Raw genomic sequence first — 66,935 nt, 5'->3', positions numbered from 1 at the left:
TAGAACGTATGGGTAGACGGAGCATCAAGTTCTTCTAATACAGGGATAGGTATAGTATTAGAAAGACCACATAAAGTAAAATTAAAATATGCAGCGAAGTTAACATTCCGAGCAACAAATAACATAGCCACATACGAAGCCATTCTCATGGCTTTATGAATCATCAAAGAGGTAAAAGCCCAAAAAGTCAACCTTTATTGTGACTCACAATTGGTTGTTAACCAATTATAGGGAAACTACCAAGTAAAAGTCCAAAACTTAGGAAGATACGAGCTGTGAATCCAAAGCATGTTAGCTCACATCTGAGTAGACAGTGGAGATGTTAACATTCTCCAAATACTGAGGGAGGAGAATCAAAAAGTAGTCACTCTGGCAAAGGCAGCAGCAGCAGTAGGCAAACAGCACTTCTCACAGCCTATCCCTTTAGAAGAAATAACAACACCAACTATGGACGAGTAGGAAGCACTTTTGTTTGATATTGGGGAAACATGGATGACACCCATTTTTTACTACCTCGATCAAGGCACACTCCCTGAATATCAACTTGAAGCAAAGAAGAAAATACAGAGGTTAGCAGTATACTTGATGGTTAGTTATACAGGAGATCCTACATCCAACCATGGCTTAAATGTGTTAGTAGCGAAAATGGTTTATTAGTCCTACTCAAAATCTATGAAGGGTTGTACAGCAGTCATGAAGGAGCAAGAACAATCGCTAAAAAAGTATTCAGACAAGGTTACTTTTGGCCTACTGCAGTTCAAAATGCTAAAGACTTGGTTCAAAAATGCCAAAAGTGCCAACAACATAGCAAAATTCCTTGTCTCGCAGCAGAGAAGCTTTTAGCCATTAGCAGCCCATGGCCTTTCTATTAATGGGGCATTGACATTCTTGGACCTTTCCCTACAACATCAGGATCCCGCAAATACGCCATAGTTGCCATTGACCACTTCACCAAATGATCAAAAGCCGAAGCATCACAGTATGTAACGGTCAATCGGGTAATCACCTTCGTCAAAGAAAATATTTTTTGTAGGTTTAGAGTTCCTAAAGTCATCATAATAGACAATGATACTTAGTTCACCAGCGAAAAATTTAGAGCACTATGCATCGAGTAGGGGATCGATCTTCGTTTTGCCTCAACCTATCATCTGCAGATAAATGGAATGACCAAAGTCACGAACCGAACAATTCTTAAAGGACTAAAGAGATGATTAGGCAAAGCGAAAAGAGCATGGCCTTACCATTTACTGAATGTCTTATGGGCTTACTAGACTACACCCAGATCAGCCACAAGAGAAACTCCATTTTCCCTCACATATGGATCAGAAGCAGTAATCCTAGCAGAAGTTAATGTCCCATCAATTTGGACAAAACACCTAGAGGAGGCTTCATAAAAGGAAGATTTATAGTTTAATCTCAATATGGTAGAAGAACTAAGAGAGATAACCTTTGTTCAGATGGCATAATACTGATAAAAAATGATAAGCATGTATAATAAGAAAGTCAAAAGCCAAGCATTTATGGTCGGAGACTTGGTTCTTAAAAGGGATGATGTCACAAGAGGCGTAGGTAAGGTAGGGAAGCTAGGATCTAACTGGATCAGACCTTTCATTATCTGCAAAGTTATTCACCTGGGTTTTTACAAACTGGCTGAGACAAATGAAAGAATCTTGCCATGAGCATGGAATATTCGTAATCTTCGTAAATACTATCAATAAAAAGGATTTTTTTTTTTTTTCAGATTCTCTGATTATAAAGGTGCTTAGCCCATCCACGGCAATAGTCCACTAGGCTAAAAAATCTAAGGTTGCTTAGCCCATCCACGGTAATAGTCTTTTAGGCAAAAAAATTTAAGGGTACTTAGCTCATCCACAACAATAATCCACCGAGCTAAATAAACCAAGGGCAATTAATCCATAACAAAAAATTCACAAGATTATTATCTAATGATCCGTATGAGTAACAAAGACATGGAAAAACAATGAGAAAAAATTATTATGCTATTGAGCAAAATTCTCCATATCAGGTATTGGTAAAGTAAATCTATTACAAGATTTGCGTCTTGAGTGAAATGTATTTGAATACAATTACTCGATAAACACAAAAAGGCTGAGCGAATTACTAAAATCTTCTAAAGATCCGAACATTTATCACTTGTTAAAAATTATTCGATCAAAAACAAAATTACTAGGCTTCTAACCCAAGTAGTAAGTTTGACTCTGAAATCTACTTCTTTTACTTGGCCTGTGAATCCAAGCACCTATATTATATTCACAGTTGTTCATGTTACTATATTATGCCAAGTTACAATACCACAAAAAATTTTGAAAGCAAAAAAGAGAAGCAAGAAAAATATTCATTAAAGAAAAAATTGTTTACAAAACACTAGGCAGAGGGGCCTGCATCTTTATCTACACCCCCATGCCCAGCCAGCTTGACCTCAACATTCACATCTTCACCACCACTGAGATTATCTACCCGAGAGAAATCATCTCTTGGAGAGTGCCTTTGGAGCTTAATGACAATGTCGTTTTGGGCTTTGACATAAATGTCAGCCAAACATTTGTCAGTGGTGGTGAGCTCAGCATCTTGGTCTTCAATTTTCTTTTTCAGATTAGCTTGCTCGGTCCGAGTAGCCTCATCAAGCTCAACTTCAAGACTAGACATCTTTTCCTTTTGCTTTTTGAGCTCACCTTCTTGCTCTTGGATCTTCTTCTCAGAGGCAGAGATAGACTCAGTGAATAGAGCAATCTCTATCTCCTATGTACACCCATGCCCCCTCAAAGCTCTATTTCACTCAAGCAATCTACTCCATTTGCAATGACACGGCTCGGAGGGTGAGCTCATTATCGTCATCCAGATCCAAGTGAGCACGATTGATTGGTAGAGTATATTGTTTAGCAAATCAAGCAGCCAGCTTGAAGTTCTCAGCCACTGACTGCCTGGACAAAAGTTGCTCGACAATTTGTTGAGCAACAGGCTGAGAAGTGGCAACTAGAACACCCTCAACCCTCATTTCAGTGACTAGAGGAACCCTTTGGTTCTCACTAATAGTAAGAGAAACCAAAGGCCTTGTAGCTCTGGCCCTCTTCTCAACAGGAGGTGTGGAGGAATCCACAACAGGTCGACCCCAGTTCTCTTTCTCTTGCGAATAAGTTCTTCAATGTTTTTAGCCCAGCTCATCATTTTTGCACAAAGAAAAGAATCTCAGTAAGTATCAAAAATTAAAAGCAAAAGTTTAGCCTTTACCCTTGATCAGAATATTGTTATAATGCTCAGCAACCACCAAATCTCCAGTTGCATAAATAGAGACCCACCATTGAGATTTAATATCGATCAAAGTCTTAATTGATATTTTATCTATCCGAACAACAAACTTGATCTCATGAATGATGGCCTTTTCCTCGGTATCCAGATGCACCTTGCCGGCTTTCTTATCAGCAAAGCAATTCCAGCTCATTTGAATATTGCACCATTCACTCATCCACTGTGTCTTCTATGAAAAAGAATCTGTCCTTCCACTTTTTTAAAGAAGACGGAAGACCGACGAACAGACCCATCCCCTTTTGAGCATAAAAATGCCAAAATTCTTCATTATCTCTGGTATTGAGCTAGAAGAATGCTAAGAAGACGTGAGCAGAGGCATGAAGCCTTTTTCTTCTACATAAAGCCTAAAACGTGGATAGAAGCCTCCATGAGTTGGGATGCATCTGAGGAATATATAACTAATAATACTTGAGAATTTCAACATCTAGTGGGTCGAGTGGCAGTCTCAGGCCTGACTTCAATTGTTCTTTATATATGGCCACATGAACCGAGCGAAGAAAGGTGCTATTAGCTCACCCTCTTTGCCCAGCGAGCGATAGACAAAATCACTCTTTATCGATCCTGTAAGACTTCAAAAGGTCTAAGAGATCCCAACCACTTAAGCAAGATAGTAGTTCGGAAACACCTTAAGGAATTTTTAGCCCAGAAGAACTCACCCCAACATCAGTAGCAGGTTGAGAATCAAAGGCAATGGGCAAATTAGATGGGCCAGTAACCTTCGGAGCCTCTACACCCTCACGACGTTAGTGGTCAAACTCCGAAAATAGTTCACGGGTACTATTGTCTCGACTATATACAACCACCGGAAATCAGGGTGTTGCATTCAAATCATGATCCTTGCTCAGGTTGCTCACTCTCACCAAAGGGATAAAACAAGAGAGAGAAAAGAAGATGAACAAAGAAAAAACACAATTAATTACCTTTAAATGGAGGAAATCTTAGCCAAAAAACTTCATCGGAAAGATGGAGAAGACAACCGAAAATTCATAAATCAGAAATAGTGAAAGAAAATGGAAAGAAAGAGAGAAAGAGATGTTTTATAGGAGATAAGAAGCATTAAATGATTCTGAAAAACAAAACACCATCATTATACCGCTAAAAAATGTTTTATTTCTTTGAAATCAACTTAATGATAGTCGGCGAAACTACATGGCGCGAAGACCACACTCAACAGCTGTCCACAGGCAACAATGCATATACACCAACCACCCCCCCCCCCCCCCCCCACAATAATGTGTGATAAGTTTCATATGCACTAATGTAAATAGCAATACACGAACCTAAAGATTTGCATCAACTAGAAGGTTGACTAATGATACTACCCAAGTCAAGATAGTCAAAGCTCATACAAAATAGTCCAACGTGGCAGTCAAAATATCAACACTCGCCCAAAGAGTCAAAAGCCAAAAAAAGGATGCCTAAACTGAGCAATACAGGTAAGCCAGTCTAAACCCAGACCAAACAAGAGTATTTCTGCTTGCTCTCTAACCTAGCAGAACCAATGCCGAACAATAACAATATAAAAGGAAAGCCGATTAATTAGGAGAAAATTTTGGGATTCTTTAGATTACTTCCGCGATTAAGGCAACGACTATTTTTCTAAAGACTATAAATACTAGAGAAGAACCGAAAATAAGGTATGCATATTTTCACCATTTCAAATCAACTATAATCGTTTCTATTGCCTCCTATCCGATTCACTGACTTAAGCGTCAGAGTGATTGGCTATAGGGCCACCCACTCACCTTTTCCTTGTTTGCAGATCTACGTGACATTGAGACTGGAACCCTGAAGTTCACAGCAGCATCAAATATGTATGGCCATAAAATGTGTGGTAGAGATCATCCTTTATTAACTTAGATGGACAAATACATGGCGCAGCTTCGTCCATGTAATCGTTGTACAAGGTTCTGTTATATAAGTATACTTTTTTTATAAATAATACACATTTTATTTTTTTTAGATAATATATATTTTATCTCTTAAATTTTAAGTAAAGTGATACATATTTTCTATATATTTTATTTTTACAAAAATTTATTAAAATAAAAAATAATATTTTATAAAAATATAAGTATGTATATTACGGAAGCATGTAAATTATAAAATAAAATAAAATTATACCATTTTTTACTATTAATAATAATAAAAAAATAAATCATTCATTACAAGTACAAAACTATACCATCCACCCAATTACGCCTACGAGAATTCTTGTAAAAACTGCTTATAGTTAATTCTTTAATATCTTCTAAATATAATTTAATATATTTATTATTTGAACTATTATTATACCAACACCATAAAGGGTGTCTTCAACTATAATGGATAAGAGTCTCTCATCAATAGCCAAAGCTAAATTCTTAGCAATTAGCAAAACCTTTCTATGCAATAAGCGACAGCCTTACACCATGAGATGAAAGCCAAATAACTTTACCATCATTCTCTTATTTATGGTGTTAATCTCTTTAATTATTAATTAAGAGTCTCACTCAATTTAAGAATAACACTAAAATAAAAGAATTCTATTTTATCCCTCGATATTTCTCTCACTTACTTAAACTGGAAAAAAAAAAGAAAAAGAAAAAATCCTGCAAATCGATTAAGAATTTGATTATAAATCTAACAATTTTTTATAAATAATATAATAAAATATTATTGTAAATTAATAACAATGATATTATTTTTTATTATTAAAGCAAATAACTCAATTCGTTGCTATCGATTTAATATAATGTCTCAATACATTACATTGAATTGTTTTACAATTATTGTTAAGTAATTTAAGTTGGAATGTATTAGTAAATACAGAGATAATAATAATAATAATAATAATAATAATAATAATAATAATAATAATTAAATTTAACGATGATATTGTAATTATACGAATAATTAAATAATTCTAAATGGTATGCAATGATCAAACGAGGCAACGCTTTTAAGAGTTAAAAGAAGACTCAGTTTCGAAAGGGCTACAACTTTAGAGGCCTCTCATGGAATTTCATGGATTAGAGTCTGCTTGCTTAGCAAAGGAGGCTTTGGTTCTGTTTTTTATGCTAAAACAAGAACAACCATCAATCAAGAAACTATCTCCCTTCTGAAATAGCTGTAAAATCTGCAATTATGGATCGATCATCTTCATTAAAGCATGAGAAACAAGTTCTGTGTGATCTAAGTGACATTCTTTATGTGGTTTGTTGTTATGTAGATGAAGTTACTCATATGGCCAAGGGGGGTTATGGTATATAACTTACTCTTGGAGTACAGTTCGGGACCTAAGTTTGTTAGTAGAGAAAGAATAGAACTTTGGTAGCAAAGATTGCAGACTTGATATTGGCTAAGGCATGGATGAAGAGTGCTACGATCTGAGGGGCACATGCAGATATATGTCTCCAGAATTGTTAAGAGACAAAAAGATTGAGTATGCTACAGACATATGGGCCTTTGGATGTGCTGTATTGGAGATGCTAACAGGAAAACCAGCCTAGAAGTATTCAGAAGTTGAAGATCTTTTGTGGGTGATTGGATATACAGATGAAGTGCCTCAGATATACAAAGGATTTCCTTAGCAAATATTTCGTTCGTGTTGCTGCTCATAAATGATCTGCTGATTGGTTACTAAAGCACCCTTTATTTGAACTAGGGATGAAGAAACTCTAATTTCTGCAAATGGGCGAGGGAATGCAATATGTTGACAATTCTGTAGCTTACTTCTCATTAATGAAGGGCTACTTTTAAGTATATGTTGACAATATGTTGATCTTCAGTTTTATCTATTATTCTTCTTAAATTTGTTCTCAAATGAATTGTTTAATTACAAACATAATCAAATACATAAAGTTTCTTAACTAATTTTTCTTTTTTTTTTTTGAGATAATTTTTATTTAATATAAATATCTTTATTAGTTAAGGATTTGATCCGACTTATTGCTTTCAAATACTTTGACTTGGGGTACTGAAGTATTCAACCATTGATGGCCATGAATACTTCTACCACTTGGTTCAATCCTCACACTGATAAATGTGTTTTAACTACAAACTCTATATTATTTCTCATAATTCTGATAAAAAATGGAACTGAATTGACTTTATATTATTGTTTTTACAAATTTAATTTACATTGTGTAATGGGGTTGACCCCAGGCTTTGATCTTGTACCACATCAAAGAAATAAAAAAATTTCTGTATGACTTCTATAAAAAGAATTCTGATCTTCCCCATATTTCTCCCCTCCCCTGCATGCATAAATTCAACCTCTATAATCTTCTTGATTTCTTCCATCTTTTTGTATTTCTTTACCTATATAATCTGTACCTTGAATTCTTGATCTTATCAACCAATTGCTGATGGAAATCCTGCCTGTGAATGGATCTTCCAAGAAGAGTTTATAATTATCTGGAAAAAAATTTTGTGCGATCCTAGACTAATAAACTATGCTTTATTTGAGCGATCTTTGGCTAATTCTTTTTCTCCAGATTGCGATTCCTTCACTTCAGCATTGTGTGGTTTAACAGAACCATCTACAGAATGGTGTTCTTGTTCATGATGAGCTTGAAATGTCCATATCAGAACCAGAAACACCATACTCAATGATAGAAACAGCATTGACCCCCATACCATCCGAACATACTTCTTCAATGGTTTGCAGTGTGTTGTAAGGATCTCAGAAAATGCATCCTTCACAGATTGGCATTCTACCAGGCTTTCCATATCTGGGTATGCGTTTAGCAGGTTCTGAATTGAAGTTGTGTAATCCTCCACTGTTCTGAAATCATTGATTGATATGAATTGTCCAGCACTACATGTGCCATTGTTGGTACCAGAACAAGTAAGTGGTTCCAACATCTGCAGAAAAGGAGGGAGACAAGATGAGTTAGAATATGGAATTTTTAATTAATAAAGATGAACATAATCATAACTGATTTCAGTTTTACCTTTGGGATGTCTCCGATTTTAATTGTATTAGTTGGGCAATTATTTGCCTGGTATTGATACTCTGGTGGTCCTGAGAAAGGATTGCACACTTGTACTACTGATATGTTTTCATTCACCTGCAGTGTAGCAAATTAAGGTTTTAACTCACACTAGCCAAACTACTAGCTGGAAGAATTGGAGCAAATGAAATATGTATCTACCAACTTGAATGAGAACGAATGTCCTACTAATTTGCAAATGTCCTACTAATTTGCAATTAAATTTTGTAATCAAATTTACCTGATTAACAATGTTGTAGATCCCTTCACTGACATCAGTCAAGACTGGCTTTGCATCGAGCAATTCCTCGCAGGGAAGGATGGAACTCAAGCTGTTGTTATAAGGATCCTTTTGGAAGGTTTCAAGAGCTGTGCAGGTATCGCCAGAGAACCTGCAAAGATATTGATTTTCCTCTTATTAGTACTTGGAAACTCTAAGTTATAGGTCATTATCTGATGCAATTCTCTATCCTAGCAATCCTGAATGGCTAAAATACATATATAAAAGCAATTGAGGAAAAGAAAAAACTTGAGACTTACTTTCCTAAGAAGAAATACACCCCAAAGAACACCCAGCATAGAGCAGTCAGGATCCAACATAGTATAATAAGCCTGAAAATCCAAAATGAAACAATTAGAAACAAACTCAATACATGACAATCAGTTGTCTCTTAAGGAAATATTCTATTCAGAACAAATTTAAATGTTTTGCTCTACTTACAGGTTAAGAGCTCTTCGTAGGCGAAGTGTCCCACAGACTGCAGTAGGATGATCCCAAAATTCAGTGAGAATTCTACTCAATGAGATTGCAAGAAATGACTAAAAGCACAGGCCAGGCAAAAATTCTTTGTTTTTCAATTTTAAGAAATTTTAATTCTGTCAGGTTTGTTGGATTCATTTCTTCGATTAGTTCAAGAATTTGCATTCAGTTAAGTTTGACCAACAAGTCAGGCACATAACATAAGTAGAAATACCTGAAAGAGCAACCAAAGCAGCCAGATTCAGGGAGATAGTGACAGTTGTTATTATATACCTGCAAGAATCCGCACATCTTTAAGAGAAGTCCAAGTGGAAAATTCTCTTTATTGGGGTGCAATAAGAGAGTAACTTACACTATCTTGAGACCTTTCTCAATAAGACGCCTGTTTTTCCTAGCTTGCCTTTCAATATCAGCAGCTTGATCGTCTAGTTTCTGTGATGTGGAGGTAAGGAAGCTAGAAGCTTGTTCTGCACTTACATTAGAGGCTTGTAGATTATCTCTTATTTCTTTCATTGCTCCTGTTGTGTTATATATTGTTTCTGATGCACCATCTGCTGTGTCAATGATGATGTTCACCACAGTTCTTGCTCTCGAACGGAATTTTGCATTCCCTCCAAGAACTAACCCAGTTGCAGTTCTGCAGATAGTATTCATCTGTCAAAATCTTGTAACATTTAACATATAATTTGGACTTGTAAAAATGGGCATCACTTACATTGCCAAGATAGTGAACAAAATAGCCAAGATAACAGGCCAAAGAGAACATTGTTTATTGCAAGGCAATCTTTTCTTGTTCAGCTTTTCTTTCCTTCTACTTTTACAACAGTAAGTATTTGCTAGAAGAATACTTCCATATATTATTCCAGCTAGAAGCCAGAGCACCCCAATTACATATCCATAAACTCCTGTAAATATAGTCGACTGCAAAAAAAATAAAAAATTTAAAATTTAAAATTGAAAAATAAATAAAAGATATGAAAATTTTATAATAAAAAGAATAATATATAATCGGTAAACATAGATGTATCCTTTCTTATCAATCAGAATTTGACTCTGCTGAAGAGCAGTAAAGATTATTTTTCTAAATGCAACAAGTCGATGTGAGAGATTACGTCCCTAAAATCGTCGATAGTGAAAGCTAATCGTGAATTAAATTTTTATTCTTTTTCTTGGATAGAGGGAGAGAGAGAATTACACTCCAATAATGCTTGTTGGTGACATCATATCCTCCTCTGTATTTCTTGAAATTGTCTAGAGGATCCACCCTCACAGTGTCATCGGAATGTAAGACATTGTTTGTTTCAACGGAATTAGTACCTGAAAAACCAGAGAAATCCCATTATGAGATAATATTATCTTATATGCAAAGGTAAGGAAATAGGATTAAGGAAACAAAATATTTTCGATAATTTAATTTGCTTTAATTTACTTTCAATTTCGGAAACCCTTTATGCTTCCTCCCTCTTTCTTTCCTCCATTGTCTGATTTTTTTTTATTTTTTATTTATTGATGATGATAAATAATTAAAAGACTTGTAAGTTATTAATAATAATTAATATATTTAATAAAAAATCATTCATAAAATGTTTATCATCAAAATAATTAAAAATAATATTAAATGAGATTTATAATAAAATATTAAAAATTTAATAAAAATAATATAATAAAATACATCGTCAACTTGGTTAAGCATCAAAATGAATATAAAAATAAGTAAACTTATTTTAAAAATTTAATCAATTAATAAATTAAGATAGATATAAAACATTTTCTTAAAAATGTTCCTTTTATAAATAAAATAATTAAACTCTAATCCAATATCTAAAATGAATTTTTGGCATTTATTAATGGCTGAAATCAATATAATAAAAAAAATATATTCCTAATTAATTACACCACCCAAATTAATTTTGATTTCCAATAAATTAATTGTAGATGAAATGAACTTTATTAAAATTCTTGGATAATTTGATTATTTAAATATTTTCTTCTTATCATTTTCGGATGGATTGTCCTTTAAATTCTCATACCTTTTTGAAGAAAAAGAAATTCAAATTTTTTTTAAAAAATAATAATAAATCCCTTTCTTTCTTTGACATTCCATGCTTTTCCATAATTTTTCCAAACTCAATAAATTAAATTAGGAAATTTTCCATTAATTTCTAAGATAATCATAAGCTTGACTTTGCCTCTATGTCTATTGGAAAACAAAATGAAAATTTAAAAATTAAGCCTCACCTGGATCAGAACTATTGGTTAGTAGTGTTTGTCCAGCAATGAAATTTGAACTTAAAATGCTGACCAAGAAAATTAGAGGCAAGACCAATTGAGTTTGATAATTGGAAGCCATCTTTAACCTGTCAAACAAGTAGAATAGAATAATTAATAATGTTAGAAAATGATCTTGCAAAATTGACAAAATTGAAACCTTGTTTCTTGCCAACTTCTGACTAACCCAAATGCCAATGGAGAACCAACCCCATCTAACAAGTTAAATAAAACCATAAAAAAAAAAATAACTAAAACCCATTAAAGAAGAACTCAAACAGTAACAAGAAATTGATAGCTAGAGAGAGAAATAGAGAACTTCATTTGCATGGTGCAGTGGTAGTACTATTGTTTGGATTGGTAATTAAATGAACCCTCTAAAGGAGAAAAAAAAATTATTTAGCTTTAGCCTCCATTTGTTTTTGTTAATTAATGGTTATATGTATAAATATTTTCTTGTTAAAATTTAGAAAATGATTTCTTTTTAAAAATAATTTAATTTAATTATTTTTTTTTAAATAATTTAATTTTTTTTATAAAAAATATTTTTTACTATCTATTTTTTAATATTTCATACTAAAAAAAAATACTAAAAATATATTTTTTTAAAACAAATGAAGCTTAAGTGTGAATTTAGAAAGATTTTTCTTTTTGTTTAATCAATGGGTGCACTACTTTTCTCAAAGCAACCAGATGCTTGTTTCATATTGCATAAACTTCTTTGCAAGCAAAGAACATTTCTTTTAGAAAACAAAATCTCCTGGACTGGGAATTGCAAGGAGAGAGAGAGAGAGAGAGAGAGAGAGAGAGAGAGAGAGAGAGAGAGAATAGATACTATACATATAGGCTGACATGAACTGAGAACTGCAGCAGCTTCAATGGCTCTCAACTTTCTGCAACTTGAATATTTTCAACCTGTGCTTTGATCTTATGACCAATAATCTTTGAAAATTCTGATATGAAAATGCTCCAATCCTCAAACAGAAAGTATCCTTCACACGAAAAGCTTTAATACAATCCAGAAATTAATCCCAGCTTTTCTGGTAAAAAATTAAATATCAGCAAAACCCAGTAAAGAAAGTTCAACGGATATAAACCATTCCATTCGTTCCAATTATGGCTGCTTGTATATATAGAAGTTTGTAGGTGAATTCAAGATATCTAGAAGCTGAGACTCCTCAAATACTATTATATGTTTTGAGTGGCCAACCCTCTTGAAAGGTAAAATGACAAAAGCCCAAAGTCAAGAACCTCTCGCTTTCTCTCTCTAGAATTTCAAAGTCCTCAAGCAAGAATCTTTGATTTCTATAACTCTAAACAAACAAAACCGCGTCAAATATTCCCACATATCTATTTGAGAGAGAGAGAGAGAGAGAGAGAGAGAGAGAGGAGTTTGCTTTTGGTTTTGATTTTCAACTTAATCCACTCCTCATATTTCACCAACTCCCCACACACACATCAATGCACACATAAGATTGTATATATTTATATGAAGGGTCAACTTATTTCAATCATAATAATTTTTCCTTTTAATCTCAAAAATTAAAGACATGAATGTCCAATGAATTGGAAAAATTATACAAAATTTCATAGCAAATAAGAAAAATATACTTTTTATATTTTAACCCAAAATTCACATATTAATAAAAATATGAAAGATAAATAAAGTGATTAAAAAAATCGATTTTGTTTAAAATAAAATTTATTTTAAATTATAGACTATATAAAATAAAAAAATTTATATCTAACCCGATTTAATTCAATGATTGAATGCATATTATTTACTTTACATGTTAAAATTAAAGTCTTTATGCTCAATTTCAATCTCCTTATTAGAAAAAGTTTTTCTTCAAAAATAATAATTAAGTGTTTAGGGAATGAAGGTTTATATATAAATATAATTAATTATCTTTATTTTTTTTAATAAATCATAAATATTTCTTAATCCACTTAGTTAGGCTTAATCCAATTCGTACCAGAAATGTTTATTATAGAAATAAATTGTTCTTAGTAAAAATTTTTTCTATTTATAATAATCAAACACTTAACCTTAATTAAAAAATATAACATATCAACCGTTGGCTAATTAATTATATTTATTATAGTATGAAATGCATCAAATTCAGACCAAAATCTCTCAATGTCAAAAAACAACAAAAGTATATATTTATGGTCAAGTGTTGTCCATGAACCTTTTCATTTAATTAATTAATTAATTAATTACTCTTTTTCTTGGCATGTGAGCATCGCTTTGTATAACGAGAAAGGCATTTATCACTTGTTAAAAGACAAGAGGAAGCCACCTCCCACCCCACGTCAAAACTATTACAAAAATAAATAATAACAGAACGTTCTAGAAATTTTTTTACTTTCAGTCAATAAAATACCGCTAAAGAGAATAGTTGCATCCTGTACTCAACGTTTTCACTTATATATATATATATATAAATTCATAAAATCATACCACATATTATATATATATATATATATATATATAAATTCATAAAATCATACCACATATTTTAAAAAATAATTTAAAATTTTATTATTTATTATTTTTGAATACAATTATTATTAACATCTACTAACACAAATGTCACTTAGCAAAAAAAAAATACGACCTTTACTTAAAAATACAAAATATTTAAAATTTAAATAATATAAAATATTAAATTTTCATTTTAACTAATTTGTTATTCTCTTTTAATTATTTATTATAAAAAATTAAAATTTAAAATATAAAAAATATTTATTAAAAAAAATTAGATAGTTGGTTTAACCATTAAAAGTATTTTCTTTTAATTATTAGTTAAATAAAATATTTAAATTTAAACATTTGTTGATTATGTTATATTACTTGCTATTTTTCTAAAAAGTAATTAATTAAGTAACACTACAAGCAAAACATAATTTTGTGACGGAAAAATTCTGTCATAAATTAGAGACGAATTTTTGACAGATTATATCATTGAACATATTTGTGACGGAATGTCCGTCACAAATTTTTTAGTTATTTTTTTAATATTTTAATTTTTTATGGACAGAATATTTTGTCTCTAAGCCATTACAAATTTGTGACAGATGGATTTATCCGTCACTAATTTGTGACGAAAAAATATTGCGAGTAAAAAATTTGTGACGGAATGCATTTCTGTAAAAAATGTGTGACAGATTTCTGTTACAAATTTTTAACGAAAATCATAATTCCGTCACAAATTTTGTGACGAAAAAATTATTCCGTCACAAATTTGTGACAAATTAACTTATCCATCACAAATTTGTGACGAATTTACTTATCCGTCACAAATCTGTGACAGCATAACATATTCCATCACAAATTTTGTGATGGCGTTATGTTTTCCATAAAAAAATTTTGTGATTGATGGATTTATCCGTCACAAATTTTTGACGAAAAAACATAATTTCATCAAAAATTTTGTGACGAAATAGTTATTCCGTTACAAATTTATAACAGAATAGTTATTCCGTCACAAATTTGTGACGAATTAACTCATCCATCACAAAGTTGTGACGAATTTACTCATCCGTCACAAATTTGTGACAACATAACATATTCCATCATAAATTTTGTGACAGCGTTATGTTTTCCATCACTAGTTTTTTACGGAAAGTTAATCCGTCACAAAAGCTCAGCGTAAAGAATTAGAATTTTCTAACAAAAAATTGAACCTCTTTCTTTCTTCTTCCATTCCCTCACCGCCTCTTTCCCCTTCGTCAACCTCCACCAATAGCAGGATGTGGAGAAAAAAACACATCTCCCTTTTTATCTTTCTACATATACTTATTTTATTTATTTTCTTATTAATTTAAATGAATTTTTTAGGATGATAGATATAGAGCAGCTTGTTGCCCATGTAGGTTTAGACGACTCACCCTAACTCTAATAGGATAAGTTCGAATATTTTTTAAATGGATTTAGGTGAGTTTGGGTTTACTATCAAGGAGTCAAGTCGTAGGTACCTTGCGAATACCGAACCCCGTTTGTATAAAGGATTAGTGAATACCCGCATTTATTACTCGTGAAGATAGTTATATTTGTGAATATTTTTAGTAGAACTTGAACCCAACACCTCAAAATTTCATGGCTCAAACTTAACCACTAGACTAAAAACTCACTATTAGTATCCTTATATATATAAGAAATATGATATTTTGTGATGAATTTCCTCTTAACAATCTATGGTTCATCGTTAAAAAGTCAAATATTATGACGAAATTATTACATTATCATGGTAAAAAATTTTTAATGACAATATGTAATTGTGTTATCTTACCGTAGTTATTTTGTCACCTAATATGTACATGAAAGAAATTAATATTTTGATATGAAATAATCTACAAATTGATATAAATTAACATGAAATCCTTTCTAATAATAAGCACCCGAATCATTTTGTAACTACTAACTCACATGAGTATTTGACTCCATCTTAATTCTTTAAAAAAAAAAAAAAAAAAACCCAAATTAATATAGCTAGTTTTATTCCAAATTTCGAATCACAGTTCATCGATGGGAAACATTTCAAAAGAATTAAATTATATTTTAAATTAAAATTTATAAATTTTTTATGCATTATATTTTAAGTAAATTTAGTTTAAATATTTTTATTAAATTATTAAATTTCAATATATAACTATTAATAAATATTTTTATACAAATTATCAATTAAAAACATATAATTAAATGGATTTGAATAATTTAAAATTAATTTTAATTAAATTTAAAAAATAATTTTATTTAAATATTTAAAAATAATTAATTAACAGCTCCTATTTTTTGTATCATCCCTTTAATTAGGCTGAAGTCCTAAACCAATGTTCTATTCATTATTATCATGAAAAAGAATATATATATACAAAAGCTCAACCTTAAAATTCTTTTAGATTTATTAAATGAGTTGATAATTTTAGAATATTCACTCATGCTTATCAACACTTTTTTATTATGTTGCCATGTTTTATTTTATTTTTAATTAATTAATTTAATTAACTATTTATTTTTTACATTTATAAATAATTCTAATGTAATAATTCTTTATATATACAATTCAACTTTATTTAATTTAAAGTTTATAATATTTTATTATTTTATTATTAATAATAATACAAATATTATATCTATACTAAAAACCAATCTTTTAGTATAATATTTACTGAAGGTATATTATATTATATTATTATTTAATAATATTCCCTAAAGAAATTTATTTTATTTAATGAAATAAACCATTTAAAATCCAAAACTGCAATCTTAATTCAATTAAAATAATTTCTTTAAAGTTAAAAAAAAATCAATAGAAGCATTTTAGTTTTAATTATTTTAAAGTATATAATCAAATAAATTATATCTGAATTTTATTATAAAATTAATGTCAAATTTTACTTGATTTGTTAAAAAGCTAATCTTAAAGCTTTTTTTTATTAAAACAATTAAACTTGCACTTAAAATTATTTTATTAATATCTAATACAATATTTTGCAAAATGCACTTAAAATTTAGAAAAAAAAAACTGTCTTTATATTTTTACTTTTTTAATAATTTGGTCCCTCTCTCAACATCAATTTCATCAACTATTATTTCCTTTGGCCCAAATCGAAAAACCTAAACCCTTAGCTCCCTCTTATTTCCTTCCCCCGATTCCCTCACCATCTTCACAAATTTTCCTCTCCCTCAGCCTCTCTCGGTCAGTCCAGTCGGTCTCTCCTCTGCACTAACCCCCCACCCCTTAATCTCTTTGCAACAGAGGACAGGGTCATGCCATTGCCTACCCCTCAACCTCGCCGATGCACAGAAGAAAGGCGTTGCTACTACTCATTCTTCCCACGTCGATGAAGAACGAGTCGCCAGTGATTGGGTTTTTAGTTCACAGGTCTTTGGGTTTTCTTTTTCAATTTTTTTTCTAAATATCTAACATCTGGTTGTGATGGAAGATTTTGTTAACATCTCGCTGAGAAGGTTAAATTAAGTTCGTGTTTTGGACTTGGTGCCTGCCAATTTATCTATTTCTTAAGTGGTGGTGAGTTGGTTCCCTTTAATTTAGTTGATTGTCTTGATTGTTTATCATGTTTTCTAAGGGTTTGCATCGTGAACTTAATAATAATAATAATAATAATAATAATAATAATAATAATATCTCTTGTTTTAACAACCTCTGTAATTTGCTTTGAAAAACTTTATTGGATTAGACTACATCGACAATTCTTTGTTTTGTTCAAAGTAAAAGCAAGACTAGAAGTGTTGAATTTTTTTTTTTTTTAATTTAGTATAATAGCATTGAGTATTGCATGTAAGGCATAAATTCAAGAATTTAAATTTTGATAATTTTATATTGACTCTGAGGGTTAACTTAATTAGTATGTAGATTTAATTTTCTCTTTATTAATCAAAATTTTAATGTTGAGACATGTAAGATCGTAAAGCATGTATTTTCTTTAATTGTAAATTTTTTAATTCAGATGAAGTGATCTATTTTTATTAAATAAAAAAATTAAACTTATGCATTCTCTTATGTTCATTTTAGTTGAAATTGATAGCTAGTCATTGATTGCTTGTTGAGCTTTTTGATTAGATATTAAAATTATTTATTGTTCTTGTTTAGATTGAATTTTGTGTTTATGGGTGGCCTGAATTTTAAAGGGAAATTATGCGTTATCCATGAAACTATAGCATTTTTTTAGGTGGAATCCTTATGGATTTGAAACTTCTCTAAAACTTATCCGAATCGCCTTGCTTGTTAAATGATTGCCCCCTTGATTTACTTCATTTCATTTGCACACACCTCTACTTGCTTTATTTTTCATCTCTTATAGATATAATTCTTGTTTTTATTTCCTTTATTTTTTGGTTCTGCTTCAATGGTGAGATTCATTGCCTCATAAATTCTTTTCCTTTGGGGAACAACTGGCATTATCCATGTGGCTTGTGTAAATTTTGCTATATCGTGAATATTAGATCATGAAATGATCTATCCCTTATCCGAGGTTCAAATTGATTTCATTATTAAGGTTGCTGCTAGGGATATAGGTGATGAATCCGTTCCTATTCGCTAGCGGCAACATTGGAGCTAATCAAGGTATTATTGATGATATGATTATATGCATAACTATTATTGATGAGCATTGATATTGATATTAGTAGCTTTATTTGAAGTGATTAGCTTTATTTGAATTGATTGGGTTTGTTTGAAATGTGTTGTAGTTTGGGTGGTATAAGATGGAAGCATTGGAAGTGTTTTTTTTTTCTCCATTTTAGGTATGTAAAATTAGCCTAATGAGGAGGTTTTTGTACATTCTAGAATAGTCAGAATGCTGTTGAAATTTCGTTAGATAAATATTCATATATGTATATGATATAACATATATATTAACATTACGCAAAAAAATTTTTTGAAGTAAATCTAATTTCATTTAGCCATAGGTGACCGTTCGGTGATATGCTCATTGGAGGGTGAGCTTTTACTGAATTGTCCTAAAGGACAGTTTGGAAATGCAGTGTCTATATTCGATATCTGCAAATGGATGCCTCTTGACTTATGCATAAGTAGAAATTTAGTGGTATCTCACTATGTTCTCTGATTGCATATATAGAAATGTGATATTTCATTTAATAATCTTAAATGGAATAGCACATTTTTTATATCGTGCAATTGGAGAACCTAGGGGAGATGCTGTCGAAATTTCTACATTTGCATGGTAAAAGTGTCCGTTTGTAGTTGTATAGACAATGCATTTTCGAATGGTTAGGGCCATACCCTTTCAAATTATGATCAGAGTTGTAGGGGGAAAGTAAGAAACATTATTTTACATTAGATATCTTATTTCTTAATGTAAACAATCCAAGAGATTCAGTTTTAAACATGATGGAAAATGTTAATTTTTAGTATTTTTCTTTTTAGGTTCATTCCTAATGGTCATACTATCTCAACCCATATCACTGGCGCCTTTAGGGAGTGACAGGATGCTACTGGTTACACATGGAAGGATGTCTCTCCATCTACTCGTGACTTCTACTAGCAGGAATTTATGGTAATTGTTATTTATTTCTAACAAAAATATATATACTTACTGTTATTGATATAATTATTTTAATAATCGAAATACTTATTTTTTAGAAAAAATATCAATGGAATGCAACTGATGATAGCATAATTAAAGATACTTGGGATAAAGTGGCATCTCTTCTAACAATAAGAAATTATACACTTGGCGGAAGAAAGGAACAAAACCTATTGGTGTTGCACAAGATGTATGGGATAGCTGATGGCACACTGGTCCACTCTAGAGTAGATTGCTAAATCTCGTATCGCTGCTCAAAATTGGCGTAGCGAGACTGGTGGTCCAGGCATTGGTTTAAGCAAGCATACTGGTGGTTCCAGGTCTACTGTGGAGCACAGTCTGAAAATGGTATTGCATTCCACTTTTTAATTCTTTAATGAACTATTATTACATATTTCATGACATTAACAATAAATTTATTATTTTAAATTTACATAAATTTTAGGCAGAAGAACTACACCGTGATCCTAATTCTTAGGAGGTGTTTAAAAAGTTGCATAAAAAAAAGGATGGAACCTTTGTTAATGTCAGGTCTCAGAGCATTAATGTAAGTAATTTTTATATTTCTTTTATTTTCATTTCAATTATTATGCATATGATATATTGTTATTGTTATTAAATTTCATTTCATTTTTACTGTTATTTGTATCTTATGAATGTTTTAGAAGTGTTTGGGTTTATGAGTAAATCATGTAGTTTTGGTGATATAAGGAGAATAGTGGAAGTGATATGATTCAATGTAATATTGTTGATTGACTGATATAAATTGAGCAATACTGTTAATATTTTAGAAGTGCTTGTGTTTGTGTATAAATGTTGTAGCAGTGGATGGTATAAGGAGGATATTGGAAGTGTTTTTTATATGCAGGAACATTATTTTGCTTTCATTAGCAGGTATGATATGTCCTATTACAGACGGTATATTGCCGAAATTTTCTTAATTATTAAGTTTGTATACTGAAATTTTTAATTTTCATTTTCCTAGTTTCATTATTACTTGTAATTAATTATTAGCTCAAATAATTATACACAGGATCAAATGGAGGCTATGGTGGTTGTTGCTACTACTGATGCTACTTCGAACTCACAGGATGACGATTCACAAGAGATCTCAATCAATGTCAATCGCCTATCCTTGGATATTATGGGTGGAGAGAAGAAGCAACGCATGTACGGTTTGGGCTCTCATGCTTCAACTTTGTACCCAGACTCATTCAGCAGCTCTGCCACTTCCCGCAGGACAACTACGGTGATAGATCATATTGCTGATGAGCGCATTAGAGTGCTTGAGGAGGAGATCGTGCGCATGAGGGAAAATTAAGAGCAAATTCTCCAGCAACGCGTTGAGGAGGAGGTATCGCGCCTCAGGCAATAGATTGAAGAGCAGTTTCGCTCTATACAAGAGGAGATGAGGCGTATGATGAGGCAAATGTCGTCATCATCCCGCCCTTCATGTGATTCTGTTGATTCTCATTATCAGAGCATGCCTAATCTGTAGCTTGATATTGTTTATATACATTTGCTAACTGAACTTATTTCTTGTACGGTTGACTTTATACTTTTATATAATATATGGTATTATTATTTACTAATTATTATAAAATTTATTATTATATTTATTTATGCTTATTACTAATTATATAAATATAATAATTCTTAATTCACCATTATTTGTTTATTATTAAAAAAATTAGAATATCAAAAAAAATTGAAAGAAAAATAATTTTGTGACAAATTATAATCCGTCACAAATTTGTGACGAATCATAAATTTGTGACGGACTGATCCATCACAAATTTGTAACGGAATCTATCAGAAATTTGTAACGGATTTATCCTTCACAATTTTGTGACGGAAAGCTTTCCGTCACAAAAAAAAATTCATCAAAATAATTTGTGACGGACAATATTTTGTAACAGAATTCCGTCACTAATCCATCTTAATTTTGTGATGGATTCATGTTTTGACGGGCCAATATTTAGTGACAGACGAATGAATTCCGTCACAAATTTTGATAGATTTTCCGTTACAAGTCCGTCAAAAATTTGTGACGGATTTTTCTAATCCGTCACTAAAAATTTGTGACAGAGAAAATTTTGACGTCAATTTTTCCGTCACAAATCCGTCACAAAATTCCATTTTTGACATATTTGTGACGGAAATCCATCACAAAATTTATTTTTTCTTGTAGTGTAAAAAAAATAGAAAGGAATTTTAATGATATTGTGGAGAAATTCTGAATATTTTGATTTATAAATGAGTAGCAAATTTAATTCTAATATTATGAAATAATTGATAAATTTATAATTTTTTAATTTAATATACCCACAATACAATGGAAGAAACACAAACTGATAAAATACCCTTCATCTTTCACACACATATATATATAAAATTGTATCCACCATTAATTAACACTTAACATTATAAGGGATTTGCTGATATTTTTTATTAACCACATATTTTAAATTTTTAATAACATATAAAATATTATTAAAATTTAGAGTTATTGTAATAAAACTTAAGAATTTAGATATATGATATAAAAGTAGACTGTTTGAATATAATTACTAATTAGTGAAAACATTTAATGGAATATAAATTTATATTTATATATATATATATATATATATATATTATTTTTTATTTTTATATTATAAAATGGATATATGATGAATAAATTATTAATTTAACGACAGAAGTGAAAATTAATATTAAATGAAAAAAGAAATAAATAAATTATGATAAGTTTTAGATATGGGATTTGAAATAAAGAAATACATACAACTAAACTTAATCTTTAAGTAAGCATGCATTAATCAAATTGCATACTAAAATATCAAATTACGTTATTACAACATTAATTAACCCTAATCCAATTTATCATAAACATGTATTCTTACGTTAATTATGAGGCTTATAAAATTATCATATTTATTTAGCCTGATTTATTTAATAATTAAAGATATATTACTCATTTAATATATATTAATTTTTTAATATATATATAATACCTTAAATTTTATAATTGCTTGTCAAAGGGATAATATGGTAAATTAGCAAATGGGATGCTATAATTAGGAAGCTATAAAAAAAAGTCCAAATAATTCTAGTGGTTATTATATTAATTTAAGGAGGATATATATGTCATAATGTTCGTTAAAATATTTGGCAACGGCCATCGTCCTTACTAGCCAAGAAATTTATTCAACTAGGGAATGGTTATACGGTTATTAATAATTTTAATTTAATATAAAATAATATTTTAAATTTATTATTAATTACTTTATACTTTATTTTTATTTTTTATATAAATTAATTTTTTATTTTTTATTTTTTTAATAAAGATTTCATAATAATAAAAATATAATTATATTTTGATTAAAGATGTGAAATAATTTTTTGTTGGCTAATTAAATCGTATAATCATTTTCATCAATTTTAAATATCAAACTTTTTTATGTCTTCTTAATATATTAAAGAAATATAATATAATTAAATATTATCTTTATTTTATAATATTAATAATATTTTAAAAACAATATTAATAATCTAAAAACTATAGAGATAATAAAAAAAATATTTTTATGTAATATATAAAAAAATTATAAGTATATAAAATAAATATATGTTAATATATTGTATTTACTCAATAATTGTGACTACTTATTATAGCATTAAAAGAATAATTATTAAATGATTTAGTGACAATTAATTCCAAATTTTTTATATTATTTTTTGTATGAGTAGTTAGTTTTATTTATGTGAAAATATAATATGTTGACTTGTAATTCTCTTTTATACTTTATTTCTAATTAATGAAATATTTTATCTATTTTTATAAAAATAAAAATAAAAAATTTTAGAAAAGCTTATATATATATATATATATATATATATATATATATATATATATATATATATATAGTACCATGTGGCATTTTTTTAGAAAAACTTGCCTACTTCACACACACACATATTTTTAGAGATACGAAGAATTCAAAGCGCTAAAAAAAATTCTCTTTGATAGACCTTATAAAAGAATACACCCTTGTACTTAACACCACATCAAACTTAAAATCGTAACTCAATGGATTTATAAGTTATTTCTATTTATACGTCTTTCACTCATTCTGTCTCTCTAACGTAAAAATTTTAGCACCTGAATATTTTCAACAATCTTCCTTTTAACTATGAATTACTTCCAAATTGGACTTACTAAGCGTTCACCCTTTCGAGCGAAAACTTTCTTCTTAACTCGAATATTACAGCATTACCAAAATACCATCAAACCTACCATGAGCATGCCACTCCACCAATTATCACTCTTTCATCAACTTGTGGAGGCACCGTAGGAGTCACTAACCACCATCTCCATGCCCGTTTCCGCCAAGCCAACAGCTTGATACCACTTATTAGATTCAGAGGGCTCAAAATGCCTAAAAAAAATCTTTCTTGATGAGTTTTTTATGAAGAAAATATGCTTATGGACTTAACACCACATCAAACCCAAAATCTTAAGTTAATGGATTTACGAATCCTTTTTACATACTTCATCAACACTTGAATGCTGCCAACAAATGAAAAGCCTATACTATGTTTTTTTATTTTTTTCGTTTATTTATGATTAAAGACCATCTAGGTTCATTTTTAATATCATTTTCATGCAAATAAAATTGTAAAAATCTAAGGCTAACATCACAAGTTTGAACTAATGAAACAATCCTTTCAATTATAAAAGCAAGAGTAAAACTATATGCATGAATCCTTCTAAAAGCCCACAAATATGAAATACTTCGAGTAGAGAATCACCTTTTAACCGTATAAAACAATGAGAACTTCCATTACCAATGCCGTAGATACATATCAAACTTCAAAATTACAACCAACTACTTCTTTTCCATCGTCTTTTGAGTCAATCTTTTAAGGCTCATTTCATTTATTTCATTTATACTCTTTGAATTATAAACAACTCGAGGATAGTCACAAAATGACAATGAGTTTTACACAACTACTACTTTTAAAATAGCATTTAGTATTTTAATCATAATTACGTAATTTTTATATTAGTATTTAGAGATTAAGAAAGTGACTCATGAAAATTTACTCCTTTTAGCTTGTAGAGAGAGCGTATTAATTAGAATCAATAAAATGATATCACTATTTTCACATTTAACAGTTAATCCAACAACTATTTTTACCGAACACTTATAATTTAGATCATTATCGAAACAACTAATATCTAACAGCTATCAAAATAGTTAACAATTACTAGAACAGCTAATATTACCGAACAAGCCTAGAAAAGCCAAAAAAAAAATGCCAAGATAGTAGAGAGTTCTTATAAGTTTCACGAAAAGTTAAAACTCATCAACTTCTACAAAATAAAAAAGTTTTTATACCACATAATCTCCAATAGAAAAACCAGTCATAAACAGCAACAATACTTCAATTAAAATATCACCATAATAAAAGATTATGAGCTTGTTCAAGACAATATAAAAGAACCTGCCCTACCAGCATCAAGCAGAATGAGAAAAGATGATAGAAAAATCATCCTATCCCACCTTTTCCCTCCTGAAAGCTCCATGATGTAGACTTCTCAAGTGGTATCATGTCATGGATTGGTATCCTAAGAATAGATTATTTCCCAAGAAAAGTAATCAGCAAATAAAAGCACAAGCCATGCATAGAAACAAAGATTAATGAAACTATGCTCTATTTTTTACTCTTCATTCGCTATTTCTACATAGAAACCAAATCACTTTCTGTGGTACAAACTACTTCTTGAAAGTAAACTATAATGAAGAGGGCAAAAACAAAAGCCACTACAATTTACAGAACGATGAACTAATGGCATTTTCCAATGCATAATCAAAGGTCAACCGGCTGTCAGTTATTCCCATCATCAGCAGATGAGTTGATGTTTGCATCCAAGGCTGGATGATCATTTCATGGGCAGATTCGGGCGGGGCAGGATGGTGCGACCCAACTCTTCATTTAACTTGACTGGAAGAGGTGGCATCTGCTTCATTACATCAGGCATATCATTCAACCTGCAAATTAAAAGGAACAGATGAGTTCTATTCATGAAAATTAAGCCAAGTCTCAAAAAAGTCAAATGCCTTGAACTTAGCGAAATAAAGCACAAGCAAATATGTGGTTTTTGGCTGAATGAAGCAGATTCTCAATAAGAATGTTTGTTTGCTTCACTGCACCCACAACAGGCACTGTAATAAGGCCAAGACCAGTTACTGGTATGTTGACTCTGCTTGGATACAAGGTACCAGTGTTAAAGGCTCAAGCCTCACTTGAACCCAATAGATTGGATCTGCTTGACAGCAACTCACTAAGCTCACAGGCCTCTGTTAAGCCTTCAGACACAACTTGAAAGTAGCAGTTTTCAACTGTCCAAATAATGCATCCATAACTCATTGGTGTAAATTTGAATGTTTGGGAAGTGATGCAGGTTCCATATTGCTGAGAAGCTCTTCACTGAATGCTACCAATAATGGCAATAACATGTATATGAAAGTTCAAATAGATAGATAACCACAATCCACTGGCATTAATTGTATCTATAATCACCTCTTGAGCAGAAACTCTTTTACTAAGAGATGCAACATGTAATCTTAACAGTTCAAATACAGATATAGCTAGAAAACATCCGCATATTTAAAGGCCACTCAACCAAAGCTTCAGCTCGCATGCTCAAAAAAGAGTAAGCTTAGGTTGTTCTCCATATTAAATGAATTCATGCTCAATTCATGATCATTTAGAAGTCTTAACAAACAAAAGGTACAATAGAAAGTGATTAATCATTTAGAAGTCACTCATATATGAACAAGCATCTAAAAGTCACACACATCAGTGAACACTGACATTTAATAAACACCCAGGCAAAGAACATAGCAAAGAAATAAAATGCCTTAAGCACTCATAAAAATTACATGATAAGAAATCAAGGGCACAAGTTGCAACATACTCGCTCATAATCTTGAGAATGTTGTCACGAGTTTGGCAAAGGAGACTGATGTTTTCCTGCAGCTGAAAAGAAAAAGGCCTTCAGTTTGACAGCTACACGGCATGCATGAAGCAGGATAAAAAACAAGAATAAAGTTATCACCACTCAAATAGCAGCAAAGGCTTTTCAGAGCACCAAAACAATGAGCACATAAAAAATGCTTCTTATTGTATTTGGTCTCATGGGCTTTTAAATATCACAATATTGACAAAAATTAGTGTCAAAAGGATATTTCATTTATATATAGAAATTAAGATTTAAGAAGCAGCACCACAAACATCATTTAGACCAAAGGCTCAAAATTGGCCCTTAAAATTTAATACAATAGTCAAATTAGCCCTCTATTTTTATTTACAGTCAATTGAACCCTTCAAAATTCAACTATATTTTAGGCCCCTTTTATTTCAATTTTGGCTCAATTAAACCCAATTTCAGTTACGTGCTCATGCGACAAAAATGGACGCTCAATTCAATCAATTACCAAAAATAAATTTTAAAAAATAATAATCAACTCAAAAACAAATCTGGGTTTCTTTTTCCCCATCATTATTGCCATTTTCTTCAAAACCAACTTTAGCTCATACATGCCCTCCTCATGGATCTCAACTAAAACCACCGCATCAATGACCACCTTCACTTAATCTATAACAAATAAATTAATAATTGCTTACCCCTAAAAGCTTGCCTGCAAGTATCTGTTTACTGAATACACTATTCACTGCACCTTAACAATGCCCCACTAAACTACCCACAAACCATCAAAAACCATACCAATATCAAAATGTTAAAAGGGGAAAAAAAAAAGTTATGGTCTTAGCTTTTGGAAACTAAAACGATCCTCAACAAATCTAATCAGGAACAAGAAGTTGAAATAATAAGAACCCAGTAACTACAAAAGTTGAGATCTCTTAAAGATTTACGAATTTGAGAGTTGTTTGTAAAACCTGAAAATGGTTTCTTCTAGAGAGAGCAAAGATATGTTTCAGAAGAGTTTAGACCCTAGAAAAGTTTGCAGGGAAAATTTGCAGTGAAGAAGCTTTTGATTATGGATGTTTGTAAGGGTTAGAGGAGAAATTTTGATATTGGAGGTGGTGAATTTGGTGTTGATGAAGAAGATAAGAAGGAAAAGCAGATATTATGTTCATTTTTTTTGCAGGTTTTGTAAATGATTAAGAATTTCTTATAATTTTTAAAAAATATTTTTAATTATTAAAACATAAAAATAATATTTTACTCATTAACTATCTTCTTTACTAAATCTTTTAATGCTGTTAGTCAACACCGTTAATTTTAGACTTACTAGGGTGAATTTGAATTGTGTAAGGCTTAATTGACTGTGAATAAAAATGGAGGGCTACATTGACTTTTGAACTAAACTGTAGGGGCATATACAGGCCTTTGGCCCATCATTAAAGGGAAAACTCGAAGGCAAGGGTTTTTTTTTTTTTCTTTTTTTAAGGTTATTTAAATAGATAATGTATATAGAAATCTTGTACATAAAGACTGGCTACATCTATGATTTCTTGGCTTGGTTATATATATGTATGTGTGTGTGTGTGTGTGTATAGAGAGAGAGAGAGAGAGAGAGAGAGAGATGCATAAGATCTTTTGAGATATACCAAATGTATACCATGAGTTTCATCCATCATATGCAAAAGGTGCATCACAACCTTCCAAAAGGAAACCAGATAGTAATCACCAATGCACAAATGATATGCAAAGCCAGAGATTTTGGAATTAGTGCAATGATGCTTACCAAACTAAACTCAAAGTGGAAATGATGAGATCATACATAGGTATTCACCTGCATAGTAGAAAGATTAGCAGATATTTGATTGAAGACCTTTGCATTTTGCTCAAGAAGCTCCCCTGTAATACCACCAATGGCTGCAAGCAGCAAACTGTAGCTTATCAGTAGCATAGAAGATCTCATAGCATAGCAATATCATAGAAGATATTATTAAGATTTATAGAACTGGAGGAGGGAAGGAGCCAAAATAATTAAGCCTTCACCTACAAATGATACAACCTTTTATTAATATATATACACACATATGCATATGTATATGTATACATATATGTATATATATATTATAGATGGCAACACCCAATGTGAATTCTAATTTGGGAATCTGATCAGACCTAGTCTTACCATAAACTGACAAATATCCAATAAATTTCTGACCTCGCTCCAAAAACTAGCCAAGAAAAGTTTTTTTTAGCATTATGAATTTCCACAATTACCCATCACAAAATTCTTCCTTTTGATCTTGAGCCCCATTAATGACATGACATTCATCTGTTAAATTATCATAAATATAACTTAATATAAGTTGCTTGATATGATGAAGGCAAGTGAGGATGAATCATCTCCTTCCATCAATTCATTTAGAATCACAAAACAGCAACACTGACACAACCTGTTTTAGGTGACAGGCAGAAATTGGCAACTCACAATTAATTTATCTCAACACAAGAGATACATACCCGCAAAAATGCACACATAAAGTAGCCTGGTTAACTTTTACTAGACTATTTCATCTCAAGACATCTATGGTGTCTTCATTATAGACCATTTAACCATTTAACAGAAACTGCAAAACAGGATCTGCATACTTGATATCTCCTTAAACTCTAGCTCCATTCATCAATTCGACCATACCCTAGGGTTTTTATGGACCACAATCACTTAATTTAGAATACTTAGAGAGGGATAGAACTCAACCCATAAATAAACTATGTATAGAAGGTTCTTTAACTTCAGATAATTAATCCAGAAAACTTCTCAAATGTCTTTGTAATATGTATCCAGAAAAGTTGTATGTTGAAATCTTCCTACTTGAAAATACTTTTCCATTTGTGTCTGTTTAAGATAAAAGAGAGTTCATCATTAATTCCATCTGAACAACAAGATGACATGGTCAATCAATGATTGCATGTTTTATACAGTATTGATATTATATCAGTTATCAGAAATGAAACTTTGGCTCTAAACAGGCATGAATTATCAAAATGGCCCACATAGGCATCCAAACTGGTTTTCAATTGAAGTTTCCTTAAGTGATGCCATAGTTTTATTGCCATGAAATCAAAAGTTCCAAAGAGCAAAAGTTCACATATTGGCCATGAAATAAAAAATGAATAACTTCATATGTATGCTATGGTAGACTAGCCAGAAACATTCATAAAATGGAAATTACATATATATAGCCTAAGGCACAAATGATTCAAGAAATACAAGTAGCTGCACATGAGCACTTACCTAGAAATACAGGGAAAGGTAAGCAAAATCTACATTACCAATGCCCCACATGAATTTATATCATAATTATGCATCGAATTCTTCCAATCACCCAATTATTACATTCACAATGTTGAGTTATTAGTTTAAAAGTATCAATAAGAAATCAAAAGAAAATCTAATAATAAAAATATCATAACAACTTAGGACACCATTGATTACAATAAGACTTTGATAGCGTTTGATAATTCATCCAGCACAGCAGTAGAATTAAACTATTAAAAACTTTTTTCTTTTTAACTACCTTTGAGAGCATGTTAAACTTAGTTTTAAACGATCATATTTTAATGAATGAAAAATCCAAATCTTTAGTCAATTTTGCAAATAATATCAAGAACAAAAAGCTTCCGTTGCAGGAGCACAGAACTTCACCTTCGTATGAAATGCCATCATCATAATCCACTGGAAGCATTGGAGTTGCATATGGAGGAAAGTTAGGCCTGCCCATGAAGTGAGATGCCTTCATTGAAGGATCAGCAACTCTTTCCTGAGAAACAAAAGTAGAAGATATTGCCTAAGCACCTATCAACACAAGAAATCACTATCACATTTATAATATAGATTCTTTCTACGTGTTGTGTCCACCCTGTGCCCTATGTGTCCCAAAAGGTATTCCTTATGAAACCACTGACCACAAATTGTTTGGCAATCACAGGTGACCCAACATTAAAATTAGTTACACCAGAAGGTGTCATGGATTTCCAAATGGAAGACTCAATTTCCTGTTTGTTTAACACTTAAGAAACAAATAACAGCTAGTAAAACAAGCACCACAAAAGGAGAAAAATCCAATTAAATGAAAATTTAGTCAATCCCAATTCCCAAGCATGTGTGGTATTGCTAAATGTTCAGAATGCATAATTTAAACTTCCATATGTATATTTTACCAATTAATATCTCTAACCATATCAAACTATCAGGTTTGAAAGTATGGCATGTACTTCTCAATTTATCTGATAAAGACTGCATCTTGCATATGGCAGATGTCTGCATGAAGTTTGAAATTGAAAGTATGCCAGTATTAGTCAACAACTAAGGCCCGATGGTGGATTTTAAGACTCTAGACACCTCAACATCCTGTCCAAACCAGCATGTTGACGCTCCAGATCATAATGCAGGAACATTAAGTAACCAACAAAAATAAGCAAATAATGAAAGCAGAAACTATGCCAAAAAAAATGATTTGATTGTATGCAAAGTTGAAGGGCTGCATGAAACTAAAATTAACCATGTAAGATGTAACCAAATTCCAGCTAATAAAAAACTGAAGAGAGAGAGATGCCAAAAGGAATCTAACTTTTGGACTATTTTGCATGAGCCTTTGCAGAAAAAGAATATAAAGGGCACTTTAAATAGTCAAATTTCAAGGTTGTTCTGCAAGAACAAAGATAACAATGATAGATACCCGCTGAATCATGTGATTTTATCTCTCTAATAAAGGAATTTGTTGACACCACAGCAACATCAAAGAGACATTTTGTTGACAACATTCGAATATCCTATCAGGTTTATTTATGCAAATAAGACACATTTAAATGTAAATATAAATAAACAGTAGCAAATTGCGGATTATAGAGTTACTTCCATGCAAATATAATTTAACAAGACATCACGAAGGGGCACAAGATAACATTCCAAGCAACACAGAAGTATCTATTATTTTGAAATGCTAGCATCATGTAAATACCCTAGATAATCTAACATTCTTCCCATGTGAATATAGACATACAGAATCACCACCTCTTCTGAACCACATAATGACATATAAGACTCCCTGCCTTATTGTCTGCATAAGCATACGTGTACGAGATAGAGAGAGAAAGAGATTTTAATGATTCTTGGCTGTATTTGCATATGGTTGATTAGTAATTAACGTAAGACAAAAGTAATAACCATGTCTGTATACACAGAAAATCTTAACAACAAACACAAGTCAGAAAATAACAGGAAATTACCTTTTTATCTTTATTCTTCCTTGCTAAATTATCTTCCTTCCTTCTCTTGCTATTTTCTTTTTTCTGGACGAAGAAATGAATCAGTTAGTAGATCTGGAAATATATCACACACATGCAAACACCCATTAAATCCCAATAATTTCATGGGCACCTCATTAGCTTAAATGGATCAAAATATAGAAAGCTTCTAGTTATTTAACTACCAAATCAGAAGGTTTTGGGAATCTAACGAACCAAATTCCGATAATGATCATTTAAAAAAGGTTTAAAGGCTTCTAGCAGCAGTATATGAGTCAAAGACAACTTACAGTCATCCATCTGCAGCGCAATGCAACATCTCGTACTGTCTTATTTTGCAGCTGCAAAGCTATTTTCGCATAACGTATTATGCTTGATTCTGCTGCATATCTGCAGTGAAACAAAAAGAAAAAATACATCATTTAGATGAATTAATAGCATATCCTTACTAGTTTGATAGAAATTAAATTTTAGGGCAACAACCAACACAATAATGCAAATAATCACATTCCCACCAGGGTTTCAGCATAAATTTTTATCTCATTTACAACGCAAAGCAAATAACAAAATACAAAAGTTTCAAACATTCAGCTAACACAGATCTTAGTGGAATGTAAGGGTGAAGTTGGCCAACTAATGAGATTTTCAACCAAAAAAAAGGAGGGCCTAATTACCAAAAAAAGCCAAATCTTTTCATGTTTTTTGTTTTGTCTACAGTCTCAAATTTTGGCAGTTTTATCCCAATTGCCAAACTTAGTTCCAATTCTATTCAATTTTTTCGAACCAGACCTTCAAATCCATTTTCCAATTGATCCATGGACACCCATGACGATCCAACCCCACCACTAGCATCAACACCTCCCAAACTTCATTTTGACACGCATGGTGCTTGAAGTAATGGTAAAATACAGTTGTCATGGGTGGTTGCATAGTTGTTAAAATCGCGAGTTGACTGGTACCATTTTACGAATTAGAATCACTAAAACGAGTCAAAACATATGTAAAATCAAAATCAAGTAAATCCTCGTAAAATCACGATTTTAAATAGTAAAATCATATTAAAAAAACACGATTTTGCGAGTTTACGATTCTACTATTTATGATTTTATAGATTTAAAATTTTACAATTGAAACATTTCCTTTTAATTTATAAAAACATTGTCATTTGTTTATTTTAACATCATTTCTAGATTTTTTAAGTTTTTAAATATATAATAACTATTATTTTTGCCACTACAATTATCATGTATATATTGCAATTTTTTATATGATTCTTTGAGCAACTTTGTTATATTTCAATTATCAAAAGTATGATCTAATTTCTACATATTATTCATCAAATATTTACATTATTTGTATTTACATCTTTTCAAAGTTAAAAACTTAGAATTATACTTTCAAATATGAAGTTTATATATGTATATATGTGTTAACAATACATTAGGTATTAATTCAGTTGCACGCTCAAGATACAGGATGTCAAACAATATTGCAGAACTCAACAACAAATGAAAATTCAGCAAAGATTATAAGAACCCAATCCACAGAAGGAACAAAGCCCCAATAAAAACTACACAAAACTAAACAAAATCAACAAAAATTGGAAGAACCCATTCAAGAAAAGAAGAAACTAAAAATGAAAGGAACTTACTTAGCTAAACCATCCTCCAGAATTGCTTGCTCTTCCAGGCTCCAATCTGTGGAGATACCAGGGTTATGTTTCAAAGCTGTAACAGAACTCTCAGGACCTGAATTCCCATGTCCGTTAGTGGGATTTGCTCCACCGAAAGAAGAGGATGCATGATTGGCATCTTGATGATGCGTACCAGACGGGTTCGCCATCAAGGAAACAAAAGATTCCGTATAATTATATTTACAGACACAAAACCCAGATTCAAAAAATTACAGAATCACAAAGATTAGAAATGGTTCCTTCCAGTACTGAGGTTCCCGCCATAAAATGAGGGAAACAGTGATTAAGAAGATGGTTTTGATGGGTTTTACATATATCAAAAGATGGGTTTCGATTTCAATTTTGAAACAGAAAAGGAGATGTTGATTTTTATAGAAATATATACAGAAATAGAAAGATACAGAGACATGCAGTGTATGAGACTGAAGGGAGCTCGCTGTTGACAACGAAATTTGAGAAACAGAGGTGGATGTGTACGGAATCGAAGTGAAAGGTTTTCAATATTGGATGTGAAACAGTGAAAGCAAATACTTTTATTTCTCGTACTCTTTTTTGCAATTTTAGCTAGTGGTATCTTCTAGCTCTTTTATTAATTGTTTTATTAAGAAATTAATCATTTATATAATAATTTAAAATAATAATAATTAGAAAAAAAATAATTATTAATATAAATTTAATAGTATATTTTGATCAAAATATTTTATCAATTAGAGGTTGAAAATATTAATACAAATATTATGTTATCATATAATATAATTAAGAGAATCAATATTTTAATAAAGATGAAAATGATAAATCTATATAAAGGGTTTTCAATTTGGATGTGAAAGCAAATACTTTTATTTCTTCTACTCCCTTTTGCAATTTTAGCTATCTAAGCATTTTAGTAGCTTAAGTGATTAATTATGTACATGATAATTTAAAATAGAAGTATTTAATAAAAAAATAATTATTAAAATAACTATTAAATGTAAAAATGTCGAAACGTTCTTTCAATTAAAAGTTATATGTCACTGTACAATATAAATAAAAGAGATAATATTTTAATAAAAGTAAAAATAATAAATTTATATCTGTATATCTATATAAAGTAAAAAGATATTCTTATTGTGCTATCATATATATAATATTATTTTTTATAATATCATCATGTGACATTCTCTATTATATTTTCATGTGACTTTTTCTATTATTTTTTTATTTTTTAATTAATTATTTAATTATTTTAAATTGTAATTAAATTATTAATTTTTTAATTATATATATAAGTTATAAGTTATTTAATAGTTATTCTTTTAATATCATAATAAGTAATTATTATTATAAGTTAAGTTATAATATATTAACATATATATGTTTTTATAAATTTATATTTATTACATATATTTATATCTATATTATATATAGATAAATTTTAAATATTTTCAAAAGTTTGAGCAATAATGTAATAAAAATAAAATATATAATAATTAATAAAAATTTAAGATATTATATTATTTCTATATATTAAAATTAAAAATATATATAAATTAAAATTATTATGTAAACTAATATGGATAATTCCCTAGCATTAAAAGAGGTGTAAAACTAAACCAAAAGCTGTGTTTTGCTTTTATAAAATTTAAATTATAAAATGTAAAAATTAAAAAAAAAAGTCATTGAATTGTTCTTAATTATTCTTTTATACTTTTTTTTTTAAGTATTTAGTTTAAATTATTCTTTAATAGTTTAACAAAATATAGAATAATATTATTGCATTAGATAATAAAATATAATATATTATTATATTTATATATTTATCAAATAAAATATATGAAAATAATAATTATATATATATATAATTTTTTATATCTCAATCATAACTACTAAAACATTATTATAATATTTTCCTTTTAAATTAAACAAATAAGTAATAAATGCCAGCTAGATTCAATTTGTCTTTTAGTAGATTACATTATTAATAAAAAAAATATTGATTTTGAGATTGAATATAACTAACAAAACAAAAATAGTAACGATTTGATTGAATTTAATATATGCCAAATGTAGACTTTCATCATTCATCATGTGGAATTTCACTGCTCATCAATCATTGTTGGGTCAACCCATGACCTTTTCAATTAATAAATTTATTAACTGATAAATTTGTAAATGTACTTGTTTTTTTTTCTCTTTTTTTTATTATGATAAATTAATTTAAATTAAATTAAATTTTTTATTTAAAATGTGAGCAATAATAATAATAATAATAATAATAATAATAATTATTATTATTATTATTATTATTATTATTATTATTATTATTATTATTATTATTATTACAAAAGTCAAAACTATTAAATAGAGGAGGCAATTTAAATATGCACGTAAATGCACACAAAAAAAAGAAGTTATGGTTAAATATATTTGTATTTATGTCAAAATTAAGTTAATTTATTTATAATTTGTTAATAATTTTGTTATGTTGTGTTTACCTTACTTATAAATGATAATTGATAGGATGTCGCGAAATCTGAACTTAATTATTATTTTCAATACTTAAATTTGTTCTAAACATATTTAAAATTTATTTTAAATTACTCAAATTCATCTCAAATTTAATTATTATTACTCGAATAATATTTAAACAAGTTTAATTTTATATTTTTAATTAATAATCTAAATAATATAACATCCACCATTTCTTGATATCGAAATTTCTGTCGTAGATAGAATATTCTGACGAATTCGAAGATTTCGCGAATGAAGGGAAGAGTGGTAGGAGGTGTCTATGTGTGTTTAAAGTGTTCAAAATATATTTAAAAATGAAAATATTTTAAAAATTTTATTTCCTAAAAGTTTTTAAGTATGTATTTTTGGCAGAAGAAATTTCGGCAGCTGAACAATAGACTTTCAATAATCAAAGTCCCTTTTCCTGTTCAAATATTCTTCTTGGACAGAATGGACTCTGGCAACCAGAACTAAGGCTTCCAGTAGCTGAAAGTCCCTCGACTTTGAGGGTATAAAACTCATTTTGCTGTCAAAAACACTTGAATTTTCTCTTTTTATCTCTTTTTCAACTACTGGAGCATACAATGAGCTTTTTAAAGAGATTTTCTTAGGTTTTTTCAAGATCTGGAAGTTGTTTATCTGGAAGTTGTTTCTTCCATTTAAAAGTTTGAGAGAATATATTCAAGTTTTAGGGTTTTGATTTTCTCACTTTCAAGCTACAAGAAAAGAGGTAATATTCTTTTCTTGTCGATCTAATAGGTAGATCTAAGAAAGTTGATAAGGAATTAGGTTTTATCACGACCCAACCTATGGGCCGGACCAGCACTAGGACCTGGGCCAGCCTAAAGCCCCTGAGGTCCGTAGTAAGCCTAACTATTCCTTAACCCAACTCTAAGGCCCATTTGGGCCCAATTTCTAGAATTCAACCGGACAGAGTCTGGCCATAAAGTGGACCTTTCAACGGGGAGTTTTTGACTCACCCGACTTGTAAACACAATATATAATCAATTAGAGAGTTCAGCTCACCCTCCACATACTCAAATGTCATAATAATAAATGGGAGCTCAGCTCCCTTATCCAGTCCAACAAACATGCATATAATAATAAGTTTACAGGCCCAACATGATAATTATATTACAGTCCCCAAAATAAATAAATATTTATAACACATGCGAAAATTCTAGGAGTTAACAGAATTACACAAACATTAATAAACAACTTGCGAAAGAGAAAAGCAGGTTAACCACAACAAAAATTCTCCTGTAGCTTGAAAAATAATGAACAGGAGTGAGCGTTCGACTCAGAGAGTAAAATATCAATTTTAACCATAATCTCTATAACTATCTAAAGCTAATGCAAAAAGAATCATAATTTTCTGAGCTACCACGAATATTTTATGGATTTTTAATCCCATTTAAGTACTAGAAAATTACGAAAAAGTAAGGTTCGGGTTTACCTATGCCGATTCCGATCTCAGGAACGCGCTCGGGGCGTCTGATAACAGTGGGGTAGCTAAAATCCCGATCCAATTCCAAGACTTTTTTGGCAGCCGGTCTGTCTGGCCGGAAATTCACAGACCTGGACAACTGTCGAATTTTCGCGAATTGAAAGTACCTACACGAAGCCCACAATACGAGGGTTAATATAAAATTTTTACGGAATTTTCTAAGCTCATTTAATGCTTGAAAAAACACTATGAATTTTCGTGGGACCCACCGAAAAACGGTGTCAAAAAATTTTGAAATTTATACTGCCGTGAAGCTCTCGACGAGTGGAGCGCTCTGGTACTCTCGGTTTTCTCGTGGGGTTCACGGTTTGCGAGAAATCTAGCCCAAAAGTCAAAATAGGCTAAAACTTCCCGGACAAAAATTGGACAAACCGCTCGATGGATTTTGGTGTTCTTGGTGTCTATGAAAAGCTCTCGAGGTGTAGATGGTGTTTGACACAAGACCCAGCCCAATCGGTGGCTGGATCGGCCGAATTTCGGCTGGGAAACTGAAACGGCGTGCACGCATCGGATGGTCTTCACGCGCATTTTCCGGCTGCCTGGAGTGTCGGCCGGCCGTGGGGAGGTGGTGAGGCAGCGCGCCAGTGAGGTGGGGTGGCTGGGGAGGCGGCGGCGCGGCCTGGGGGTAAGGGAGGAGAGAGAAAACGGGAAGGGAAGGAGGGGAGGTCGGGAGCGCGAGGGAGAAGAAAGAAGAAAAAGAAAAGGGCCGGTCTGATTCGATCGGTCTGATCCAGTCCAGTTCGATTTGGTCGATTCGATTCATGATACAAAATTTTAAATTTTTACTTTGCCTTGGGACCAAAAACTAGGCCAAAAATTTCGAAAAAATTCTAGAAAACTCAGAAAAATTCGTAGACTCCAAATATATTTTTAGTTTTGCCACGTGGTCTTTAAATTAATTTTTAAAAATTATCAAAGTTTTATAGTTTCGGAAAATAAAATCCGATTTCTAAAATTCGAAAAATTTCAAATAATTTCCTAAAATTTAAATAAAATTAAAACATTAATATTACTCACAAAATAATAAATTTAAAAATTTAGGGTGTTACATTCTTCCCCCCTTACAGAAAATTCGTCCTCGAATTTTTACACAAGGCAGAATAAGGTACAGAATTATACATTGAATAGATAAGGGTACTTGCTACGCATGTCCCGCTTTGATTCCCAGGTGCACTCTTCCACTGACTGACTCCTCCATAAAACCTTAACCATAGGGATCTGTTTTGATCTTAGCTGCCTCACTTGGTAGTCCACTATGGCTACAGGTTGCTCCTCAAACGTCAAGTTTTCTTTCAGCTCTACTACATCCGGCTGTAGCACATGAGAAGGATCAGGTATGTATTTCCTGAGCATGGAGATGTGAAATACAGGATGAACATGAGAAAGGTTGGGTGGTAGCTCCAACCAGTAAGCAACTGCTCCAACTCTATCAATAACCTCAAAAGGTCCAATATACCGAGGTGCCAACTTGCCTTTCTTTCCAAATCTCATGACTCCCTTCATCGGAGAAAATTTAAGGAATACATAGTCGCCTACTGCAAACTCTACATCCCTCCGTCTGGGGTTTGCATAACTCTTCTGCCTATTGAAAGCTGTTTTCAATCGTTCCCTGATTAAAGGAACTATCTCTGAAGTATACTGCACTAGGTCTACATCATGCACCTTTGCTTCTCCCATTTCCGTCCAACACAGAGGAGACCTACACTTGCTTCCATATAGTGCCTCATAGGGTACCATCCCTATGCTGGAATAGTAACTGTTGTTATAGGCAAACTCCACCAAAGGTAGCTGATCATCTCATTGACCTCCAAAATCCAAAACACTCATGCGAAGCATGTCTTCCAGTGTCTGGATTGTCCTTTCATACTGTCCATCTGTCTGAGGGTGGAAAGCAGTACTAAAGTTCAACTGTGTGCCAAGTGCCTCCTGCAACTTCCTCCAAAACTGAGAAGTGAACTGGGGCCCTCTGTCAGATATTATAGAAGCAGGAACTCCATGCAATCTGACTATTTCTCGAATGTAGAGCTGGGCGTACTGTGCAACAGAATATGTAGTCTTCACAGGCAAGAAGTGAACTGATTTAGTCAGGCGATCTACAATTACTAATATCGAATCATATCCTCGCGTGGTACGAGGCAACCCAGTTACAAAATCCATAGTAATCATCTCCCACTTCCATTATGAGATAGGGAGCTCTTGCAGCTTCCCTGACGGTCTCTAGTGTTCAAACTTCACCTTCTGACAAGTCAAGCACTTGGACACGAAGTTTGCTATGTCTCTCTTTATGCCATTCCACCAATAGCTATCTTTCACATCATGGTACATTTTGGTGGAGCCTGGGTGGACATTGTACAGTGTATAGTGTGCCTCTTGCATGATTTCATTTTTGAGATTGTCCACATTGGGCACACATATCCTAGAAACTTGCACTAGGGCGCCATCATTGGCAAATCCAAACTCACCACCTTCACCCTGCTGTACTCTTTCTATGATCTTCATCAATTATTGGTCTCTGTGCTGGGAAACTCTGACTCTATCTCGCAGGTCTGGTCTCACTGAAAAATGAGCCAACAATATCCCATCATCTGAAAGATCTAGGATTATACCTTGATCCATCAACTCATATACTTCCTGAATCAACGGTCTCTTCTCTGCTAATAGGTGCGCCAAGCTGCCAGGAGATTTTCTGCTCAAAGCATCTGCTACTACATTGGCCTTCCTAGGGTGGTACTGGATGGTGCAATCATAGTCCTTCAGAAGCTCCATCCATCTCCTCTGTCTCAAGTTTAAATCCCTTTGTTGGAAGATGTACTTCAAACTCATGTGATCGGTGTATATCTCGCAAACTTCACCATACAAGTAGTGTCTCCAGATCTTTAGTACAAAGACTACAGTCGCTATTTCCAAATCATGGGTGGGGTAGTTCTGCTCATGCCTCTTCAGTTGTCTTGAAGCATAAGCCACTACTTTTTCATTCTGCATCAAAACACACTCTAAGCCAACTCTGGAGGTGTCACAGTACACGGTATATCCTTCACCACTCATAGGTAGTGTCAATACAGGGGCGGTGGTTAGACACTCCTTAAGCTTCTAGAACTCTCCTCACAGTCATCTGTCCAAATGAATGGAACATTCTTCCGAGTCAACTTAATTAGGGGAGCTACTATCCTGGAAAAATCCTGCACAAAACGCCTATAGTAGCCAGTTAGGCCCAGAAAACTTCGCACCTCGATGGATTGTAGGCCTAAGCCAATCGATTCTGACTTCAATTTTCTTGGGATCCACTTGAATACCTTTACTAGAAACCACGTGTCCCAAGAATGAGATGCTTTTTAGCCAAAATTCACATTTTGAAAATTTTGCATATAGCTGGTGCTCCCTCAAAGTCTGCAACACCATCCTTAAGTGCCACACGTGTTCTTCCTCGGTCCGAGAGTATACCAAAATGTCATATATGAATACGATGACAAAACGGTCCAGAATGGCTCAACACCTGCTCATCAGTCCATAAAGGTCTGGTGCATTAGTGAGTCCAAAAGACATCACCAAGAACTCATAATGACCATATCTTGTCCTGAATGCTGTTTTGGACACATCCTCATTCCTGATTCTCAAGTGATGGTAGCCTGATCGCAGGTCTATCTTGGAAAAGAATCTAGCCCCTTGGAGCTGATCAAACAGATCATCGATCCGAGGAAGTGGATACTTGTTCTTCACAGTCACCTTATTCAGCTGTCTATAGTCAATACACAACCTCAAGGACCCATCTTTCTTTCTCACAAATAGAATAGGAGCGCCCCAGGGTGAAGTGCTCGGACGTATAAAACCCTTGTCCAAAAGCTCCTGTAGTTGCTCCTTTAGCTCTTTCAATTCTGTTGGTGCCATCCTGTAAGGCGGCATTGATATGGGGCTTGTACCCGGCACAACATCAATGCAGAACTCTATTTCCCTTCCTGGTGGCAACCTTGGAAGCTCCTCAGGGAAGACATCCATGAATTCTCTAACAACAAGAACATTTTCCATGTTGATACCTTCTACAGATGTATCTCTTACCAATGCCAAATACCCTTGACATCCACGCCTCAACATTTTTCTAGCACTAATTGCTGACACCAAATTATATGGAGTCACGCTTCTGTCACCATCAAAGCTAAACTCTTCCACACCAGGTATGTGAAAATATACCTTTTTGTTCATGCAGTCTAAAGTAGCATAATGAGTTGCCAACCAATCCATTCCTAAGATTACATCGAAATTCATTACTAGTAGAGGAACCAAGTCTGTTGGGAGGATCTTTCCATCCACTACTACTGGGCTACCCGGAAAAACCATGTCTACATCTATGTTATCACTAAGTGGGGTAGCTACAGACAAAGGGCATTCTAAAGTTGTAGGATTTCTACCCAATCTCATGGCAAACACAGGGGAGACAAATGAGTGCGTAGCACCTGGATCTATCAAAACACGAGCCTCATAGGAACAGACTAAAAGAATACCTGCCATTTTGCCTTAAGGCCTCAAAGGCCCACTGCTTTTGATCTCTGAAACTCTCTTGTACAAACTGGTTGATAAATAGTTTCACAAACTGGGTCCAAGACAAACCTTCCACCCTAGGTAATATGTAGTCATTCATCCATTGTCTAGGCATAGGCCTATGATATGCTGCATACACTCTATAAGTCTTCTATCAGTCAACTATAACTCTGTTCCTGCCTGTCTGCAAGAATCCAAAAACCGATATGCATCGTCTGACACATCATAAGTACCAGGCACCAACTTCTTAAAATTGATTATCTGTTTGTAAGGTTCCCCTCTTGGTGCGGTGGACTGCTGTTGCTGTGGAGGGTGGACCATATACTGTGCTATCATATTGATGGTTCTCTGCAAACCAGTTAGAGTAGCTGCCATTGGGTCCATGGGACCTTGTGCCATAAAAGACTGTTCCTGAACTGGTGGTGGCTACTCCTCTACTTGAGCAGCTCTAGGCCTCCTACCCCACCTCCTCGAGGCAGGCGCCTCATCTTCTGCCGACACCTTGTCAGGCACATCTAGTTCTGGTGCAGTGGCAGCTCTCCTGCTTCTACGCATTTTCCTGAAATTCAGCAGCATTAGCCCACAAAATTTCAAAACGGCATGTTACATAACTCTATAGACTCATATTTACACATAATATATGAAGCAGAAACTAGAAGCAAAGATGACAATGCAAGACAAATGTGGACCCTATTTTCCACATGTGACTCCTATTAGACTCTTTCCAACACTTTAGACAATTATTCCCTATGAATCTGGAGCCTAAGCTCTGATACCACAATTGTCACGACCCAACCTATGGGCCAGACCGGCACTAGGACCTGGGCCAGCCTAAAGCCCTCGAAGCCCGTAGTAAGCCTAACTATTCCTTAACCCAACTCTAAGGCCCATTTGGGCCCAATTTCAAGAATTCAACCGGACAGAGTCCGGCCATAAAGTAGACCTTTCAACGGGGAGTTTTTTATTCACTCGATCTGTAAACACAATATATAATCAATTGGAGAGCTCAGCTTACCCTCCACATACTCAAATGTCATAATAATAAATGGGAGCTCAGCTCCCTCATCCAGTCCAACAAACATGCATATAATAATAAGTTTACAGGCCCAACATGACAATTATATTACAGTCCCCAAAACAAATAAATATTTTTAACACATGCGGAAATTCTAGGAGTTAACAGAATTACACAAATATTAATAAACAACCTGTGAAGGAGAAAAAAACAGGTTAACTACAATAAAAATCCTCCTGTAGCCTGAAAAATAATGAACAGGAGTGAGTGTTCAACTCAGAGAGTAAAATATCAATTTTAACCATAATCTCTATAACTATCTAAAGCTAATGCAAAAAGAATCATAATTTTCTGAGCTACCACGAATATTTTATGAATTTTTAATCCCATTTAAGTACTAGAAAATTACGAAAAAGCAAGGTTCAGGTTTACCTATGCTGATTCTGATCTCGGAAACGCGCTTGGGGCGTCTGACAATGGTGGGGTAGCCAAAATCCCAATCCAATTTCAAGACTTTTTTGGTAGTCGGTTTGTCTGGCAAGAAATTCACAGACCCAGACATCTGTCGAATTTCCGCGAATTGAAGGTACCTACACGAAGCCTACAACACGGGGGTTAGTATAAAATTTTTATGGAATTTTCTAAGCTCATTTAATGCTCGGAAAAACATTACGAAGTTCCGTGGGACCCACCGAAAAACGGTGTTGAAAAATTTTGAAATTTATACTGCCGCGAAGCTCTCGACGAGTGGAGTGCTCTGATACTCTCGGTTTTCTCGTGGGGTTCACGGTTTGCGAGAAATCTAGCCCAAAAGTCAAAATAGGCTAAAACTTCCCGGACAAAAATTAGACAAACTGCTCAATGGATTTTGGTGTTCTTGGTGTCTATGGAAAGCTCTCGAGGTGTAGATGGTGTTTGACACAAGACCCAGCCCAATCGGTGGCCGGATCGGCTGGATTTCGGCCGGGAAGCTGAAACGGCGCGCGCGCTTCGGGTGGTCTTCGCGCGAATTTTTCGGCCGCCTGGAGCGTCGACCTTCCGTGGGGAGGTGGTGGGGCGGCGCACCAGTGAGGTGGGGTGGCTGGGGAGGCGGCGGCGGCGCGGCCTGGGGGTGAGGGAGGAGAGAGAAAACGGGAAGGGAAGGAGGGGAGGTCGGGAGCGCGAGGGAGAAGAAGGAAGAAAAAGAAAAGGGTCGGTCTGATTCGATTGGTCCGATCCGGTCCAGTTCGATTCGATCGGTTCGATTCATGATACAAAATTTTGAATTTTTTACTTTGCCTTGGGACCGAAAACGAGGCCCAAAAATTTCAAAAAAATTCTAGAAAACTCAGAAAAATTCGTAGACTCCAAATATATTTTTAGTTTTGCCACGTGGTCTTTAAATTAATTTTTAAAAATCATTAAAGTTTTATAGTTTCGAAAAATCAAACTCGATTTCTAAAATCCGAAAATTTTCAAATAATTTCCTAAAATTTAAATAAAATTAAAATATTAATATTACTCACAAAATAATAAATTTAAAAATTTGGGGTGTTACAGGTTTATACAACTTTTATTTCATGTAATGTTGTGTTTAAGATGAGTTTTGATAAGTTTATGCATGTTAGAGTTAGGATTTTGTGATTTTATGCTGAAATTGTATGTTTTGTTGGTAGATTAGTTATGTTTAAGTGTTATGAACCTTAAATGGCTAGTTTCCTTTAATGGGTTGAGAAAAATCCATGTTTATGTTATGTTGAGTTTGGGAAAACCTAGGATTTGAGTTTTTAGTTAATGTATATGGGAATTAAGTATGATTTCAAGTTGTTATATGTCCTAGAGATGTGTATATGTATTTGATTTATATTTTGGAACTTTGGAATGAGTGTGTGGCTTTTGGAGAGTTTGAATCTATAGGTTTTCAACTTAGAAATTTTGAAAATTCTCAGATTCAGCTGTCAAAAATCATAGTTTCGACAGTCGAAGCATGCAATTTCTCATAAAATTTGAAAAATTTTCAGGTTTCATAACCGCAATCAGCACTGGAAAATGGCCTAGAATGAGATGTTTAATATGTGTATAGAATTTTAGAACCTTGTATAACTTTTTAGGGTCCAATTTTATAGAATTGGGCTTAAGGGACTAGAAGGTTAAGGATCCGAAGATAGCTATCGTTTAAGATAGGAGGTTGATAAGTTATAAGAGGTGAGTAATTCTAACCTTAATAAATGTAAACTTTTTAAATTTAGTTTCTGATCATTCTTATACATCACATCATATTTATTTACGATGTATGTATCTAGAACACAAATATACTGCATATTTACATATTTATTGTTGGTGCATTGATGGATGATGGATGATCCTTTGACTTCCCCCACGTTATGACTACATTATGTAATGTAATGAATCCATAAAAATCCAAGGGGAGATCTTTAAGATTCCTTTGGTGCATGACACATACCATAGTTTAAGCGAAAGTCCTGAGGAGTCTCTATATGAGCTTGGTACATTGGATATATATGTTAAATGAAAGTCCTAATGAGTCTCTGTATGAGCCAGGTACATTGAATTCAGGGAGTCACTGGTGACAAGTCCATCCTATATGAAATATTTATGATGTGAAAACCTATTTGGATAGTGTATTTAATATGATATAATTGATGTTGGTTAGTTTACTTACTGAGCTTGTGTAAGCTCATCTTTTTCCCCTAAACCTAGGTGCAGGTTTGTAGAATTAGAAGAATTCTTTGGAGAGAGAGCAACAGGGGTAGCTCAAGAGCTCTTCTTTGTGTATGATGTATGGGTAGATGGACATGTAAAATATAAATAGATTGTACTATACTGATAATTATAGAAAAGCGGAGTTATGCAATGTTTTAACTATGAATGACGATGTTTATGATTATGTTAACCTCTTTTGGGAGTATATATGTCTAACCACTATGCATTAGAGCTTATGTATATTAAGGTTCAAAATATAAACGACTTTTATGTTAAAAACATTTATGTGTGGATTAAAAGGCTAAGGTGTAATGGTTTGCTATCCGTTTGAGTGTTGATAGTGCAGGTGTTAAGTATGTTTATAAGTTTTAAGCTTGCTATGGGTTCCGGCAACCTTAAGCTGACTTGATCCCTAACACTGATAACAGGTATTAGCTTGGGTCATTACAAATAAAATATAATTTTATTAATAATTTATATTTTAAAATTAATAATTTGATAAAATATTTTATAAATATTATTATTAAAAATATATTTTTATATATTTAATTAATTATTTATATAAGTGGGTACAAATAATAGGTAACCAACACATAAAATTTAAACTTTTCAAATTTGAGCCCATCTTAAACCGATTATATACTATCAAACTTGTCTCAGTAGGGTTCAGTAAGTAAGATATCCGAAAATGCTATATTTGTTACCTTTTTAGATCCATTAACCTGATTTGATATATTTATGATATATTTTATTATTTTTGTTATATATTGATTACTCTTAAATGACATTATTAGAAAATAATAAATTGATAAATATAAGTTTAATTATTTACCATATCAGAAACTTGTTATTTTGTTAAAATTTATTTGTATTCTTCTTATTAAAACTTATTTAATTTATGAAATTATGTAACAATTAAAAAAATTATATTGTTTTATAATTTTTTAATTAATTAGTTGCTTATAAAATTATCCTTGTTTAATGATACATTTAATATTTTTATATGCTATTAAATTTATATATAATTAAAATTAATATGTAAATTTTATTGTTTATACTTTGTATGTTAATTTTTATTTTTACAGATTGCCAACTTTATCCATGCTGCTTAAAAAGGTAACTTATTGCAAATTAAAATTTCTGTTTATTTTTCTTAATTTCATTTTGTGTAAAAGGAAAAAAGCCACAACTTTATATATATATAGAAAAATCTTCTAGAAAAATAGTCTTTTATCATTTTCTTTTTAAATCATTTTATCAATATTTTTTAAAATATTTTTCTTATTATTACATCCTTTTAAATTCTTTTAGTCAATATCAAATTATTTTATTTAAAGAAAAAATATAAAAATTACTATGTAATTTTTATAATTTAATATTTTAGGATCTATGACTCATATAGTGTTAAAATGATACTGTTTAGTTTGCTTTTTTAGCACTTATATCATTATAGAATAAATTATAATAATAAGCTTTGTTTGTTAATGGGAAATATTTTCTTAATAAATATTTTTTAAATTTTTTAACATTTGAATCACTAAAAAAAAAATAGTCAATAAAAAATATTTTTTTATCAAAGGAAAGACTAAGTCATTTTTAAGAAAAATGACTTCCTTTTTAAAAAAAATATTTTTTTTTTATTTTTTAAGTTTTAATAATCTTATTAAAATATAAAAATACTTATATATATATGAAATAAACACATACTATTAATTTAATATTATAATTAAATAACGAAATATTTTTCAGAAAATATTTTTCATGAAAAATATTTTTCATATATAAATTATTTTTCATCAATCAAACGGAACTTAAGTTTTTAAAATATAGCTAAATTTATAAGTGAGTTTCTAATTTATTTTTAAATAATAATTTGGTCCTTAAATTTAAATTTTATTAACAAATTAATTCATGCAATTTAAATTAAACGTTAAATCCGTTAATTATTGTTCAATTTAAAACAATTTAATTCTTATAGTGTTATTTTATTGACAAAATACTTCTTATATTTAAATTTTATATTTAAGTAATTATTTAATTTATATTTAAATAATTATATTTATATAATATTAAATATTTGTTATATTTATAATTATTTAAATATAAAATAAATAATTAATTTAAATATATGATCTCTTTTGTTAATAAAATAAATAAAATTTTAGGATTAAATTATTTGTATCGAGTAATCTTATCATTAAAAAATAGTTAACTACAAGAGTAATTTATTAATAAAATTTAAATTAAAATACTAAATTATTATTTAAAAACAATTTTATAACTCACACCAAATTGTTACCAAGTTGTAATTTACCCTTCATTATAATAATATCATATTGACATGATGTTAATTTTATATATCTTAATTAATAATTTACATAAAAATTATTTTTTATTAATAATTTATACTTTAAAAATTTAATAATTCATAAAATATTGAAATTCTATTTTATTTAAAATAGAATATATATAAAAATTTATAAATATTATTATGAAAAAATATATATTTTATATTTAATTAAGTATTTATATAAATAAATTCGAATAATAGATATTTAACATGTATAAAATTTAATGTCACGACCCAACCTATGGGCCGGACCGGCACTAGGACATGGGCCAGCCTAAAGCCCCCGAGGCCCGTAGTAAGCCTAACTGTTCATTTACCCAATTCTAAGGCCCATTTGGGCCCAATTTCAAGAAAACAAACGGACAGAATCCGGCCATAAAATGGACTTTCCAACGGGGAGTTTTTGACTCACCCGACCTGTAAACGCAATATATAGTCATTTGGGGAGCTCAGCTCACCCTCCACATACTCATCAACATAAAAATAAATGGGAGCTCAGCTCCCTCATCCAATCCATCAAACATGCATAGCATATTAAGTTTACAGGTCCCAAAATAATAATTTAGTTTACAGACCCAAATCAAATAAACGTTTCTAACACATGCGGAAATTCTAAGATTTAACAAGTTTATACAAACAGTAATAATTGACCTGCGAGGGAGAATGCAGGTTAACCTCAAAAAATATCCTCCTGTGGCCTGTAAAAATTTTTGAACAGGAGTGAGCGTTCGACTCAGAGAGTAAAATATCAATTTTAACCATAATCCCTATAACTATCTAAAACTAATGCACTCGTAGAGTGAAATGCAACATCAACAACATTTTCACATCATAACATCAAAAGGTAATTTGGAGCACTCACACACCTGTAGTATCAATCATAACATATGGGAGCCGATCCCTATACACTCTCTTAAATCCAATACTGTGCCAATAATTACTCATTTCGGACTTCCACTTAATAACCAAATCGAGGGTCCCAAATGAATTACTCAAGCCGTGACTACCCCTCGAAGGATCGGGTCCCAATTACTCAAGCCGTGACTACCCGTCCTATCCATAGTCCACACCACATCACACGCACGCCAACGCACGCACACCGCTCCAAATTACCACAACAACATCCATGGCACATCAACGCTATGAATGCAACATAAATCGTGCCTAGAGTTTAACTACATAAATATATGCATATAAGTGATGCATGGGCATGCTTGAACATATAATAATATCGAAATTACAATTAAAATTAATATTCTACTCACAGACTTGACGATGGTCACTGAGGCGGTGGCGGAGGAAGAAGGTCATCCCTCACGACAATTTTATTACAATCATTTAATAAATTTGACTCAATACAAACAAAGAAAAGACCAATACGCCCTAAGTCGTAGAAAATCCGACAGTCTCCCTATACCTAGGACCTACCCAACTGCAAAATGGCTCAAAACACACTTCTATATTCACAATCCATATATCCACAGTTCAATCATATCACACAGCCCCTCCGGGCCCATCAAATCATCATCCATCACAATACGCAAAATTTCAATTTAGTCCTTATTATTGATTATTTTTGCAAAAGCGCCCAAACAAGCTCTAAAAATTATAAAACTTTGCCCGCGGTCCTTAGCAATATTACTAAGCTATTGCAAAAAGAATCATAATTTTCTAAGCTACCACGAATATTTTATGGATTTTTAATCCTATTTAAACACTAGAAAATTACGAAAAAGCAAGGTTCGGGTTTACCTTTGCCGATTCCGACTTGAACGCACTCGACGTCGACAATGGGGTAGCCAAAACCTCGGTCCAATTCGGAGACTTTTCCAGAATGCAGTGCATTCGCCGAAATTCACGCACCTGGCCAATCGCCGAATTTCGCAAATTGAGGATACCTACACTAAGACCATAACACGGGGGTTAGAACATAAATTATTAAGAATTTTCTAAGCACATTTAATGCTTGGAAAAACACTGCGGTTCCGGGACCCACCAAAAAGCGTGTCGGAACAATTCGAAATTTATGTCGTTGCGAAGCTCTCGACGAGTGGAGCGTGCTGGTAGCCTCGGTTTTCTCGTGAGATTCACGGTTTTCGAGAAATCTAGCCCAAAAGTCGAAATGGGCTAAAAACTTCCCGAGCAAAAATTGGACAAACCGCTAGATGGATTTCGGTGTTCTTGGTGTCTATGGAAAGCTCTCGCCTAGTAGATGATTTTAGACACAAGACTCGGTCCAATTGGTGGCCGGATCGGCCGCATTTTAGCCGGAGAAGCCGAAACACCGCGCGCGCACAGGGGAGGGGCGTTCGCGCGCGTTTCCGGCCGTTTGGGGCGGCGGCCGGTCGGCTTGGACAACTGGGAGGGGTGCCGGCGAGGTGGGGACGCAGGGGAGGCGGCTGGCCGGCGGCAGGGGAGGGGAGGAGAGAGAAAAGAGAGAGAAAAGGAGGGAACGTCGCGCGCGGGAGGAAGAAAAAGGGAAGAAGACCGGTCCGATTCGATCAGTCCGATCCGGTCTGGTTCGATTCGGCCGGTTCGATTCGAAATACAGAATTTTGAATTTTTACTCTGCCTCGGGACCGAAAACGAGGTCCAAAAATTCCGAAAAAATTCCAGAAAACTCAGAAAAATACGTAGACTCCAAATATATTTTTAGTTTTGCCACGTGGTCTTTAAATTAATTTTTAAAAATCATCAAAGTTTATATTTTCGAAAAATCGAACCCGATTTTTAAAATCCGAAAAATCTCAAAAAAATTTCAAAAATTTAATAAAATTAAAATACCAAAAATGCTCATAAAATTTAAAATTTTGGGGTGTTACATTCTTCCCCCCTTACAGAAAATTCGTCCTCGAATTTTACACAAGGCAGAATAAAGCACATGATTATACATTGAACAAATAAGGGTACTTGCTACGCATGTCCCGTTCTGACTCTCAGGTGCACTCTTCCACTGACTGACTCCTGCACAAAACCTTAACCATAGGAATCTGTTTTGATCTCAGCTGTCTCACTTGGTAGTCCACTATGGCTACAGGCTGCTCCTCAAATGTCAAGTTCTCTTTTAGCTCTATCACATCCGACTGCCGTACATGAGAAGGATCTGGAATGTATTTCCTGAGCATGGAGATGTGAAACACGGGATGAACGTGAGAAAGGTTGGGTGGTAGCTCCAACCGGTAGGCAACTGCTCCAACTCTATCAGTAACCTCAAAAGGTCCAATATACCGAGGTGCCAACTTGCCCTTCTTTTCAAATCTCATGACTCCCTTCATTGGAGAAATCTTCAGGAATACATAGTCGCCAACTGCAAACTCCACATCCCTCCGTCTGGGGTCTGCATAACTCTTACGCTCTTGAAAAGTTTGATGCGTTCCCTGATTAAAGGAACTATCTCTGAAGTGTACTGCACTAGGTCTACGTCATGCACCCTCGCTTCTCCCATTTCCGTCCAACACAGAGGAGACCTACACTTTCTTCCATATAGTGCCTCATAGGGTGCCATCCCTATGCTGGAGTGATAACTGTTGTTGTAGGCAAACTCCACCAAAGCTAGCTGCTCATCCCATTGACCTCCAAAATCCAAGACACTCATGCGAAGCATGTCTTCCAGTGTTTGGATTGTCCTTTCGGACTGTCCGTCTGTCTGAGGGTGGAAAGCCGTACTGAAGTTCAACTGTGTGCCAAGTGCCTCCTGCAACTTTCTCCAAAACCAGAAGTGGTAGGGCCCTCTGCCGATATTATGGAATCCGTAACTCCATGCAATCTGACTATTTCTCTAATGTAGAGCCGGGCATACTGTGCCACAGAATATGTAGTCTTCACAGGTAAGAAGTGAGCTGATTTGGTCAAGTGGTCTACAATTACCCATATCGAATCATATCTTCGCGTGGTACGAGGCAACCCAGTCACAAAATCCATAGTGATCATTTCCCACTTCCATTCTGGAATAGGGAGCTCTTGCAGCTTCCCTGACGGTCTCTGGTGTTCAAACTTCACCTTCTGACAAGTCAAGCACTTGGACACAAAGTCTGCTATGTCTCTCTTCATGCCATTCCACCAATAGTTATCTTTCACATCATGGTACATCTTGGTGGAACCTGGGTGGACACTGTACAGTGTGTAGTGTGCCTCTCGCATGATTTCATTCTTGAGGTTGTCTACATCGGGCACACATATCCTAGAACCTTGTACTAGGGCACCATCATTGGCAAATCCAAACTCACCACCTTCACCTTGCTGTACTCTTTCTATGATCTTCATCAATTGTTGGTCTCTGTGCTGGGAAACTCTAACTCTGTCCCTCAAGTCTGGCCTTGTCACACCCCGACTTAGTGGGCCCCAGCTCAAGCCCCTCTATGGGTGGCCATCTTGCCGGCGTACCCCTCTAGAGGCCGGCGATGCAACTCAAATCGGTACTGTCCGCTTTGGTGGAGTTCAATCCCTTCACCCTGCAGAGCTAGGATTCGAACCCATATCACCTCACGGATTTGCTTCGCCTCTTACCAATTGAGCTTCTGCAGGGCGAAGGGATTGAACTCCACCAAAGCGGACAGTACCGGTTTGAGTTGCATCGCCGGCCTCTAGGGGGGTACGCCGGCAAGATGGCCACCCAGAGAGGGGCTTGAGCTGGGGCCCGCTAAGTCGGGATGTGACAATAAAAAGGCGCCCGACTACAGTGTAGCCGAGCAAGTTATGCCACTCAGTGTGCCGAGCACTCTATTTAATCTTAATTCATTTTTATTCTTCCTTTTGAATATAACATTGTGAAATATAATTCATTTTAAGCCATTTATCGAAATTACTATTTATTTGAGGTTCCGAAAAATTTTATAGAAAATCCGGCGGAGTACCGGCTAAAAATGGAGAAAACCGTTCTTCAGAACCTGTGAAAAACACTTCCTATATTCATATTCAATCATCTCAACTCCATTTGTCAAAATCTCAACATTTTTCAATCATTCATTTCTCAATCATTCATCTCATTTGATCCATTTGCATAACATGTGATAATCATATATAAATTACAGATAAACATTCACTTTTCCATTTACAAACACAATTCTCATTATTTACATAAACATCAAATTACATTTCATAAGTTCATTTACACATGAGAAAATAAGATCAATTACAAAATACCAAAATGACACCTAGTGTCCTACCAATGCACTGCAGACGGTGAGGTGACACGCATACACTATGCAGAGTCAGGATGGACTTACCCAATTTGTGGTCTCGCTCTCGATCAAGATCTTCGCACTACGCGTTGCAAAAGCGACGCGCTAAGCATAAAGCTTAGTGGTGCAAATAATAAAGTAGAAAGAAATAATAAGCAAATAAAAATCATAATTTCTTAGCCATTGTGTTCATAAGAACTGAATAATTGCCAACTTAATGTTTAGTCGAGGGCTAATTACGTTTTATGATATTAACTTCTTCATGTATTTTGTTAATTATTTTCTTCATGATCTGAGTTTCTTTGTATTCTATCGTAATCATTCCTGATATTTAATTTTCGTATTTTCTTTAACAATCAGTTCAATTTACGCTATACTTTTCCATGCCCAAGTAACCTATCTTTGACGATCGATCGATAACGGTCGTTCTGGCACCGACGCGGTGCCTCGGGCCGTCATACCATGGGACGCAGACGCCAACCACGTGATGCGGTATGGCTAAAAAGCCATGATATCACATAATTGGCATAAAAGCCATGAATACGTGCATAAAAGCCAAGGATACGGGCATAAAGCCATGAATACAGGCATAAAAGCCTTTCCTTTCGCAGTACTGCTAAAACAATACCCTATTGGCATGCCAAACTATCCAAACCAATCACATTAGGCCTACTAGGGCATTTTGCATTTTTAAGTTTCACAATTTTTGAATTTCAAGTTTTCATGTCACTATTCATTTCATTAGTCAACTAAAATGTTGACTTTTGCATAAACAATAGGTACATTGGTTTTAATACTCCCAACATACCACATTTTGTATTCAAAACTTGTTAGTTTTGGTCACTTTCTCAAAGTTTAGGTCATTTTGGCAAAATTGTCAATTTTTTGGTTTTGGTGTCACTATTCACCTCATTGGTCAACAAAAATGTTGACTTTTAGAATAAAAATGTGTACATTGACTTTGGCACTCCCAACATACCACATTTGGTGTTTAAAACTTGTTGGCATTAAGTGTTAATACCATTTCCAAGCATTAAACCAAAGGAGCAGATTTTTCAGTTTTGGTGAGTCAACTTCACTGTTCCATTGGACACTGTTACTGTTGGAATTTGAAGAAATATAAAACATGAAAGTTGTTCCTTATTTTGTCTAGTTGAATTTCCTTTTTTGAATCACTCCATTTGGAGTTTTGTAACTCCAGATATGGCTCAAAAACCCAGGCTGGCCGGATTGCCAAATCTGCAGAATTACCATATCTACAGTAACATGAACAGTAACTAGAGTCACTTGGTTGGATGGGTTCTGGCCATAATTTGGGGTAGGTTCCTTCATGAAAGTTGTTTGTCTATGTCTTAACTTGTTGCTGTAAAAATTTCAGGCCAATTGACCAAATCTACAGTGAGTTATGGCCAAATGAACAGTTACTGTTCATTTGGTCAATTCTGCAGAGGCAGTTTCAGGGTATCCGGATTGGGGCCAAGTTTTGGTCCTCTTGCTTTGGTCTTTTGGGCATGGTTTCTTCAGCAAAAATGTGCCATTATAAGCCTAGTTTCATGTCCAATTGGCCAAACACCAATTGGACTAGCACAACCCAAGTTATGGCAGTGCAAAGGGACTGAATTTTCAGTCCCTATGCTGCTGTCCATAGGCAGATTTCACCTTCACTTTACCATCCAATTTTTCAGTTCTAATTAGGGTCAACCTACCTAAAATGGTCACTAATTGACCATTAAAAAGTTCTCTAACCATTTCCTAAGCTAAGTCACAATTTCACCTTTCCAAACCCTAATGTCCAAACCAATTACTCATAAACCTTGATTAACATGCTTAGTTCAATCTCCATGCATATTAATACCTTAACCATGATTTCCAACCACTCTAAGTCCAACAAAACACTCATTTCTATTCCTTCAATAGGGCTGCCAAAATTCATGGCATTCATACACATAATTTTTATTCATTTTAGTTACAATTCCTAACTTATTTCAAGTCATTATCATGGAATATAAGAGTTTCAAATGAATAGGTGCACTAACCTCTTGTAGGGAGATTTTTCCCAAGCTCAAAACTTCACTTTCCTTCTTCTTCTTGGCTGCCAAAAGCTTCCCCAAGTGATATGGTCAAGGTTTAATGAAAGGGGTTAGGGTTTTGTGGTGAAACAAAGTAAGAAAGTGAGCTTGTTTGAAGTTGTCAATGGAGGTTGGGCAAGGCAAAGGAAATGGCTGATTTTTGGGGAGGAAGAAGGCTGTCACGTTTTTTGTTTCCTTTGGTCTTTATTTGGTCTTATTTATCTCTTTTATTTGTTGGTTAATGGTTTGTTTAATTGTAATTGGCTATAGCTTATAAATGACATCATCAAGATGTCATAAATGAGCATTTTTTTTTATTTTTCCTTTCTTTTCATCACTACTCACTTCAAATTAATTTTTCATCAACATTAATTCATATTTTATGTCACAATATTTATTTACTCAATTGGACAAGTCGGCCAAAAATCACCTCTGAAGGCGAAATGACCAAAATGCCCTCCGTTTGGCTTAACGGGTCAAAATTGTCTGTACCGATTGAAAAATTTTTCTAGGTATTTTCTTGGCATTCTAATGCCGTAGGAACCTCAATGACCCTTCTCTGGAGTCCCAAAAATTATTTTATAATTTTTCCCCCGGGTCTAGGGCTCCTCGTTGCGAGAACCGCAACTTTCCTCCGGTTACCCATCGCTTGGGCACCGGCTCGTTTGACTTAACTGTATTTTATTTCTAAAATTTTTGCTAAATTTTTCTCATTAATATTTGAGTTAATTATGGTTCCTGACTTTAGTTTAAATATTTTTCCGGACGTTCTAGCTGTCCGGACCGACACCGGTCACCGGAACATTAGACTGTACGGAGTTGCTACGGGGAGGGTGTTACAGGCCTCACTGAAAAGTGAGCCAACAATACCCCCTCATCTGAAAGATCTAGGATTAAACCTTGATCCATCAACTCATGTACCTCCTGAATCAATGGTCTCTTCTCTACTGAAATGTGCGCCAAACCGCTGTAAGATTTTCTCGCCGGGGCATCTGCCACAACATTGGCCTTTCCAGGGTGGTACTGGATGGTGCAATCATAGTCTTTCATAAGCTCCATCCATCTCCTCTGTCTCAAGTTCAAGTCCCTCTGTTAGAAGATATACTTCAAACTCTTGTGGTCAGTGTATATCTCGCACACTTCACCATACAGGTAGTGTCTCCAGATTTTCAGTGCAAAGACTACAGCCGCCATTTCCAAATCATGGGTGGGGTAGTTCTGCTCATGCCTCTTCAGCTGACTTGAAGCATAAGCCACTACATTTCAATTCTGCATCAAAACACACACAAGGCCAACTCGAGGCGCTGAATACACGGTGTATCCTTCACCACTCACAGTAGTGCCAACACAGGCGGTGGTTAGACACTCCTTAAGCTTTTGGAAACTCACCTCACAAATATCCATCCAAATGAATGGAACATTCTTCCGGTCAACTTAGTTAGGGAGCCGCTATCCTGGAGAAATCTTGCACAAAACGCTCAGAGTAGCCGCCTAAACCGTAAAACTTCGCACCTTAGTGATTGTTGTAGGCCTAAGCCAATCAGTTACAGCTTCAATTTTCTTGGGATCCACTTGAATACCTTCACTAGAAACCACGTGTCCCAAGAATGAGATGCTTTCTAGCCAAAATTCACATTTCAAAAATTTGGCATATAGCTGGTGCTCCCTCAAAGTCTGCAACACCATCCTCAAGTGCCACACGTGTTCTTCCTCGGTCTGAGAGTATACCAAAATGTCATCTATGAATACGATGACAAAACGGTCCAAAAATGGCTTGAACACCTGTTCATCAAATCCATGAAGGTCATTGGTGCATTAGTGAGTCCAAAAGACATCACCAAGAACTCATAATGACCATATCTTGTCCCGAAGCCGCTTTGGACACGTCCTCATCCCCGATTCTCAATCGATGGTAGCCGATCGCAGTCTATCTTGGAAAAGAATCTAGCCCCTTGAGCCGATCAAAGCAGTCATCGATCCGAGGAAGTGGATACTTGTTCTTCACGATACCTTGTTCAACTGCCTATAGTCAATACACAACCTCAATGACCCATCCTTCTTTCTCACGAATAGAACAGAGCACCCCGGTGAAGTGCTCTGACGTATGAAACCCTTGTCCAAAAGCTCCCTGTAGTTGCTCCTTCACTCTTTCACTTACGTGCCATCCTGTAAGGTGGTATGGATATGGGGTTTGTACCCCGCACAACATCAATACAAAACTCTATTTCCCTTCCTGGTGGCAACCCTGGAAGCTCCTCTGGGAAGACATCCATAAATTCTCTGACAACAGGAACATTTTCCATGCTGACACCTTCTACAGATGTATCTCTCACCAATGCCAAATACCCTTGGCATCCACGCCTCAACATTTTTCTAGCACTAATTGCTGACACCAAATTATATGGAGCCACGCTCCTGTCACCATCAAAGCTAAACTCTTCCACACCAGGTATGTGGAAATACACCTTTTTGTTCCTGCAGTCTAAAGTGGCATAGTGAGTTGACAACCAATCCATCCCCAGGATTACATCAAAATCCATTACTGGTAGAGGAACCAAGTCTGCTGGGAGGATCTTTCCATCCACTACTACTGGGCTACCCGGAAAAACCATGTCTACATCTATGTTGTCACTAAGTGGGGTAGCTACCGACAAAGGACATTCTAAGGTTGTAGGGTTTCTACCCAACCTCATGGCAAACACAGGGGAGACAAATGAGTGCGTAGCACCCGGATCTATCAAAACACGAGCTTCATAGGAACAGACCAGAAGAATACCTGCCACAACTGCATTTGAAGCTTGAGCATCCTGGTGGGTCAGGGTGAAAACTCGAGCTTGACCCCTACCCTGAGTGGCAGAACCCTGATACTGACTTCTACCTCCTGATCTGCCTCCAAATCCACGTCCCCCTTGTCCTCGGCCCTGTTGGCCACTGAACTGACTGCCTGCCATGTTGGAAGCACCCGGATACAATTGTCGAGGAACATTCGCAACAGAACCTTGTGACCCCATCTGTGGCTCACAACACGGGCATTCTCTAGCAAAGTGACCTGGTTGGCCACACCTGAATCATACTCCTGATCCCATCAAACAAGGTCCTGAATGTCCTCTTCCACACTGTGCACAAGGTGCCAAGGAGGATCCTGAACCAGACCCAGAACTGCTGTACCCCAAACTGTGACCACTGCTGGATCCGTACCCTGGTCTGAATCCTCGTGGTCTGTGTCTAAAACCACTTCTCTTGCTCCTACCCTTTCCTCTGTAATTACTCTGGCCACCACTATCCGGAGTACCCATTTGGGGAACACCTGAAGAACCCTCTGCTCTGTTTTTCTTTGCTCTTCCGCTGTCATCCACAAAGATAGCTAATCTCAATCTGTCTGCTCGATCAACCACCACATCAAAAGAGATCGACGGACATCATGGCGTGTTTGCATACCTCCTATCAAGCCCCTTTAGGAACCTCTTCACTTTCATAGTTTCGTAGCTACCGTAGGGGCATATCTGCTCAATTCCAGAAATTATGTAGCATATTCATCTACAGACCTGCCATTCTGTCTTAGGGCCTCAAAGGCCCACTGCTTCTGATCTCTGAAGCTTTCTGGCACAAACCGATTGATAAAAAGTTCCACAAACTGAGCCCATGTCAAACCCTCCATCCGGGGTAACACGTAGTCATTCATCCATTGTCTAGGCATAGGCCCCATGACATGCTGCATACACTCTATCGCCTTCTATCACCAATCAGATTCTGCTCTCGCTCGTCATAGAATCCAAAAACCGATATGCATCGTCTGACACATCATAAGTTCCAAGCACCAACTTCTTGAAATTAATTATCTGTTTATAAGGTTCCCCTCTTGGTGCGGTAGACTGCTGCTGCTGTGGAGGGTGGACCATATACTACGCCATCATGTCGATGGTTCTCTGCAGACCAGCTAGAGTAGCTGCCATGGGGTCCATGGGACCCTGTGCCATAAAGGATCTGATCTCAGACGGGTGGTCGCTCCTCTACTTGAGCAGCTCTAGGCCGCCTACCCCGCCTCCTGGCGGCGCCTCATCTGTGGCCGACACCTCGTGCACATCCGGCTCGTGCGATGGCAGCTCTCCTGCTTCTACGCATTTTCCTGAAATTCAGCAGCATTAGCCCACAAAATTCAAAACTGCACATTACACGGCTCTATAGACTCATATTTACACACAATATATGGAGCAGAAACTAGAAGCAAAGATGACAATGCAAGACGAATGTGAACCCTATTTTCCGCATGTGACTCCTAGTAGACTCTTCCCAACACTTTAGACAATTATTCCCTATGAATCTGGAGCCTAAGCTCTGATACCACATCTGTCACGACCCAATCTATGGGCCGACCAAGACTAGGACTGGGCCACCTAAAGCCCCGAGGCCCGTAGTAAGCCTAACTGTTCATTTACCCAATTCTAAGGCCCATTTGGGCCCAATTTCAAGAAAACAAACGGACAGAGTCCGGCCATAAAATGGACTTTCTAACGGGGAGTTTTTGACTCACCCGACCTGTAAACATAATATATGGTCATTTGGGGAGCTCAGCTCACCCTCCACATACTCATCAACATAAAAATAAATGGGAGCTCAGCTCCCTCATCCAATCCATCAAACATGCATACCATATTAAGTTTACAGGTCCCAAAATAATAATTTAGTTTACAGACCCAAATCAAATAAACGTTTCTAACACATGCGGAAATTCTAAAATTTAACAAGTTTATACAAACAGTAATAATTGACCTGCGAGGGAGAATGTAGGTTAACCTCAAAAAATATCCTCCTGTGGCCTGTAAAAATTTTTGAACAGGAGTGAGCGTTCGACTCAGAGAGTAAAATATCAATTTTAACCATAATCCCTATAACTATCTAAAACTAATGCACCCTGTAGAGTGAAATGCAACATCAATAACATTTTCACATCATAACATTAAAAAGGTAATTTGGAGCACTCACACACCCTGTAGTATCAATCATAATATATGGGAGCTGATCCCCTATACAGCTCTCTTAAATCCAACCTGGTGCCAGCGAATTACTCAGCTCGGACTTCCACTTAATAACCAAATCGAGGGTCCCAGCGAATTACTCAAGCCGTGACTACCCCTCGAAGGATCGGGTCCCAGCGAATTACTCAAGCCGTGACTACCCCGTCCTATCCATAGTCCACACCACATCACACGCACGCCAACGCACGCACACTGCTCCAAATTACCACAACAACATCCATGGCACATCAACAGTTATGAATGCAACATAAATCGTGCCTAGAGTTTAACTACATAAATATATGCATATAAGTGATGCATGGGCATGCTTGAACATATAATAATATCGAAATTACAATTAAAATTAATATTCTACTCACAGACTTGCGATGGTCACCGAGGCTACTGGCGGAGGAAGAAGGTCATTCCTCACTGATAATTTTATTACAATCATTTAATAAATTTGACTCAATACAAACAAAGAAAAAGACCAATATGTCCTAAGTCGTGCCGAAAATCCGGCAGAGTCTCCCCTATACCTAGGACCTACCCAACCTGCAAAATGGCTCAAAACACACTTCTATATTCACAATCCATATATCCACAGTTCAATCATATCACACAGCCCCTCCTGGGCCCATCAAATCAGTCATCCATCACAATACGCAAAATTTCAATTTAGTCCTTATTGATCATTTTTGCAAAAACTGCTCAAACAAGCTCTAAAAATTATAAAACTTTGCCCCGCGGTCCTTAGCAATATTACTAAGCTATTGCAAAAAGAATCATAATTTTCTAAGCTACCACGAATATTTTATGGATTTTTAATCCTATTTAAACACTAGAAAATTACGAAAAAGCAAGGTTCGGGTTTACCTTTGCCGATTCCGACTTCGGGAACGCACTCGGGACGTCTGACAATGGGGGGGTAGCCAAAACCTCGGTCCAATTCGGAGACTTTTCCAGAATCTGTCATCGAGGAAATTCTGAACCGGTCAAGCCGAATTTCCGCGAATTGAGGATACCTACACGAAGCCCATAATACGGGGGGTAGTACATAAATTTTTCAGAATTTTCTAAGCACATTTAATGCTTGGAAAAACACTACGGTTCTCAGGACCCACCAAAACTGTTGGAAAAATTCGAAATTTATGTCGTTGCGAAGCTCTCGACGAGTGGAGCGTGCTGGTAGCCTCGGTTTTCTCGTGGGATTCACGATTTTCGAGAAATTTAGCCCAAAAGTCGAAATGGGCTAAAAACTTCTCGAGCAAAAATTGGACAAACCGCTCGATGGATTTCGGCGTTCTTGGTGTCTATGGAAAGCTCTCGCCGAGTAGATAATTTTAGACACAAGACCCGGTCCAATTGGTGGCCGGATCGGCCAGATTTTGGCCGGAGAAGCCGAAACGCCACGCACGCGTAGGGGAGGGGCGTTCGCGCGCGTTTCCGACCGTTTGGGGCGGCCGTCGGCTTGGATACCGGGAGGCGCGCCGAGGTGGGGACGCAGGAGGGCGCGGCCGGCGAGGAGGAGGAGAGAAAAGAGAGAGAAAAGGGAGAGGGAACGTCGCGCGAGAGGAAGAAAAGGAAGAAGACCGTCCGATTCGACCGGTCCGATCTGGTCCGTTCGATTCGGCGGTTCGATTCAAATACGTAATTTTAAATTTTTATCGCCTCGGACCAAAACGAGGTCCAAAATTCAAAAATTTCAGAAAACTCGAAAAAATCGTAGACTCCAAATATATTTTTAGTTTTGCCACGTGGTCTTTAAATTAATTTTTAAAAATCATCAAAGTTTATATTTTCGGAAAATCGAACCCGATTTTTAAAATCCGAAAAATCTCAAAAAAATTCCAAAAATTTAATAAAATTAAAATACCAAAAATGCTCATAAAATTTAAAATTTTGGGGTGTTACATTTAAATTTGACTTAAATTTATCGTGTATATTATTTTTTAAACCTGATTATATACTATCTAAATTTATTTTATTAAAATTTAATTCAATTAAATATGCGTACAAACTCGATTTGTTCCCGTCTCTAATCAAAAGAGTGCATGTGGAAACCATAGTTGAAATAGCTTCATAATTAAGTTAATTAACTTTTTTGAAAACTATTGATTTGATAGAGGTTGGAAAGTGATAGTTTTTTGGTATGTAAAGTTAAAATATCTTATCAAAGAAAATGTTATATATATATATATATGCTAATTAGTGCTAAGTTACAAAATTGTTGACAAATCTAAACCCGTTTATATTGATGGATTAATTTGGTTTTGCACTACTTTAATTTAATAACCAAAATCATCATCCATGCCATTGAGAGGGGCCGAGGGAGGGATGACTAGGGGAAGCTTTAACCCCCCAACTCTTTTAAATTTTTCTTGCATGTGTATATATATTTAGAGAAAAAATTAATTTATTTTAGAAAAAATTATTTTATTTTAGTTATTGACCTCCTAAAAAGTAATTATATTATTTTATTAAATATATAAAAAATAAATATAATTAAATAATACATTAAATCAATAATATTAACCTCTTAAAAATAATCTTATGGCTCCGGCCTGCCTGAAAACAATTATATCATGACAATTAAGTCTGCTTCCATTTCTCTAGTTAAATCCCATTAGGCTTTCTAAATAATGAAATTGAACTTAACGAACTATCTCACTAAACCTGGCCACGGGTTGATTTCAGTTAGATTTCAAGTCAGAATATGATTCAATTGGTCTCATAGTTTAGCCCGATTTCAATTTAAAATGACTTTAAGATGGTTTTAGTCCGATTCCAATTTAAACTTAAATATTATCGAACTACAATAAATTCTTAGACATTATTTGTTTAGTTTTTAATATAAAAAAATTAATTATCGAAATAAAAAATCCTAAAGTTTATTAATTTTTATAATTAAATCATAAAATTTACATAATTACTTATTAAACTCTCACATTTAATAGATATCTCAAACTAATCTAACCATCAATAAATTTTTAATATATTAATAGTAATTTCACATTAGTTACAAGAAATCACATCAAAGATATCAATCAAATGGAAATATTTAATTAATAATTATATAAATTTTAAAATTTAATTATAAAATTTAATAAATTTCATAATTTTTTTAACAATTAACCCTATAACAAAATTAAAGAGCCTAAATATGAACTCAAGAAAAAGAAAATAAGTTTTAAATGGGCTTATCCCAGTTCAAAACCGCCAAATCGAGATAAAAAATCTGTTGACTTGGATCAGTCTCAGTCTGGTTCACAAGTCTAACAAGTCTTTGAGCAACTAATAAATGTGATCATGTTAAAAATAATTATTAAATAATGCACTTGATATAAACAAAATATCCTAAATAAATGAAAATTTAGATGGCAGATATTTCCCCATTTTTGATAAATCCCAAAGTTCCAATCACATGATCAACAGAACTAAGAGAATTAATTCAAATTGTAAGTTTGTAAACTGAATTTGCTCTTACATTTGATTTTCATGAAACAAATATAATTTGAGTAATTTATACTTGAACTAATTCAGAAAGATGGATTAATCGATATTCATTTAATTATTATGGTATTTATCCAGCATGGCATTGTCGGAATGCCACGTGGAAGAAACCCAGAAAGCTTGTCTATATAATATGATCATCATTCATCATTTATGCCACATTAATCCATCATCAGCAAAATGAGAAAAGCAAGAAAGAAGGTGTTTTTCCTTTTGGGGTTCTTGCATTAAGCTTGTTTACTGTTAGCAACTGTGGAGATGCCAGTGATGCTGCAAACCCTGGTTAGGGATGGCAGTTATTATTGATCTCGATCCGCTTCGCCCTGCACTCAACTAATTGTTTATTCCACCTCACTCTTGATGTTACACAAGGAAACCCACGCCATCCCACGCTCCAGCAGCAAAATTTTCGGCTCTACCTTCCTTTGCAAGGCGGGATGGAGGGGATCCCCACCCCATTGCCGCCATCACCGCTGGCCCATTGCCGCCATCAACGCTGGTGAAGCTGCGATGGCAGCATTACGAGAGGAACACCAAATGCCCTGAGGCAGAGGTGGAAATAAGGCCAAAAAAAGTTGTTCTGGTAAATAAAACCATCATTGAAGAGTTCCCCCAGTTGCTCAACTCAGATTGCTTTGTCACCGCACGTTTTTGTCAAGGCGGAATATAATTTTATCAAAAAAATTTCGTAATATTCTTAACTTTTAAAACATCTTATAACACATCTCAATTTCCGTAAACATCTTGTGATATACCTCAACTCGTATTAAATGAAATTACAATACCCTTCAAATTCTAATCAGCAAACTGCCACATCAACATACTGAAAAACATCTTAATTTCATTTTACAAGAGTTAGAATGTATCACATATATTTACAAGAGTTAAAATATATCATTGAATATTTTAAAAGTTTAGAATGATATGAGCTTTTTTCAGCAAATTTCATATGTGAAATAGTGTATTTAGCCTTCTTGTCAATAAATATTTTATATTTACTATTATATATACTCATAAAGCTCAATTCCAGCCGTCCATGTTTCTTCTCTTGCTAAAACTATAGTGGTTTGACCCAAATTCAGGGCTGGGATGCATCAATTCTTCTTGATAGACCAAACTCAGAGAAAACTGCAACACAAAATTAGGGGCTGGGTGGATTTGCATTCATTGACAAAATCAAAGTTCTTCAACAAAGGTGCCCAGGAATCTTTCCTTGTGTTGACATTCTTAATCTAGCTACCAGGGATGCTGTTCATTTGATTAAAAAAAAAAATCCTCCACTTCCTACCTTTCCTGATACAACAAAAATTGGGGAAATATTCCCAATGCATAAATCCAAATGATAAAAATGAAAACCCATCAATCAGTTTCATTTCAAATAACTGTTGCTTTGCAGTACATCTAATCAAAATTTATATCTTTATTTTTTAAAAAACATTAAAAAAATTCTATCAAGAAACATAAAGTATAGGATAATGCTAAAGGAATATGCTAAAGGAATAATCAATGCAATTGATGATTATTATGTGCACTAAAAATTTTCATGATGTATATTATAATAATCCAATGAACCTAAAGGCAGGTGCACCATCTTATCTTTGCTTCAGTAGACCTCCCATCACCCTCCATCTCAATGAGAAACGCATTGGCTCACTTCAAATCTAATTTCACCAAACTAAAGAAAAAATACAATCTAATCTAATCTGCAAAATCATGGAGCCAGTTCAGTGAATTTTCCATGATCTCTTTGTTAAGCTAACAATGTTAGTAGCTACCCGTACTATAAGCCCTGTTTAATAAGATCCTGCTCATTTTCCCGTCAAATCACAATCAGCATGAGTTTTTTAGTACAACAGGGTCACACTCACCGGGCAAAACCCATGGTCGCTTTGTCGAGGACCAGCTGTACAATTTCAGTAACACAGGACAGGAAAGTCAGACCAAAACATGGACCCAGCATTTGCAGCTGAAACGAGAAAGCTATGTCCACCCAGACCCAGAAAGGTCAATCTGATCCTCTGGTGTTTCTAAATCCTGATTCTGGCTCTAACTACAAATTCACCGAGTCTTTTTGTCCTACAAATCTCTCCTTCGAGTTTATCAGCAGCTGCTATTTAGTAATGACACACTAGAGATCACACAAGAATTTGCTGCTTGTTTTAAGGACTTGAGAAATTCATTTGCACTATCAATGAATGGGATGGGAAGCATCAATGTTCTAACAGGAAATGCAGGAGAGACACCAGAATTGCCAGGTAATAAACAATAAATAACAGAACACCACCTAAGATATTATCTTCATAAGGATAGAATCTTCAACAAAAAAAATTCAGCAATATGATCCATTAAATGGTATTGTTTTGCATCAGGCATAGAAGCAAAAACCAAAAATAATAAAAGCATGCATATGAACTGTCTGTTCCCATCCGCAAATAAAATTACATAACTACTACTTAATTCAGAAAGTTGATTTTAATGCTTAGACCCTCTACAGTCATTTGACCATGTTGTCTCCAAAAAATTGAGTTACTAGTCAATTTCATAGATAAACAAAAGGGCAGGGATAAAAATTGCCAACACGAGTTGCTTTCTATATGTATGGTATAATAAAATTTGCAAAGGAAAAATACAATATGTATTTGCCTAACCTGTCAGAAGTGCCCATGGTAGAAAATTTATCAGGAACCAGATGCACCAAAAAAAAAAAAATGAACTTGTTGCCCTTTTTGACCCTTCCACTAGCTTCAAAAGGAGGGCAGGAGAAAGAAAGAAAACACTGTAAAATAAAATAAAAAAGAACCACGATTCAAAAGATACCATTTTATGAAATCCTTGAATTTCCTCTAAATACAATTATATAATATGGTCCAGCTTCAATTAAAATTCCATTAGGCAAAAAAGGTGCAAGAAATGAATTCAATTATGTGGAATGTCCAATTGCCCTCCAGACAAACACCTCAGCAGTTCAAATGATGGTCAAGCATAAGTAATAAAAGCTGATGATGAAATTGAGCCCCACTACCAAAAGCTAGTTTCAGGACGACAAGTGTCCAAGGCTTTATAATGAGCATATTACCCCTATTTCTAATTGACATGAGATATTAACATATACCCCTCACACCTAGAGTGTGAAACATTTATGGGAGGTCTAATATTGATTGG

General features: G+C 33.9%; 3 protein-coding genes across 11 annotated transcripts; 1 reads left to right on the top strand and 2 right to left on the bottom strand.

Moving 5' to 3' along the window:
- Positions 1–7,356: 7,356 nt before the first annotated feature.
- On the bottom strand, positions 7,357–12,484 carry LOC110646491 (uncharacterized). Of its 2 annotated transcripts, none has more exons than XM_021799940.2 (11): positions 12,172–12,484; positions 11,302–11,420; positions 10,259–10,380; positions 9,779–9,984; positions 9,416–9,700; positions 9,278–9,336; positions 9,025–9,061; positions 8,844–8,915; positions 8,545–8,695; positions 8,265–8,381; positions 7,357–8,175 (listed from the first exon to the last, which is right to left on the bottom strand). In XM_021799940.2, exons 1-11 carry the CDS (start codon positions 12,183–12,185, stop codon positions 7,762–7,764), a joined length of 1,596 nt encoding a protein of 531 aa, XP_021655632.2. In that variant the 5' UTR covers positions 12,186–12,484; the 3' UTR covers positions 7,357–7,761. The 2 variants fall into 2 exon arrangements, with proteins under 2 accessions (XP_021655632.2, XP_021655631.2); XM_021799939.2 differs by having other exon boundaries at positions 12,184–12,483.
- Positions 12,485–16,896: 4,412 nt separating this feature from the next.
- On the top strand, positions 16,897–20,999 carry LOC110650537 (uncharacterized). Of its 8 annotated transcripts, XR_009147527.1 has the most exons (7): positions 16,897–17,369; positions 18,358–18,425; positions 18,551–18,604; positions 19,248–19,377; positions 19,464–19,755; positions 19,853–19,954; positions 20,498–20,999. XR_009147527.1 is itself a non-coding variant. In XM_058143650.1 (4 exons), exons 2-4 carry the CDS (start codon positions 18,380–18,382, stop codon positions 20,658–20,660), a joined length of 396 nt encoding a protein of 131 aa, XP_057999633.1. In that variant the 5' UTR covers positions 16,897–17,369; positions 18,358–18,379; the 3' UTR covers positions 20,661–20,999. The 8 variants fall into 8 exon arrangements, 2 of the variants coding, with proteins under 2 accessions (XP_057999633.1, XP_057999636.1); XR_009147534.1 differs by lacking the exon at positions 18,551–18,604 and having other exon boundaries at positions 16,897–17,222; positions 17,309–17,369; positions 19,248–19,755; XR_009147528.1 differs by having other exon boundaries at positions 19,248–19,755; positions 19,860–19,954.
- Positions 21,000–25,109: 4,110 nt separating this feature from the next.
- On the bottom strand, positions 25,110–33,927 carry LOC110650539 (uncharacterized). Its single transcript, XM_021805546.2, has 7 exons — positions 33,357–33,927; positions 31,996–32,095; positions 31,688–31,750; positions 30,105–30,219; positions 28,236–28,318; positions 26,393–26,454; positions 25,110–25,463 (listed from the first exon to the last, which is right to left on the bottom strand). Exons 1-7 carry the CDS (start codon positions 33,545–33,547, stop codon positions 25,355–25,357), a joined length of 723 nt encoding a protein of 240 aa, XP_021661238.2. The 5' UTR covers positions 33,548–33,927; the 3' UTR covers positions 25,110–25,354.
- Positions 33,928–66,935: the final 33,008 nt, after the last annotated feature.

Source organism: Hevea brasiliensis, chromosome 1, assembly GCF_030052815.1.
Source record: "Hevea brasiliensis isolate MT/VB/25A 57/8 chromosome 1, ASM3005281v1, whole genome shotgun sequence".
Classification (NCBI taxonomy): domain Eukaryota; kingdom Viridiplantae; phylum Streptophyta; class Magnoliopsida; order Malpighiales; family Euphorbiaceae; genus Hevea; species Hevea brasiliensis.
This window is presented reverse-complemented; position numbering and strand designations above follow the sequence as displayed.

Excerpts from the sequence above, each read along its gene's own strand:
- LOC110650537 (XM_058143650.1), top strand. The coding sequence starts at position 18,380 with ATGAATCCGTTCCTATTCGCTAGCGGCAACATTGGAGCTAATCAAG. Across the intron at positions 18,426-19,247 it reads CAACATTGGAGCTAATCAAG|GTTCATTCCTAATGGTCATA; the intron begins GTATTATTGATG and ends TTTTCTTTTTAG. Across the intron at positions 19,378-20,440 it reads TCTACTAGCAGGAATTTATG|GATCAAATGGAGGCTATGGT; the intron begins GTAATTGTTATT and ends AATTATACACAG.
- LOC110650539 (XM_021805546.2), bottom strand. The coding sequence starts at position 33,547 with ATGGCGAACCCGTCTGGTACGCATCATCAAGATGCCAATCATGCATCC. Across the intron at positions 32,096-33,356 it reads CTGGAGGATGGTTTAGCTAA|ATATGCAGCAGAATCAAGCA; the intron begins GTAAGTTCCTTT and ends GTTTCACTGCAG. Across the intron at positions 28,319-30,104 it reads TGATGGCATTTCATACGAAG|CCATTGGTGGTATTACAGGG; the intron begins GTGAAGTTCTGT and ends TGCTGCTTGCAG.
- LOC110646491 (XM_021799940.2), bottom strand. Across the intron at positions 9,701-9,778 it reads TTGTTCACTATCTTGGCAAT|AACTGCAACTGGGTTAGTTC; the intron begins GTAAGTGATGCC and ends TACTATCTGCAG. Across the intron at positions 8,696-8,843 it reads GTGTATTTCTTCTTAGGAAA|GTTCTCTGGCGATACCTGCA; the intron begins GTAAGTCTCAAG and ends ATATCTTTGCAG.